The 72,089-nt window shown below is 36.8% G+C and overlaps 4 protein-coding genes and 1 pseudogene across 5 annotated transcripts; 3 read left to right on the forward strand and 2 right to left on the reverse strand.

The window, feature by feature from the left end:
• Positions 1 to 15,134: 15,134 nt before the first annotated feature.
• Positions 15,135 to 20,510, forward strand: LOC113275578 (phosphoglucomutase, cytoplasmic). The gene is made up of 19 exons (XM_026525112.1): positions 15,135 to 15,276; positions 15,361 to 15,454; positions 15,959 to 16,040; positions 16,227 to 16,282; positions 16,956 to 17,069; positions 17,218 to 17,280; positions 17,414 to 17,533; positions 17,627 to 17,727; positions 17,864 to 17,923; positions 18,032 to 18,131; positions 18,230 to 18,387; positions 18,487 to 18,582; positions 18,721 to 18,784; positions 18,893 to 18,974; positions 19,109 to 19,284; positions 19,390 to 19,466; positions 19,580 to 19,712; positions 19,866 to 19,982; positions 20,073 to 20,510. The coding sequence occupies exons 2-19, from the start codon at positions 15,374 to 15,376 to the stop codon at positions 20,142 to 20,144; spliced, it is 1,752 nt and encodes a 583-aa protein (XP_026380897.1). The 5' UTR covers positions 15,135 to 15,276; positions 15,361 to 15,373; the 3' UTR covers positions 20,145 to 20,510.
• A 581-nt stretch (positions 20,511 to 21,091) lies between these two features.
• LOC113275579 (DNA repair protein RAD4-like) lies at positions 21,092 to 26,034 on the reverse strand. 2 transcript variants are annotated; one of them, XM_026525114.1, is made up of 13 exons: positions 25,908 to 26,034; positions 25,707 to 25,810; positions 25,328 to 25,627; positions 25,144 to 25,236; positions 24,939 to 25,031; positions 24,733 to 24,834; positions 24,414 to 24,463; positions 23,478 to 24,251; positions 22,949 to 23,342; positions 22,661 to 22,855; positions 22,393 to 22,545; positions 21,974 to 22,183; positions 21,092 to 21,853 (listed from the first exon to the last, which is right to left on the reverse strand). In XM_026525114.1, exons 1-13 carry the CDS (start codon positions 25,969 to 25,971, stop codon positions 21,467 to 21,469), a joined length of 2,919 nt encoding a protein of 972 aa, XP_026380899.1. In that variant the 5' UTR covers positions 25,972 to 26,034; the 3' UTR covers positions 21,092 to 21,466. The 2 variants fall into 2 exon arrangements, with proteins under 2 accessions (XP_026380899.1, XP_026380900.1); XM_026525115.1 differs by lacking the exons at positions 25,707 to 25,810; positions 25,908 to 26,034 and having other exon boundaries at positions 25,321 to 25,400.
• Positions 26,035 to 26,199: 165 nt separating this feature from the next.
• Positions 26,200 to 29,589, forward strand: LOC113275581 (THO complex subunit 4C-like). The gene is made up of 7 exons (XM_026525117.1): positions 26,200 to 26,365; positions 26,874 to 27,132; positions 27,807 to 27,947; positions 28,056 to 28,124; positions 28,304 to 28,491; positions 28,911 to 28,967; positions 29,247 to 29,589. The coding sequence occupies exons 2-7, from the start codon at positions 26,917 to 26,919 to the stop codon at positions 29,419 to 29,421; spliced, it is 846 nt and encodes a 281-aa protein (XP_026380902.1). The 5' UTR covers positions 26,200 to 26,365; positions 26,874 to 26,916; the 3' UTR covers positions 29,422 to 29,589.
• Positions 29,590 to 29,632: 43 nt separating this feature from the next.
• LOC113275580 lies at positions 29,633 to 33,304 on the reverse strand. Its single transcript, XM_026525116.1, has 6 exons — positions 32,585 to 33,304; positions 32,297 to 32,495; positions 31,663 to 31,721; positions 31,327 to 31,455; positions 30,505 to 30,640; positions 29,633 to 30,204 (listed from the first exon to the last, which is right to left on the reverse strand). The coding sequence occupies exons 1-6, from the start codon at positions 33,082 to 33,084 to the stop codon at positions 29,854 to 29,856; spliced, it is 1,374 nt and encodes a 457-aa protein (XP_026380901.1). The 5' UTR covers positions 33,085 to 33,304; the 3' UTR covers positions 29,633 to 29,853.
• A 19,453-nt stretch (positions 33,305 to 52,757) lies between these two features.
• On the forward strand, positions 52,758 to 54,310 carry LOC113272554 (annotated as a pseudogene).
• Positions 54,311 to 72,089: the final 17,779 nt, after the last annotated feature.

Below are 72,089 nucleotides of genomic sequence, written 5' to 3' on the forward strand. Positions count from 1 at the left end.
CGATCACACTTGGTAAATGACTTATAGGTTGATAAATAAAAGATTGTGGTGTATTTGGGTACCCTCGTCTTTTCACATGCAAGCATCACTTTTCTCTCAAACATGTCCTAACTGACTAAGGTGACACTCAATCGCACGAGCCAAACCTCAGACGACTTCAATCACGTGAACCAAACCTCAGACGAACTCTATCGCGTGAGCCAAACCTCAGACGGCCTCACTTGCGTGATCCAAACCTCAGATAAATTCATGCTAACTTGAGTTGAACCACTCATTTGAATAGCCTCTCACCGATTTTAGGTAACTACATGAGTCTAATACATCCATAAAATTGAATATCGTGGAAACTTAAGGAATCCAAATAAATCTGATTTGAATACCATGGAATTTTGGGAATCTTAATTATCGATATAAAACTTGACTCAATACATGCTTTTAAATCATACTGAAATTAACAGCTTCACAGAAACGTCCAGCATTGATCACATATATTGTACGACTACCATTCCAGGTGGTATTTCACCCAAATGTCTCCACCAGTCGCAGTTCAATACCAAGCCACATTGTACGACTATTACTCCAGGTGGTATTTCACCCAAACCTCTCCACCGGTCACATTTCAATACCAAGCCACTCTCTTAAGAGGATTTACAAGAGCCTTTGCCATCCTTCCAATTATTGGATGCATTAGGAGGGTCAATTGATACTTTCTTCTATTTCTAGTAGCTCATTTACAATATCAACATCCAATTGCACCAATTTTCCTAAACTTCACACAGAACGACTACTTTGACCCACCATTGGGATGCTTTGGTGGACATTAAAAGGTGACCTTGTTAAGCCCAATACATTCTGATAACATATCCCCAATCGAATATTCCTTCTTCATCCGATTTTTACTGGCACATGTAAACAATTCACCAAAAGACACTGTATCCACTGCCGCTCGTCCATTTCCAATTCATACATTTCATGACCACCTAACAGATATTTCGAAAAGCTAAACACGACCCATTTTTGCATAACGCTAATGCAATTTCTTGTTCTTGTACATAAAGCCATACTTTATAAAAATTCTATAGTATGTCCAAATTCTGACACGCCATCTTAAGATAAATGATCCATCTAGATTTACGGTATGAGATCATTAACAACTATGGAAACAGTCTCAATTGAAGTCCGAAAAATCGGGTTCTTACTGCAAAAGAGAAAACCATGTTCTGAATATCCAGATTCCTCATTTCTCATCCTCTTACAATAAGTATCCAAAAACCGATCTTAGTTGATCTTTCGAAGATTGTTCTTTAGAGGTGATTAAGAATCTAGGTTGCCCTTCGGGAGTCGTAAGTTCCGTATTTGTGAATTTTGCTAGCTTTGTATATTGCAAACACTAAACGAAAATCAAATGGCCTTCTCTGTTAGAGGAAGATTGATATTAAAAGTCTTCACTCCAGCTTAAAAAACTCTTAGGCTGTAAAGGACGTAAACTAAGGGAATCGAGTGCTTAGTACCTTACAAGGTTCAAGATACATAATGAGCGCGACTGTAACCGAATCTCTTGGAGGATGGAGTCGGTCTCAACTACATTCCAGTCCAGAATATGATAGTAAGCTAGTGTCTATAGCGGCTTAATACAATGTGGTGTTAAATCTAGACAAAGGTCTCAAGGTTTTTCTGCTATTACGGTTTCCTCGTTAACAAAATATATGGTGTCTTGTGTTTTTCCCTTTCCACATTATATTGTTTATCTTTATAATTGGATTTACACAGGTTTGTACGTATTCAATCTAAGAAGATGTGTCCGCTTAATTGTAATCGATTAAGAGACTAGTTTCTTGTAGAATTCGTATCTTGAAAGATAGATAACATGTTTAATCACTTGGAAGAATTCCGATTAAATTATTTGGCTACGACTAGATTGATCTTGGATATTGATTTTTGAGATCGTCCAAGTAATCTGCTTAACAATTAGGTTCATGGACCTTGTGTCTATGTACATACTGATTGAGTGGAGGTTGAGATATTAACTCTATATTCGTATTGTCAAGGATCATTCAGTTGGTCTACTTGCTATTGTATTAAGTTTTTGTCTATACAGATTGTCGAACGAAAAATTTAGGTGTATTTGGTATCCCCTGAATTTTTAGAATTGAAAGAAGCTCTAACCATGTGTGTGTCCTTTATCAAAACCTCCCACATCTGTTGGAAAAAACGACGAGGGTACCCATCAGGTCCTACGGTAGTCCGTAGTTGCATCTACTACAAATATCATTGATTCTTTCATCAAATGGAGGATGAAACATAAGAACATTATATTCATGAGTAATACATGGATTTGGTATCTGCAGAAAATCAGCAGCATTTGGCGGACTAATTGTTGTACTTATTTTAGCAAAGTCATCCTTCGACTCAGCGGCTATTATATTTTTATTAGACGTCTAAACTATTTTGTACGCAGTCAATTTGAGTCAATCTCTTTATACAATTCACCTTATCATGAATATACTTATGGATTTAATCATCAAACTTAAATACATTCTCTTTAGCTCTCTACATATATTAATTTTATTAACATCATGCGCGTACTATTTCTGACTCTCCTATGAGATAGGTGTTCCAAATTAGTAATACTACTACCATTTTGATTAGTGTTTGCAAGTCGACCTTGTATCTTAATATTATCATGGATATTAACAAAAGAATTCAGGTCCCAGAGTATAACAGTTACGTTAACAGTATAAAGACACTTACTATGTTTAAAAGCACGAGAACCATTGACCTTAGAACTCCAATTATTAGCTATGACATTCTTATAGTATTATCCATTAACTAACATTTATCGAACCTAAGAGGTTTTCTAGTAGGATTCTCATTTCTAGAGCTAAGAAGCAGAATATGAACATGATCACTATGTATAGTCACAAGATGATACACTATAACATTAAGGAAATAAAAGAACCAAAAATCATTAGCTAATGCTTGATCCCGTCTTTATATGATATAAGAAAAATCATCGATTTTTCTATTTGACCAAGTATAAGGTAAACCTACATAGTTCACGTAAGTGAGCCCTAAGGAATCAGTGTGATAATTAGTACCGTCCAATTAACTTGAGACCGAGTTATTGAATTACCTCTTAATTTCTCCTCTTGCTTAGTGACAAAATTAGGATCCCTAACTATGAATCAAGGACACAAATACCTAGTAACTAAATTATCAAGGGAAGATTATTGATTAATTTAATCCTTTATCATAGAGAGCACCATACATATAATTTAACCAAGTTTGACTACTTCAAACATCCATATTGACAAGAAGATGAAATTCCTATCTATGTCAACCAAATATATTTAATCTTTCCAGAGCATGTATAACCACCTGATTAAGCCGATATGGTTAGGAAAACTAAGTTCGCCACAAAACCTAGCCATTATTTGATTCATAGTCTTAGTTTCAGACAGAAACATATATCCTGGTCATTTGACCTTCTTATTTATTTTAATTTTAAATGTTACGTACTATACTTATTCACAAACCCTTGAATATTCCATACTAGGACCTTTCATGCTGAAACTGTATAATAATTCTCAAAGTATGTAGAAAACAAAATAAACAACCACAATTGGAAAAATTCACATCACAAAAGTTAAATCCAGAATTAGAGAAGAAACAATTAAGACTTAAAGAAGACAATAATCTAAATTTAAAGGCAGAAAATTAATTACCATTTTAGCAGCACCCAAGAGAAGATTGTTCTGGTGTGGCCATCCTCTGTATATCAAATCCGCAATGGGTAATGACAAAAATATTTTGCTTACCTATAGGTTGATGGTTTGTAATTTTGTATTTCGCCTTTTCATTTTCTTCATCCTAGAAGTCAGGTTCTTGTCTTTTTTTTCATGTAAATTTTTGTTGCAAAAAAACCATGTTAGCACTTGTAAGATCAGCTTTTGTGGATTCGTTTGCCCGTCAATTCTTCCGTCATTCCATCCATTTCAAACATAATCCATGTTAGCATTTATTAATTGAAATCATCTTCTTCTTGTTGCCTATAATCTCATCCGTGGACAAACTAAGGTTTAGGGTATTGATCATATTGGAGGGTTTGATCTGATTTTTGATTCAAACAATTGACAAAGTTTGTATTCTTGTTTCCATTTAGGGTTCAATTTCTCACAATGACAGAACCAAAGGTGGGCTAGACCTGACTCCAGCCCCCTCCCACTTTCTCGCTAAAACTATAACAAGTTAGTTCATTTGACTTTGAACCCCCACCCCAAAAAAAAAAAGAAAATTAAAATAAATGATTTAATCCATCCGCTTGAGAAGTTTGAGTCCACCGTTCAAGAAATTTTAGTCCACCAAGGAATCAAGCCCATTTATCTATCTATCTCCATTCTTCCATATTCATCATATTGGTGCAGAGACAGGAACGAGAGAGGAGAACACATAGAACACAAAGTTGAGTTTAGCTGAACTTGAAGACAAATATCAACAATCTTTAGGTATTTGGTAAGAAATTTTTTTCCAAGCAATATCAATTCAGAATTTTGATTTCACTTCTCTACTAATCTGGATGTGACAAAAAACTCTTTTTAGCCCATATCATTTGGAAATCCTGGCTCTGCCACCGATTTCTCATTCTCTATTTTGACGAATCTCATCTTCTTCTGTAAACCATCACAAATTAACATTCAGCCCCGACCATTCCACTTTCACCACCATTATTTATTTATTTTTGATTGGTAAATAATTTGGTATTGGCGAGTTTCGAACTCAGGTCACTGATATCATCACCCGATGACTTTACCACTGTACTACAATGACACCAGCTACTTTCACCGCCGTCATCGTTAATACCAACAGTTGAATCCGTACCACCTCTAAAAAGGTTGCACAATTTCATTTTCTTCACACCAAGCGGTATACTCTTCAGCTAGCATATTCTCTTCAGCTGGAATATGTGAAAAAGTGAGGGTTCAACAACCACACCCAATATTTGGATTAGCAATTTGTATGGACTAACTCCAATATACTTTTAAGAGAATCAAGTAGACAGTCAGACTCAATCTTAATAAAAGTATATCAAAGAGTTATATCTCTCTTTCTCAATCCAATACGAGTCTAATTGAATACAAGAGAAATTACTTGAACGGTACCAAAGACCAATGTTCAAGTATCAATCAACAACCAAAGGTTGGATTTCCCAATTGGTCGATTTAACGCACAACCTGTGATATTTCAATTATATAACAAAATATAATGCAGAAAAGAAATAACACAGACACCAGAAGTTTTGTTAACGAGGAAACCGCAAATGCAGAAAAACCCCGGGACCTAGTCCAGATTGAACACACACTATATTAAGCCGCTATAGACACTAGCCTACTACAAACTAACTTCGGCCTGGACTGTAATTGAACCCCAATCAATCTCACACTGATCCAAGGTACGGTTGCGCTCCTTAGTCTCTGATACCAACAGGATACTACGCACTTGATTCCCTTAGGTGATCTCACCCACAACTAAGAGTTTCTACGACCCAAAGTCGAAGATTTTAATAAACAAATCTGTATCACACATAAAAGTCTACGGTAATAGATAAATCTGTCTCCCACAGAAATACCTACGAGTTTTTTTTCCTTCTTTTGATAAATCAAGGTGAACAGGAACCAATTGATAACCCGAACTTATATTCCCGAAGAACAGCCTAGTGTTATCAATCACCACACAATAATCTTAATCGACTAGCGAAAGAAGATATTGTAGAATCACAAACGATGAGACGAAGATGTTTGTGACTTATTTTATATCTTGCCTATCGGATAAATCAATCTCAAGCCAATCGTTACGATTGTACTTAGCACCATAGAAACAACAAGATCATATCACAAAACTACAAGAAAAGCAGTATCGATCTGGCTTCGCATTCCCAATGAAGTCTTCAAGTCGTTAACCTACAGGGTCTCGGTAGAAACCTAAGGTTAAAGGAGAATCGACTCTAGCTAATAAAACTAGTATCATACAGGAGGTGTGGGGATTAGGTTTCCCAGTTGCTAGAGTTCTCCCTTATATAGTCTTTCAAATCAGGGTTTGCAATCATTGTTCGCTTAGTAACAAAGCATTCAATATTCACTGTTAGATGAAAACCTGATTAGATTCAAGATAACATCATTCAACCGTTAGATTGAAACTTAGCTTGTTACACACAAATGAAATGCACGTTTATCTAGGTTTGTGTAACCGTGCCCAAACATGTACATCTAGTTGGTTCAACAGTAGTTAACATAATGGTTAGCCATATGAGCACTTTCATATCAACCATATTCTTCTTTACCACAACTAGTTCAAATGACTCAAATGAACTAGTTAGATAGTTGTTCAATTGCTTAGATCTTTATAATAGACACAATTGAAACAAAAACGATTTGATTCACTCGAATGGATTCATGAACTTTATAGCCACGGTTTGCAAACTTGCATTCCTTAGTTTATATAAATTTAAGTTCACGAATAACCGTTTAGAAAATAACCAACTTAAGTACGCGGACTGGTATGCGGACTTAAGTACTTGTAATAAGTTTGTTTTCAGTTCACAAACTCCAGCAGAAATTCTCGGGATGAGAACCTCCGACAGTACGCGGACTGGGTACGCGGACTCTAGTTCCGGTTTTCCTGAGCAGCAAAGTACGCATACTTTGGTTCAAGGAATAAGAACTTATACATGTATGGGTTACCACACAATGCTTATATCCAACCATGGTTATATAATCTAAACTCTCATTTTAATCATTGAAACATTTTTAGAGGACGTTATATAGTTGTTGTTCACAAACCATTTTTCGTCAAAGCTATTTTCAAGTGATTGAAACTTATCATGACTTTCGTCACTAGTAAAGATGAACTTGTCCAAGGAGAAAGCTTACCAACACATATTTCGAGAAATAGATAAGCGAGATAAACTCGGCTCGAAATAGCAAATGTGTATAATCATAGTCTATATAGCAAAACGACTTTTTTCTCAAGATAGGAGATAGAGTAGATAGACTTTTGAGTGATAGATAAGTTCAAGTCTCCACATACCTTTTAGTCGATGAACTTCCACCAGTTCCTTGAGTAGTTCTTCGTCTTTGTATGATGATCGCCATGGAGTCTTGAGCACAACTACACTTTATATCCTAGTCCGAGACTTAGCTAACGGTAGACTAGAAATCAAGACTTATAGTTTTGATCACTAACATTGACAAACATGCTTGAGATAGCAACGCATGCGAGTTCGACCGAGCAGTGCTCTAACAGTCTCCCCCTTTGTCAATTTTAGTAACAAAACTATCAATACATATGGAATACAAAAATAGATAAATAAACTTTTGTAGCTTCTCTTCCACATGCCTGATATTCTTGGTTCTTCAACATTACTCGAATTTTTTTTCACTTCTAAGTACTCCAATGATCCCAAAGGTTGTAAGTTTAGTATCACTATTGTTGAAAATTCGTAGTCATAACAATGAGAAAACAAGAATTCTCAATCATTGTTATACAATGTCATAGTATTATTATACAGCATCAAAGTTCAATTATATCACAATTTCGACAACAATACTATGGTGATATGCATCACTCCCCTTTAGTCTACACTCCATATAGAAACCACTCCCCCTTACATAATGATCCGAAAACCATATGTATTTGTAGTGTGAACTATACATTAATTCTCTCCTTTTTTGTAAATAAAATTGGCAAAGGTACGAAAACTAGTGGGATCCTAATGAAATTTCCATAGAGACATTTCATGACCAAAAGCAAGTACATATCAATTTTTTTAGATGCAATCATATAGCCGAAGCTAAATTCTTTCATCAAGGAGTTTATAAAGATACAAGATAACCACTATAATATTCCAAATCCTCACTCCCCACAAAGATTTGTCGATTAAGCACAAGTTCAATTAATAACTCTCCCCCATAAAATGTCATTCCCGAAAGAACAACAAGAGCGACCTTACTTTCACAAGAAAAGAAGGATTTATTTTGATATAACAAATCACATACGAATATGAATTTGAATCCTAAAATACTCAATTAAATTAACCACAAGAAAACCCATGACTAATTTAATCGGAAATGCTCAACATAAGAGAACTTATGGAGCCACACAATATATTCATAAAAAATATGGATCAGGGAAGATCAATATTGCAGAATAGACAAGGATTCATTCAATTTTCCATCACTATTTGCACAATGACATACAATAGACAAGATCCTCATAAACAAAAGTTTTATCCTTTTTTCCATCAAAATATGACATAAAAGGCTTTTAACTTTTGTAATGTCAAAAGTTCATTCATTCTTTTATCAATACATGCATATCGACATAAGAAAGACTTAACTTTTGACAAGGTATGGGACAATCATAGTTCAGGATGCAAACACACATATCCCATAATAAATTTGCAATATATAAAACCATAAAGGTTAATACCACAAAAATCATCTTCCAAACAACTTTTTAGAATTTAAACAAATAAACATAAAAACATGAAGATGAAAACGTTGGACATAGCTATGTGTAATCACAATAATGGATATTCCAAACTCCATTTATTCTTCTAAATAAAGCAATAAAAGAAGATTTACTAGACAAATAAAATCAACAAGCTAATAACCCAAAAAAATACAGACTCTTATGCCAAAGCCGAACATGAACTGAGGTCAAATAGACGGTTCACTATCCTCATGAGTCTTGAGACTGCATCTACTGCATCTTTAGAGAAGATATCCTCATTGAGAAGGTCTTTAACTTGTGCTTTTATGATACCAAGGTCATAGGTAACCTTTTTCAACTCAGTTTTTAACACATCAAGACTCTTCAAAGTATCAACGAGCTGTAGTTTTGCTTCCTCGAAATATTTAAGAAAATCATGAACCACTTCAGCATAAACCATATCCTCATTCTCAATATCCTGATGTGTATAGGCATAGTAACATGAGGCATTAGGATTATCATCTTCTAATAAGGTTCTTTTCTTCCTTCCCTTGGACTCGAAACCAATACCTTTTGTCAGGAAACCCTTTTGCAAAACCGCTAGAGTTAGAAGAAGACATTCTTGACTGATCACAAAAAAATCCAGAGTATGCGTATGCGACTCAAGGGTTTTGGTATTTAAATGGTTTCTTAGGGAAGGAAACTTTTAGGGTTTCTAAAAATTGATTCGTGATAGTAACACAGGTACTCGTACAAACACAATCTTGGCCCAACAACAAAGGTACGCAATCGGTCGTAATTTTACGACAAGACAGAATTTTTGCTATGTGAAAAATATCACAAATTTTTGGCTCAATAAATTTTATATCTCAGTAGAGAAACAATATTAGAGCACAAAAGTAGCAGACAACATAGTTTGCAAAACGAAAAAAAAAAAAAACTTCTTCGAAAAAGAGAAGGCACAACGAATAACCTCATTAGACAAAACCAATACTTTATGCAAAGTTTTCTGCAGACAATAGTTGAGTCATAAGCGATAAGAAGATAACTCAACTAAACAGAAAACAATTTTGACAGAAGTATAACCGATTATTAACACAACTTACCCAACATGATTTTTATGAGTAAGTTCTCAACCCTTGTGATTAATTAGCACAACAATGAGATTTCAGCTCATTACATGAACGAAGTTCATGGTTGAGTTTCTTTTTCCTTTCAAGTCTAGGAAAAAATCTCTTTTGACGTGAAAAATTATCATAAAACTTACTGTTATCAAAATATGAGACATAGTTCGAGTTCTTACCAGAAGAATTTTGACTTGAGGAGGTTGAAAACTTGTTGACAATTTCTTTATAGCCTTCAATTATCTCCTTCAGATTGTTTCTCATATAATCATTTTTTATCCTTTCTCCTGGTATTTCGTTCACATCAAAGGTAATGTTATCTCCAGAGGAAACAACTTGATCTTTCCTTAGACGATTTTTTCTAAGATGTCTGTTCTGCTTTTGAGCATTCGAGGAACTCATTGAACTGACTTTTCTGGTAGCATACACATAGTAAGTACGAAAACCAATTGGTTTAGACATACTAATGTCAGTTACACTTTTGAGAATTAAGTCTAAGGTGTGTTGAAGTTGAACAATGGAATTATTATTCAACCTAGAGTTTCTATTTACCTTAACATGCCCTTTTGAATCACAAAAGAGACATATTTTTTGATCATGAGGATGATTAGAAGGTTTCGTCTTAACATCATCGTTTGAAGATTTCTTCCTCCCATCTGATGTGCAGTATCCTTGATTAGTGAAGATTTCAGGCACATCCTTTTTATTAGGAAGGGATTCCGGTTTTACTTCTGAAACTAGAGCTCTTTTGTTTTCACGAGAAGTAGATGGTATAGAGGACTTTTTGACACATCCTTGAATGGAGAGTTTATTCAATAAATGTTCAATTTCCAAGACATCCTTTTCAAGGATTGCCTCAAGTAGGATACGTGAAGACTGATCTTCAGCGTTTTTGGAATTACAGTCTCTTACTACACCAAGAAGGACATTGACATGTTTTTTCAACCGATTAAATCTATCAGTTTGGATTATAACAATATTTAGAATCAGTTCACTCTCTTCAGCCGTTTCCCTTTCATTAATAGAGATAGACTCTTTTGAAGGGTAATCGGAACAACACATGTCAGTGTCTGTCTATCTCGCCAGAACACTAGGTTCGTCTATATTTGAGATTGAAAAATCTTTCTCTTTAATAGATACAGTCGAGACATAACTTTTATTTCTGGTGATGCGTTTATCAGAGATAACACTCTTGTCCATAGAGTCAGGTTGCTACAAACACAGACTTATAAGGTCTTTAAATGTGTTTGCCTGCTCTGATACCAATTGAAAAAGCGGAGGTCTAACAACCACACCCAATATTTCGATTAACAATCTGTATGGACTAACTCCAATATACTTTTAAGAGAATCAACTAGACAGTCAGACTCAATCTTAATAAAAGTATATCAAAGAGTTATATCTCTCTTTCTCGATTCAATACTTACTCAAGCAAATAGAAATCTGCGAGTCTAATTGAATACAAGCGAAATCACTTGAACGGTACCAAAGACCAATGTTCAAGTATCAATCAATTTCAATCAACAACCAAAGGTTGGATTTTCCAATTGATCGATTTAACGCACAATCTGTGATATTTCAATTATATAACAAAATATAATGCGGAAAAGAAATAACACAGACACCAGAAGTTTTGTTAACGAGGAAACCGCAAATGCAGAAAAACCCTGGGACCTAGTCCAGATTGAACACACAATGTATTAAGCCGCTACAGACACTAGCCTACTACAAACTAACTTCGGTCTGGACTGTAGTTGAATCCCAATCAATCTCACACTGATCCAAGGTATAGTTGCGCTCCTTACGTCTCTGATCCTAGCAGGATACTACGCACTTGATTCCCTTAGCTGATCTCACCCACAACTAAGAGTTGCTATGACCCAAAGTCGAAGACTTTAATAAACAAATCTGTATCACACGGAAAAGTCTACGGTAATAGATAAATCTGTCTCCCACAGAAATACCTACGATTTTTTATTCAGTCTTTTGATAAATCAAGGTGAACAGGGACCAATTGATAACCCAGACTTATATTCTCGAAAAACAACCTAGTATTATCAATCACCTCACAATAATCTTAATCGACTAGCGAAAGAAGATATTGTGGAATCACAAACGATGAGACGAATATGTTTGTGACTTCTTTTATATCTTGCCTATCGGAGAAATAAATTTCAAGTCAATCCTTACGATTGTACTTAGTACGATAGAAACAACAAGATCATATCACACAACTACAAGAAAAGTAGTATCGGTCTGGATTCACAATCCCAATGAAGTCTTCGAGTCGTTAACCCACAGGGTCTCGGTAGAAACCTAAGGTTAAAGGAGAATCAACTCTAGCTAATACAACTAGTATCATACAGGAGGTGTGGGGATTAGGTTTCCCAGTTGCTAGAGTTCTCCCTTATATAGTCTTTAGAATCATGGTTTGCAATCAATGTTATCTTAGTAACAAAGCATTCAATATTCACCGTTAGATGAAAACCTGATTAGAGTCAAGCTAATATCTTTCAACCGTTAGATCAAAACTTAGCTTGTGACACATAAATGAAATGCACGTTTATCTAGGTTTGTGTAACCGTACCCACACATGTACATCTAGTTGGTTCAACAGTAGTTAACCAAATGGTAAGCCATATGAGCACTTTCATATAAACCATATTCTTCTTTACCACAACTAGTTCAAATGACTCAAATGAACTAGTTAGAGAGTTGTTCAATTGCTTAGATCTTTATAATAGACACAATTAAAACAAAAACGATTTGATTCACTCGAATGGATTCATGAACTTTATAGCCACGGTTTGCAAACTTGCATTCCTTAGTTTATATAAGTTTAAGTTCACGAATAATCGTTTTTAGAAAATAACCAACTTAAGTACGCGGACTTAAGTACCCGTAATAAGTTTGTTTTCAATTCACAAACTCCAGCAGAAATTCTCGGGATGAGAACCTCCGACAGTACGCAGACTGGGTACGCGGACTCTAGTTTCGATTTTCCCGAGCAGCAAAGTACGCATACTTTGGTTCAAGGAATAAGGACTTATACATGTATGGGTTACCACACAATGCTTATATCCAACCATGGTTATATAATCTAAACTCTCATTTTAATCATTGAAACATTCTTAGAGGACGTTATATAGTTGTTGTTCACAAACCATTTTTCGTCAAAGCTATTTTCAAGTGATTGAAACTTATCACGACTTTCGTCACTAGTAAAGATGAATTTGGCCAAAGCGAAAGCTTACCAACACATATTTCGAGAAATAGATAAGCGAGATAAACTCGGCTCGAAATAGAAAATGTGTATAATCATAGTCTATATAGCAAAACGACTTTTGTCTCAAGATAGGAGATAGAGTAGATAGACTTTTGAGTGATAGATAAGTTCAAGTCTCCACGTACCTTTTAGTCGATGAAGTTCCACCAGTTCCTTGAGTAGTTCTTCGTCTTTATATGATGATCGCCATGGAGTCTTTAGCACAACTATACTTTCTATCCTACTCCGAGACTTAGCTAATAATAGACTAGAAATCAAGACTTATAGTTTTGATCACTAACATTGACAAACATGCTTGAGATAGCAACGCATGCGAGTTCGACCGAGCAGTGCTCTAACAATATGCAATAACTTTACAGGTCTCTTCTGAATGATCAATGGTCCAGCATTGATCACATATATTGGACGAACAACTTTTTCCAAGAATATTTCGTTCAAACCTCTCCACCCATCGCAATCTTGCACCAAGCACCTCCCTTAAGAACATCTCCAACAGAAGGTCATAATTTTATTTTTATATGACACCTAGGATTTTAGATCCCCATTCAAACTAAAACCATCTCCAACAGTATGTCCTACAAACTAGAAGGGATGCCATACTATATAAGAAGGTCTTGAAGAAAGTGTTAACTACACCTTTGGATGCACCTTTACGTCCTGTTTTCACTTTTAATAATTAATTCTAAGAAATAAAATCCTCTGTTGTTGGAAATAATTTTTTGTGAATGAGGTCTTGAATTTACTTTCATAGACCCCATAAATAAAAGGACTAAATAATAAATCCATGTAGGAGTTTTTGTACCATATGTTGGAAATGTTGTGAGGGTTTTTGTTGATTCATATCTTTACGAGCCTTTACCATCTTTCCAACTCTTGGATGAGCATTAGGGAGGTCAAATTGATCCATCGCCTATCTAGGATTAGCTCATTTCTAACATCATCCAGCTGCTCTAATCGTCCTAAGCTTCAACGGCTACTTTTTGACCCACCGCTGGAGATGCTTTGATGGAGCTTAAAAGTGACCTTGTTAAGACCAATACATCCGGGTTGGCACGCTTAAAATATGACATCTCTAGGGCTGCACATAACCGACTCGACCCGCCGACCCGACCCACACCCGTCGAAAAATACCCGTACCCGAACCGACCCACCTAGGTATGGGTTGACTATGGGTGAGGCACGTGAAAACCCACCGTATGTTGGGTCGGTTGCGGGTACGAACTTCCTTCACCCGACCCGACCCACCAACCCGCCCAATATTCCCTAGCATGCTACCCCTTAAATTTTTTATCCTAGAATGAATCTCAGCCATTGGATTGAAAAAATAAAATACCTAACCCTAACTAAGGGTCGCACTCGCAGCCCACACCTATCACTTCGGCCTCTTCTTCTCTCCTTCTCAGAGACAGAGTCACGGAGACTCTTCTTCCTTCGTCAATTCGTTGTTCTTGAATCTTGATTAGTGAACTGAAGGTATGAATCAACTTAAAACTTGTTCCCAACTAGTTGAACTTTATGTATTGTTGATTGTTCTTGACTTTCTAAATAAATCTAGGGATTTATTTGAAATTGATTTCAATTTCCCGCAAGATATAAAATATGACGGGTAACCCATCACCCGACCCGACCCAACCCGCCTTATTGTGGGTCGGGTGAAAAGCGACCCATTGTCATGGTGGATCGGTTGCGGGTGAAAAATTCAATTACCCACCAGCAGTGGGTCGGGTGCTGGTGGGTGAGGCCAAACCCGACCCAACCCGACCCATGTGCAGCCCTAGACATCTCCACCAGTTGCAGTGCACTTAACTATCAAATGTGTTGTAAATTTTCAATTTTATTCATATCTCTATGCTAACACCTCCCCAACAATCCGAATATGCCTTCTTCCCCTGATATTTGATTGCCACATGTAAACAACACACAGGAAGACACTGCATCCACTGCCACTCGTCCATTTCTAATTCATAGATTTCGTTGATCACCTAGATATTTGGAAAAGCGGATCATTTTTGCATAACCCAAAAGCAATTTCTTGTACGTAAAGCCAATACAATCCCACCACCTTCTTTCTTTTTCTCATTACAAACTTCATAAATATTCTGTCGTATGTCAAAAGCCTGACACGTCATCTTTCGACGGGTGATCCATCTAGATATACGGTGTGAGATCATTTGACACCTGTGGAAACGGTCTCTACGAGAGTCCGTAAAATCGGGTTCTTATTGCAAAAGAGAAAACCGTGTTCCGAATATCCCGATTCCTCATTTCTCATCCTCTAACTCACACGTTGCTTTCCGTATATTATTCTCTTTTTTTCTGTATTTTTTCCTTCAATTTGCCACCACCTTTCTTTCAGTACTACTCTCTCATCTTCAACAAGTGAGCCAAACTCTCTCTATCTCTCTATATCTATCTCTAATTCTTCTTCTGGAATTTGATTGAATTTTGATTGTGGATTTTCAGTTAAGAAGAAGAAATGGTGATGTTCAAGGTATCAAAAGTAGAAACTAATCCAATCGATGGACAGAAACCAGGAACATCTGGTTTGAGAAAGAAGGTGATTACACTATCAAATCTCTCTTAAATGTGTTAGATCTTTGTTTGTTTCGTTCTAATTTGGATCTGCTTCTGTTTTCTTGTAATTTGGATTCTTAACACTCATTTTCATTGTTATAATTCGTGAAGTTTATCGGATTTGGATTTTTTATTGGTTAATATTAGATCTTTTGTTTGGTTATCTCTTGCATGTTTTTTAAGATCTTCGATTGTTGATTTCGCATGTGTGTTTAATAACTGTATATGATCGATCTGAAAACCGAGTAGTTATTGAAATTCATGCATTTTTCTGCTGTTTCCTGAACCTGATAAATCTATTTTTGATTGATGTGAATCAATAACAGACAGGATAAGAAGGTTTTAGATTAATAAATTGTTGGTATCGGGAAAAAGGATTGCAACTAGTTGTTGTGGTTTCTTTCTCAAACAATTTGCATTTTAATATGGAGTTTTGAGTTATCTTCTATTGATCCGGAATTTAAATTTTGGATGTCACTTTTTTCAGGTAAAAGTATTCAAGCAACCACATTACTTGCAGAACTTTGTTCAAGCAACATTCAATGCACTCCCAGCTAATCAAGTGAAAGGTACCCTTCTGGCATTCTTCCGCATATGTTTACGTTTAAAACCGCTGAAATGATAGTTCAAAACGTATTGAAATGTCATCTTGTGGGATCTGGTTTTTCTGTAATTTATTTTTCAAGTCTTTGCACTTACCAATTTCTTTGTTGTGAATGCTCAATAAGTATCCCTTGTTTCACTGGTTTCTGCAGGTGCTATAATCGTTGTTTCTGGTGATGGTCGTTATTGGTCGAAGGATGCCATTCAGGTTTTTGTTCTTCTATTCGCAGAAACATCTTATTCATACACTTTATTATTTCAGTACATTGCCTGTTCAATGTTTTGTTTAAATTACTTGTATGGACATGATTAGAGTAAAGCAATTTTACGGCATCATAACTTAGTGCATCAGTTAGCTTTAGCTGCTACGCCGAGCTGTAACTATGAGCATCTCCTTTTTCAAATATGCCTAAAGGAAGCATTTTTTCACTTAGTAATATGATGATGCCTATAGTGTCATGTGTAGATATCTGTAGTTCTTTGTTTCCGTGATAGAGAAACAAGCTTGTGCTTATTCATTGTTATGTTTATGTCAATTTTGTGGTGCTTATCCTCGTTATTAGCTTATTTTTGAACATTGGTGTCCTTTTGACCATTCAACTTCGTGAATTTAGTATCAAATTGTCAATCGTTCAACTTTGGTTCCACTGCTACTTGATATTTTACTCGATGTTTATAACTTCTTAAATGGTTTGTTGTTTCAATCGCCGGTAAGTTTTTTAGCTTCACATTTTATTCACTTATTAGAAGTCTGTAAGCCCAGATTGTATGATCTGGAGATCTCATTTATGCCTTGCATCATCTTCTTGTGTTCATTGAGCATTCACTTCAGCACCATAATTATAGTTTAAAGAGCTAACATTTGTTTTTGGAATTCTCAGATTATAATTAAGATGGCAGCTGCAAATGGAGTAAGAGGTGTATGGGTTGGACTAAATGGGTTGATGTCAACTCCTGCTGTATCTGCTGTTATACGTGAACGAACTGGTGCAGATGTATGGTCACATTTGTACTTTGACCGGTTTTAATTAATCAAACTTTTTTGATTTTCGGGGGCTTTTGCCTACATTAGTATTTTGTCGAATTTTGCCTACATTAATTTTTTGTCAAATCAGCCTGATGAAACATTTCTTATAATATCAGGGATCTAAGGCATCAGGAGCTTTCATATTGACCGCAAGTCACAACCCTGGTGGTCCACATGAGGTAACTGCAGCATATATCTGCTAATACTTTAGTCTATGGCAGTTTCTTGGCAAAACTCCTGGTCTTCTAGTTCGTCTCAAAATGGTTTTTGAGTATTCATCTTCTGTCATTTCTTATAATCTCTGCTCCACAGGATTTTGGAATCAAGTACAACATGGAAAATGGTGGGCCTGCTCCTGAGGGAGTGACAGATAAGATCTATCAGAACACAACAACAATAAAAGAATACTACATTGCTGAAGATTTCCCAGATGTAATAAACAATGCTCTATCATTAGCAACATTTCTCGTTAACTGGAGTTACTCTGAACCTGTTCTAATTTTTTATTAAAAATACATCTTTCAGGTGGATCTTTCTACTGAAGGAGTAACAAAGCTTGGAGGGCCCGAGGGAGAGTTTGATGTTGATGTTTTTGATTCAGCCAATGACTATGTGAAGTTGATGAAGTTAGTATTTGCATAAATTCTTACTTTTTAGTGCTTGACGAATACATTGAGTTTCCATGTTAATTTTCGTAAATTGATTTAACAAATATCCTGATCTTTATTACTTTATCATTCATATCTTCTTCCTAATCCTCAGGTCGATTTTTGATTTTGAGTCTATTCAGAAGTTGGTTGCATCTCCCAAATTCACTTTCTGGTATGTTGGTCTTATCATATTTGGATTTGAGATATACTTATTATTATTGTTTGTTGAAATGACATTCCTTCGGTGTACTTTATTGTTTTTTTTTAAATTGTTTCTCAGTTATGACGCACTTCATGGGGTAGCTGGAGCTTATGCAAACCGCATTTTTGTTCAAGAGCTTGGAGCACAAGAAAGTTTTTTAATAAACTGTGTACCCAAGGTATGACTAGATTATGCAGCATCTCTTCCTATTGGGGAAGTCTTATTACATCTGTTTGTGGATATTTAGATTCATCTTCTGCATGGCCTTGTTAACAGGAAGACTTTGGAGGAGGTCATCCAGATCCCAACCTGACTTACGCCAAGGAGTTGGTTGCACGCATGGGGTTGTCTAAAGCTAACCCTGAAGCCAATCCACCAGAATTTGGTGCAGCTGCTGATGGTGATGCTGACCGTAACATGATCCTTGGTAAAAGGTAAAGCCGTACTTGATAGCTGATAGTTATTATCACCAATAAAGAAATGGTTTAAATAAAACAAATGCCTGTCTTGAAACTATTCTCTTGCCATGTCAGGTTTTTCGTGACTCCATCAGATTCTGTCGCCATAATTGCTGCAAATGCTGTTAAAGCCATTCCATATTTCTCATCGGGCTTAAAAGGAGTAGCCAGGTAGTATCCTCTGCATTTTATGTTAGATTAAAGTCAAGTTCCTGGTGTTTCAGTTATATTACCGTATTTGTTAGGCAGAAAATAAGACTTCTGTTGATGAGAGGTTAAGTTAATTAAATTTGATGGTGTTCCCTGCAGGAGCATGCCTACTTCAGCTGCTCTTGATGTTGTAGCGAAACATCTAAATCTGAAATTCTTCGAGGTGATACTCCCTTGCATGCTTAACGTAACCATAAAAATTAAGCCTTTTCTTTTCTTGGAGTTTTCTTCCATTAGTTTGAGAAGCAGCATCGTTTTGGTTTGATATCAGGTACCCACCGGCTGGAAGTTCTTCGGAAACTTAATGGACGCTGGAATGTGTTCAGTTTGTGGTGAAGAGAGTTTTGGAACTGGTACTCTCTAGACATACTTGTGTCTTATCTTTTTGACATTTCATTTATGGAATACTTTAGAGTTCAGGGTACATTTTTTGAGGAATTCCATAATTTGCTGATGTTCTGTTGAATTTATTTATCTCGGTCTACAGGTTCAGACCATATTCGTGAGAAGGATGGAATATGGGCAGTTTTAGCCTGGCTATCGATTCTTGCCTACGTTAATAAAGATAATCTTGGAAAAGATCAACTTGTCTCCGTTGAAGATATAGTTCGTGGTCATTGGTCTACTTACGGTCGCCACTATTACACCCGATATGACTATGAAGTAAATTTTTCATGGCTATTCTTCGTTAAATTGATCCTAGTCTTAGTTTGCACCATGAATAATGAGAACTTGTTCTGTTTATAATGTTGATTTTTCTTCTTGTAGAATGTGGATTCAGGTGCAGCCAAGGAGTTGATGGCGAATTTAGTCAATTTGCAGGCTTCCCTCTCTGATGTTAACAAGTAAGTCTATAAAAAGAAAAACAACCCATCTTCTTTGCGGAAAGCAATTAAATTTAAATTGATTTGTGCACAAATTTTTAATTTAATCGACGTATTGATGTTGTTTTATACAGTATCATAAGGGGAATACGATCAGATGTTGCAGATGTCGTCCAAGCCGATGAATTTGAATACAAAGATCCTGTGGATGGATCTATCTCAAAGCACCAGGGTATTAGATACCTGTTTGCAGATGGATCACGATTGGTAACAAATAAAACCTCCTTTCCTAACCCTCAATTAGCTGTTTAATGTTTGTATGTCAAGAGGATCTATTACTACTTTTCTACCACCATGCCCACACGATTCTGTCTGACTCTGTATCTCTCTAAAGCATTATTTGTTTCCCTACAATTCCAGGTCTTCCGTCTTTCTGGAACTGGGTCAGAAGGTGCAACAATCCGGCTTTACATTGAGCAGTATGAGAAGGATCCTTCAAAGATTGGAAGGGAATCTCATGAGGCACTTGCTCCTTTGGTATGAGTCTCAACTCAGTCTCATTTCATACACTCTCTATGATTATAGCTTCCATTGTATTGACAACATTGAATGTTTTTGGCTAATTAGGTGGAAGTTGCACTAAAGCTTTCCCAGATGGAAAAAATGACTGGCCGATCAGCTCCTACAGTTATTACATAGATAAATTTCTGAGCTATTCTATCCGTATTCATGGAATTATCATCATGAACTTCAACTTTGTAATCAATTTTCCTTCTAGAGTTCCCTCATATTTCCTTCTTTTACCTTTTTCTATCATCATAAGAATGAGACATTGTTTATGAATTATGATGCCTCGATTTCACCCACCACACTTTGCTCTCAGCTGAGAGATTGCAGCATCAAGTTTTACTGTTTCAGTATCTGTATCAATTTCCATATCTAGGTAGGTACTAAACATGATTTACTGCCTTTTAATTGGCCATGTTTTCATTCATGTGTATGAGAAAGATGAATGATGTATTAAGATTTTCTTCCCAAATCAGAGATGTGCAGACTCTTTCTTTCTTTCGTGTCCTCATTTACATTATCATGGGCTAAAAGTTGGCTACCAACCGTAACTGGTTAAATTTGAAGAAAACACGGGTGGTAACTAAATGCTCGATACCAACCGTAACTGAGTTACGGTTCGTAACCAAATGCTAGATACCAACCGTAACTGAGTTACGGTTCGTAAACTAAAATGGTTACCAAATGCTCGATAACTACCGTAACTAAAATGGTTACCAACCGTAACTGAAGAAAATTTTCAGATATAAAAACATACGGTTGGTAATTGAACTATTCCAGTTACGGTTCGTAATTGAGTTAAAATCAACCGTAACTCACATAAACCCAAAAATCTCAATTTCAATTTTCATCTAAAACTCTAATTTTCGATAGAAATTAAACTTAAATCGAACAAAACAAACCAAATCGTAACTGGGTTTTCAAAACATACCTCATATAAGTCATTACACTACACTTGATTAATTTTCGAATCGTCGATTAATCGAAAATGATGAAATTTTGAGTTTTAATGGAAGCTACGGTTGATGGGAGGAGGAGAAGAGAAGAAGAAAGAAAACAAATTTTCAATTTAGCTTTGATTTAGGTTAAAAAACGGGGAGGGTAATCTAGTTAATTTACACCCCTTATAGGACATCCCCTAACCAACTAGAGGGACATTACTATCACACTGTCGCCCCTCTAATAAACCATGCCGCCCCAATAACAAGTTACTTGACAAAATGCTGAATGCTATCATTCTAATTATGCACTCTTCACTATACATTGGAATATTAAGCACCAAACTTGAAAGGCTTACACCGCGGGCAGATTAGCCTTCTCATAAACTTTGCTGAAGTTGGGCACATCTTAAAATACTTTACCAGACACCAGCACTGAATGAATATTGCATGAAGACACAATCTAATGCCTATCCCTGGATAAAATTCCTTATTCAGGTCACTTGGTTTTATATGCTATAACTCTTCAACCTGCACTGAGAATCCACATGGGCAGTGTTTAGTTCGTATTGAGCTCTCTTCATCAAAACTCTGATTGTCTATTGGGTATATATGTTCATGGCCCTGAGCGAAATCAGATCTGGAATTATGACCATAGTCTTGTCTATACTGAGCATTTGATTGCATTTCATCTTCAGATTTAGTAATTTCAGTGTGGCAGATATCATTGTCAATCTGCTTGGCTACATGGGAGGTTTGGGGACATGAATCATCACCGTAAGTTTGGTTCAATCTTTGCCGAGTTATGATTGACGAAAGAAGTTGATACCACCTAGAAATAGCTTGGGCTTCATTTCTTTTCTTCTCTGCGGCTTCTCTTCTCTCTTCTTCTTCTGCATATGCCTGGAACAAATAATTCGCTATCAAGATAGTGATTCATTAAACAAAAAAAAAAGCTGCCGAGAAAATCTTCCAAAATCACAATATAGTTCTTCCTGCACTGGCAAGGTTCAAGGAAGTTACCTGCAAGATAGCATCTTTGAACTCGGTGCAGACCACTATCCCTTCAAAGATGGGAACTGTTCGACCATTGCGGAAATCAAACCCAACCATGGCAGGGGCCGAATCAATTCCGAGCCTCTTCGCAACAGTGTAGACCCTAGGCAGCCTTAGGTGTACAGTTCCATGTGGGAGACACTTCTCGGACCATACATCTACTTGACCACGTTCATTCTGAAAGTCAAATTATGATAGTTATATACATAAATGCATGATCATAGTCACAGCAACCACTCCATGTATAATGACAATGAATATTTCGTATGATTCTTTGCTACCCAAGAAAGATCGAACTTAGATCAGAATGCTATCTAAGAGGTCACTTCACATGATCACATTTTAAAAAGTAAATAAAATACAGATACAGAAAACTAATCACCTACCCTAGGTACAATCCCGTTTACTGCACAAGGAAGGTTCAAAGGTTCCAATTGCCACCTCCCATAAAGTGCAATATTTTCTTCACCTTCATCTTCTTTATCAGCTTCTGGTTCAGATGCTTGTACCTTGCCAATTTTTGAAGATCGCTTCACCAACTTTGGAGAAGTACCAAGAAATATACGCGAAGCCATTAAGTATTATCAGCTTTCACGCAGACAAGGAGTAGAATAATATATTGAAATACCAAAAAAATGTGCAACTCCACCATACCTTGGCAGGTTTTTCACTTGCTTTAACTTGCAATGCCTCTCGTAGCCATCTATGTTGTGAATGTAGCGTTTGTACACAGTTTCGAGGATAGACAGGATGACCAGAACAATAGCCAAGTATAGGATCCTTAGGATGAAGTATCTGGTTCTTGGTAAGCCACCTTTCAAGAGCATAAAGGTGGTGATTTCTGTAGGCCTGAAATTAGAAGTATGTAATCAGGAGGCGAAACCGACGGCTCATAAAAAACTTAATGTAATCAAGTATTTAAATTCAACAATTAAGGCATACTTGTTGATTAGTTGGAAGTGGTTCGGTTAATGCCCTAGTTTGAAGCTCCATATCCTCAAGAGAGTTCCTAGTCGCCATCCCGCACTGAGATGAAGATTGCACACCCATGTTCATAAGATTCTGTTTAGTCTCTTTCATCCCATGCATCTCATTGGCACTACAGTAAACAGGATGTTCTTGAACTGAAGAACTTTTCACACCCCCCTCAGTGGAACTACATTTTTCTAGTGTCTTAACCTTATACAGGTTGCTTGATGTGGTGTTTGAACTGGCTTCCAAATGAACCAATCCTGCAGTGGCAACAGACTCCAGATCTTTTAAAGGTGCCAAAACTGCATCCCACCAACATGAATTAATCCGCTTTGATGCAATCTGGTACCACTTCATACAGTACCTGAAATCAAGGGGTTAATAGTCACTTTCAGTAAAACTATAAATAATGACTGAACAACATCAGAAATTTCCAATTACATTACAATATTTAGTGATCTCGAATAATAAGAGTGACAGATATGAAAATATAAGAGACCTGCGAGTCACATCTTTAGCCCCATTCCCTGCAAAAGCAACTACGTATCTCAAAGATCTCCTGCAGGCAGCAGCTGCAGCTTCAACTTTTTGCTCACCATCAACAATAGCATTGACAGCATCAACATGCACCCACCTACCAGTCATGTTTTCTCCACTGCAAAATACTTCAGCCCAATGTAAAGGAGCTCCAACTTTTCTTGAACCAATTGCAACGGAGACCCCCTGACGAGAATTTGGGAACTCTTCATTTTGGACTATTTTTAGTTTTTTATATGGAGATGAATTATGTGATGAACTACAAGGCAAGTCATTCATTTCAGAACTTAACTTGGCATCATGGGCACCAGCTGCAGTGGCAGCGAGAGCCATTTCTAACTGCAATTCAAATTCCATATCACCTTTCCTCTTTGATCCTTCAACTTTCTTGGTTGAACATGCTATAGAGTTATTACTCTTGTCCGAAGCTGACATATCCTGTTTTCCGTCACTAATCGCACCAGAAACCTGAGCAGATTTTGACTGGTCGACTCTTCTTGCTGAGCTTCGTTCCTTGATTTTGCATGCACCCCCACTAGAAGTTCCAACATCTTCACTGAAGCCAGTTTTGGGGTGGGACAACTTGGTCGGAGAAATGGAAACTGGATCTAACTTGGGCACCATCAAAGTAGACGACTTAATTATGTCATTCTCAGTGCAAACTGCATCTTGGCTCAAACAGCCAGACATGCCCATATGTGGTTTGAGAGATACAGCATCAAGAATGGACACAAATCTGCAAACAAATCATTCATCATAAACTGTTGAAGTCAGCTATTAGTTCAGTTCCAAAATAAGTAGATCCGCAAAATTGTGACTCAAGAAATTTTCCTGAAAGAAGTTACTAAGATACTTTCTGACAGAACGAACACAGAAAAAAATTGATGTGATACTATACCTAGTTGAAAGATTGAGAGCTCTGAATAACGCCACAGATAATGCAGAAATCTGGAAAGAGTGAAGGATAGTAGTAGTTAGTAGTTCACTTATTTGCTTAGATAGTAGTAGTTAGTAGTTCAACCCCAAAATTATGAAGTAGAATGAACCAGCACTTCTTAGATTTGGAGTCTGGACTTCTGCCACCTAACACTCTCAATGTTCTTTGAGATTTGCTCAGATAAATTAAGTCATGTTCTTTTTTATTTTATTTTTTTTTTTTCTTTCGACATTTTCATTTTTTATTTTTTTTCATGACTAAATAGCTAGGATGAAGATACCTCTTCTGCAGTTCCTTTACCATTTTCAACAGCCGCAGCCAGACTTGACTGAAATAGTCTCTCTGAACTAGTTGGGTTTGTAACATGAAAGTTATCATGGAACTGCAGCCAAAATCAATTTTACATTGAAGAATCAAATACGATTGCAAAAAGCTATATATCAGTAAGAAAAGATGGGACGTGTATCATGAGGCAACAGAGCATACCCATCTGACAATGGAACCTAAATCCTTAGCAGTCAACTTTGGAACTTCTGTTATCTTCAGCAAGTATGTCGGTAAAAGCGAAAGCAAGGCCGCCTGCCGTCAAGATCACTATCTTAAATTTTAATTTGATGGAACAAACATATATATACCCAAAAATGTGACCGTTCATGAGACTGTGAAACATCAATGGAAAGCAAGGAAACACCTGAATAAGAGGATCGCTGCAAGCTCTATCAACGATCCTTCCACGTGCTAGTAAGCACAGCAAGTGAGTCTTATGTGCTAGTTCAGCCAATTCCTAAGACATAACATAACTTTTTTAGTTTTGGCCAACTAAAATAAACCGTAATCACAATTACACAAACAATTAATGTACAACAACCATTCACCTTGTCTTCCGCCGAAGCTCTTCGAATAGGTTTGCGCTTAGAAGAAGATGGAGAATCATTAAATTCAATAACCATTTCCCTCGCCACATTATTCTCCGAATTGCCGTCAACATCCTCTCCCCCAGATACATAACCATCTTCCCAATCAAATTCATCCGCATCTTCTTTCTTGTCAGGACTAAAACTCCTTACCGCTTCCACATTCTTTTCTGGTAAAACACTTTCACTTCCAACAACAACACTATTTGTAACCTCTATGCTTGCTTTCTCTTCATCATTATCATTTCCATTTACCTCAGCCTGAAGAAAATATAATGAAAATTCTTTTGCTGCCGCCATTAAGACAGAAAAATAAAATGCTTTAGAAATTGAGTCGAACCTTGAAGGCATCAGGTTGGGTAAGATTGAGGGATTTCTTCGCCTTGGACGAGCCACCGCCACGAGAGTTTACACGTTTCTTGCCAACACCTCCCTTTGATTTACCTGACAAGATCACAAGTATATTGAATCACATATCATACTAGAGCAAATACAAACCCTAACTGTAAATTGGTCTAAAAAGAACGAGTAAAGTACGTACTCGCCGATGAATCTTCTTCTTGTTTTTGAGGTTGCTGTTTAGATTGACTTCTTGTTGTTCGCATTTTATTTGATTGGATTTAAAAGTGTTGATGATTGAGAGAATGAAGTTTTTTTTTTCTCCCGGGAAATTTCAAAATGAATCGAGGAGATGTCTCTTCAGTTATAAACAAAGTGAGTCAGGACCGAGTTGGGATGTAGGACTAATACGTAAATATGTAAACTTTTATGGACTTTTTTATAAACCTAAAATAGACTAAAGTCTTGCCTATTTTAGGTTTTATTAGTTTCCTTCTCTGCTCGGTCTCTCAACCGTATCTTTCTTCTTATATATTCTCAATCTCATCTTCTCTCTCCGGTAACTGAATCGAAACCCTAATAATTTCTGAAGCTAATAATCGATCTCTCATCTCTTGCTCTTACGCTCGCGGAATAAACTTTTGATAAAAAAAAATTCAGGTAATCTTTTTCTTTGTTCGTTTGTTTGATCTGTATTTTTCCTGATCTATTTAGGGTTTTGTATGGATCCATCTAATTTATTAGGTTTTATGATTGTGTTATTTGGTGTAAAATTCAATCTTTAATCGAATATTATTATAGAAGCTCCAAGATTTAGATGTTGAAACATGGTGATTAATTAATCAAATCTTACAACGCAATAACGAGTGTATTGTGCTTGTTTGGGATTAAACATGGTTATATTTTCCTTGTAGCAGAAAAAAGAAGTCTCTTCTTCGCACCTTTAAATTAACCCGGATAGATAACCGACTGAGCCGTTTACCTAGCTACCACTCCCTAATTACTATTGATTTTAGGATGCTTTAGTACGTGTTGCTACTAAATTAACTAAATTTAATTGAGTTGTTATTCGTCAATTAAACTTAGCGTTCAGATCTATAATATGATTGACAAATTTGTTAGATTGGTCTTGAATCAATTTTGAGTAAATTTTAATTGATGTGTGCAGTTTGTGCAATTCCGTTCACATAACTAGTTAATCAACGAATTCAATGGCGACAACTTTGGACATGGCACTTGATGATATTATAAAGATCAACAAAAAGCAGAGTAATAATGGCGGTAGAGGGAGAGGACGAGGGAAGGGTCGCCAAGGCCAAGGCAAATCACAAGGAGTCGCATTAAACCGTGGAAAGGGAATGCGAGTAGCTTCTAAAGGGTCACTCAAGGTGAAAGCTCGGCCATCGGGTTTCAAATCAACTGCAAAGGCAAGCTCGAAATACCATTGATGTTTTTTGCTGTATGTTCAAGAACCAATTAAAAGAAATCATCATCTTTAGAACTCAATAATTACTAGGAGAGGGGATAGTTCTATAGCAAGGACAAGCTCAGTCGAAGTTCTCATCAAGAAAGAAATTTTGGTTTGCATGTCTTGCTTATATCGTAATCATCATTGGTTGTTCATAGTTTAGTGGGTGTTATTATAAGGAACTATTTGGAGCTTCTTGATATGTGTGAAAATCATCAGTGCTGCCTACAATTATTATGATAGAGTTCACTGTCTGAGGAGCTTTCTTCTGTTGAGCTTTTTCAATGCAAGTGCTCACCAGGACCATGCATATCATCAGCTTATCTGTAGTGGGGTGGAATCATCTATTCCCATTATCATCGACGCACTATTTTTATTTTGCGACCATTCTAGTTTTTTTTATTGCTTCTTACTGAGAGAAATGCAATTTTAGTTGCTTCTAGTCGGCTATAATTGTTTTAGAATTTACTGTTTTCATCTCCTGGAATTTCTCACTATGGATGGCTTGAAGAGAATTGAATTATGATCTCCGTGGCATCGTGGTGATATGATCTTCTAGTTTGGATATTCATACATGGTCAATTTGCTCACTCGTTCTCCTAACTTGGATTTTTGTAAACGTCCTTCAATCAGCCCTCCAGAACCAAAGGTATTTCGTTGAAGCCTGATTTGTTTGAAGATAGCCTAGTGGCTGCTGGGTATCCTGGGATTGAAACTGGCACAAAGCTATATGTTTCTAATCTGGATATAGGAGTAACCAACGAAGATATCAAGGCATGTCGTGATTTAGCTATATGTTTCTCTTTCTTGTTCATATTCATAATCCTCTGGGAAGGGCCTAACACCTGTTATTTCGTATATGATGGTTGGATTCGCATTCAGGAGCTCTTTTCTGAGATAGGAAGTCTGAAGAGATACTCAGTTCATTATGACATGAATGGTCGACCAAATGTAAGCATTGTTTTATCTTTCTACTTTTCGACTGCAGCAGTAACTGTTGCAGGATTAATGCACTATTTAAAAGGGTTAGGGCGTCTTCTTTTGCTTTTGCATCTGGTACTGGAAATTGTAACTATTACGTGGTTATTATGCTGCTCACTTGTCTGAAAAGGAGCTTGTAATTGGTGTAGGGATCAGCCGAGGTGGTGTTTAATCGAAAGGCTGATGGATTAACAGCCATGAAGCGTTATAATAATGTTCAACTTGATGGCAAGGCGATGAAGATAGAGATCATAGGTACCAGCTTGGCAGCACCAGTTTCAACTCGTATTAATGTGATTGGAGCTAATGGAAGAGGGAAAAGGACAGTCATTATGACGTATGTACCTCTCTCTCTTTTTTTACTTGTTGCTATGAGCGGGAAGTTACATTTCAATAGTAATTTTAAATATATTTATACCATGTCTTATCTAATTGAAAGGTGTAGATATTTTTTCCTTGAGATAAGGCTAATTATTGTTTGTCTCGTAAGATACCGAGTGTTGAGGCCCTTAACCAGTTGGATAAGTTATACTGAGTCCTCCAAGAATTGGATATTAGTTATGTCGAGTCCTCCAAGACATACCATTAACTTTATAATTTGTGGTTCACACCTGATAATTTTACTTGGTCGTCAAGTTTACTTCCTTTTGGTTAAGATGTTTTTCTGGAGTTATTTTGCGTCTTGATCATGTCTGAGGAAACTTTGATGTTGTAACGATGTTTCAGCATTTTATCTAATTTTTGAAAATTTTGCAGGCCGGGCATGGGTCGAGGAGGAGGCTCTGGTTTGTCAAATCGTGGAGGTAGTACAAGGTATGGTGTTAATACAGGCTCCTTTAAGTTTTGCTAACTAGTCCTGAACGTATTGTTTTTAGTTCTAAGGTTTTTGGGCGCAGTCACTGAGTCTTTCCCATAATCTCATCACAATTATTATTGTGAAGATTAGAACCCTTCCAAGATTAGGACCCTTCCAAATGCCAATAAATGTTTTTTTTTTCTTCTGATTTGTAAATTTTGACTGTATTAATTTTATTTCAAGTAATGCAGCATTTGTGACAATTGCCTGTTTTTTTTTGCATTTTCTGCTTGTAGGAACAACCGTGGTGGTGCTCAACGTGGTCGTGGTGGAGCTAAAAGCGGAGGTGGCGGTGGCGGCACCGGCCGTGGCCGAGGTGGCGGTCGTGGAAAGACTAAACCAACTGTTAAGTCTAGCAGTGAGCTTGATGCTGAACTAGAGAGTTATCATGCTGAAGCTATGCAATCTTAGTAAATATTTGCCCCCAACTAGTTGAGTACAAGGAGTGACTCTATTGTATAAAAACCATCCTCCTGTGGTAGCTTCTTTTGAATCTTTTGCTTTGGGATACTTGCTTTTCTTTTGTCCTCGGCATCTTTGCAGTTTGTCAATCGAGTATTCTTTTTCTCTTAGCAGGAATATCATGTGCATGGTCTCAAAATGATTTTTGTCCCAACTTTGAGGAAAATCAAGAACACAAAAAACTACATACCCTTTAATATTGCAATCCAAAACTGACTCTCTTGCCCAGCCCTAGAGGTAAAAGATCTGGCAGCTACAACTTACAATAAGATAATATTGAGAAAGAGCTATTAGAAGAACTAGCACACAATCGTGGTTTATAACCCACACACAATCGTGGTTTATAAAACGCACACAATCGTGGTTTATGAAATACAGAATTTACTGTTCTATCTTGATATCTTCCTTATCTTCCTTCAGAGCTAGTTCTCCTGAATCGCGTTTACTGAACAGTTTCTCAACTATGTCACTCCAGTTGGTTCTTTTCCTTTCGGACTTCGATTTCTTGTCTTCTGTTTGTGTGTCCTGATATGCTGAAGCACCTGATGCTTCTTCCTCACCTGTTATGGTGAGTGGAGGTGGTTGCTCTTCCTCTGTTGTGGCATGAGGCACATTCAAGCTAACAGCTCTCTCCAATGCATCCTTGTGCTCTTTCTGAAGCGTCTGTAACCTTTCAAGCTTCTGAACCATAGGGGCAGTTGTTACCACTTCCTCACTGCTTTCTTTCATCCGCTGCAGAAAGTATGCAACATTAGCTTCCAGTTTCAAGAGAAGGAACTACTCTGTAATTACCAGTACCAAAAGTGGCACTTCTGCTGTGAGAAACTTCAACAAATTATTCCAGGTTAAATTTCTCCAATCCACAATAAAACAAAAACTGGTCAATTCCAACCACTTGGCACATTGCACTTGGCGCATTGAGGTGTTGTTTTTTACCAAAATAAGTTCCCACCAATCACTAATTATATCTCAAAGAAAGAGTGTAAGTTATAGCTAAAAACAAGCGAAAGATGAAGAACACTTCGTACTCACTTCCAAAGCTTTTCGTGCTTCTCTTTCAATCCAAATGATAGCATGATCTGATGTTGCATTGCTTGACAGCACAATATGTTCAAATCTTTCTTCAACTGGAATGGCAGTTCTGACCTCAGGAGGATATCTCCCACATCTGCGTTTATTCAGATTCAGCAGCAACAAGCGACTCAGATTCATCACAACAACCAGAAATAGTTTCTGCGGAATTAAACTAGTGTAATTACCCTTCATTCATTTTTCCGATAGAAAGTTCTCAAGACTGCTGGGAATGAAGTTGCACAAAGATTATGTAACAGCGACTCATTGGTTTTTACGAGATTTTAATTTCCTCGTAAGGACACGTATTGCCCCTAGTACTCGTACTGGACGGACGTGGAAGCAGCAACAGCTTTGGTGGACTTAAATTCTAACATTTCTGCGTCCTAGTTCTATAAAGCACGAAATAATACAAAGAATGAAAGATATGAGACATTCTAAGAATATAGATGGTCACATGTTATTTGATCAAAATATAACTCATGTATAGTTAAGACTATACATAATTGATATGCTGGATGGCATGCCCCCGTTTTCCTTGTTTTTTTTTCCTTCGGTCGTGTGAAGAGGCCGTACCAATAGTCGTACCAGTACCATTGTTACCCAGCTAAGATTCTAAATGGGATATTATCATTAGCAGATATTCTATGTGTTTATGTCTTTAATTTGACAAATCATCAAGAATGTAAAAAAATGACCACAAAACCAAAACAAATGAAACTTCCGTAATCATTCCCAAGAAGCTGAAACAAAAGAAAATCCAAAACACAACTAAGAGGGTACCTGCAAAACTTCCTTTCTACAATATGATACATTCTTCCAGGAGCATAAAGCCTTCTTGGATCTCTAAGCTTTCTACCTTCCGGTATGAAGGTGTCTCTCATGCAAACCAAAAATAATAGGCAAGGCAAGCTGTCCAAAGCATTAAGACCTGGTTTAAGAAATACTCACTTAAATGCTGAAAAAGAAATTGGTGGTTTTCTAACCTAAATTTATAAAGTGGACTAAGAACACAAACAAAGAAAAAATAGACATGATTACAGAACCAACAACAAAAAAGTAGGAGGATGTAAACAAGATCTAAAAAGAAAGGGAAAACACAATTGTAGTAAAACGAACCAGAAAATTGATTTGAAAACATCTTCCAGAGGTGTCGGTGTTCTTGGTAAGAAGTCATCCTGAAAGAGAAGATAACAAGTACCACCCATCAGTGTCTAGTGAAAAAGAAGACAAGGCATATCAAACTAATCTAGATAGAAAGAAAAAATATTTAACTAGAAAGAGAAACCGCATCAAGGAAATTCACAGTGATCAGTTGCAACTATGCACCATGAGTATGGTATTACGGGTTACATTGTAACATTAATACCCTATACCCACATTGAAATGTTTATGGAACAGAAGGTGAGAAGACTAAAACTTTCGCATATCAATTTCCGCAAAACCTATATAAGGATCATTAGATAAATGTGGTGATGAAACTAAACTATGAAATTGCCAAGTGATCCAAGTGACTCACGAAGGCATTGCAGTAGCCATTGATTCTCCTTTTTCTAGCTAAGTTCTATCAACCCACTATCTTGAGTTCCTCCTAGTCCTAAGGAGCTAAAACAACATACATCAGCGACAGTTCAAATCACCACAAATAAGACATAATCAAGAACCTCCTCTTATGGATTCGGACGTGCATCGATTATAAAAGATTCAATGAGCTTGATTTCATCAAAAAGTAAAACTTAAGCATCAGACTTACTTGCAATATAACAGAGTTGATAACATCTGCATATTTGACAGCTAAATTCAAAGACATACATCTAGCTGGAGCAATAGCATAACACTTCACATTACTCCTCGGAATCCCCCCTAATTGATTCCGATGATTCACCACCACAATTGTCAACAATGCCGCCACCCCCGACCCCAACGAATGCCCAGCAAATATCATCTTATACCTAAATCATCACAAAAACATCATTAAAAGACCCAAAAACAAAAGATTACCAAAAATGGAAAAAAAATATGATCACCAATTGAGTTATACCTAGATCCATTATCAAGCCATAAACTCTTCAAAGTATCAGACTCTTGATTCAATAACCAAATAGCAGATTTTAACAAACCATGATGAACATAACCACCATCAAACATTTGCATACCCAATCGATTATCTAATAATAGTTTATAATCACTTTGACTAACTAAATTCAAACCCCGTATAGCTAAAACAATTTCTTGATTTGTATGATCAATATAAATCAAATAAGGTGGTGCACGACCATTATTCTGTTCATATGTCACTCTTTTAATTACCCAATCTGGGTTCATACCATAACCACAATCAGGCCCAAATCTTGGGTTTCTTAAATCATCTTCATAAACAGCTAAAATTGCTCTACAAATTCTTGGTATTGGTTCGAAATCTTCTGGGGTTGATAATGGCCATGTTGCACTATCATCTGAACCAACATATGTACATCTTTTCCATATCCATCTTGTTACTCCTAGACATAGTACACATTCAACTCCGCATGTAAGGGACATTTTTCTTTTTTGGGGGTGTTTGTTTGAGCTGGATTTTCTTGAATCAGGACTGGTTTTGGGTTTGTATTTTTTTCTTCAGAGAGAGAAGGAAGAAAGAGTGTCTGAATAGTAGAGAAAGGAATAAGTAAAAAGACAATCTAGATTGATTTCGAGTGACGACAACTAAAAACACCTGTATTACTTCATTATTACTACAGTACTACCAAACCAATATAGATTAGTGGAAAAATACATAGATATACTTCTTCCCACTGGGGGAGCCAACTTGGTTTTGTATTTTAAAATGGCATTTGAGTACAACTGCAGAGACTCTGTTGGTTTTTGACCTATTCTAGCAATTGTAGTGACGGTGGATTGTACCAGTTCAATTGTATAAGTTGTTCTCTGGTAGGTTCTTTTTTTTTCAGAAAGTTACGTGGATTGAAAAGAAAACAGAGATTACATAGGAACATCTTGTATGTTGGTTGGGGTATTGGCTTCTACCACCATACTGTTGACCTCATTTATTGTACTACAGTTCATAACAGAATGTGAAGAAAGAAAATCCGAAAGCAAAGAATTAGAAATGAAACGAGACATCTATAACCAGATTTGCTTATATATCCCCTTCGTACACGCTTTTTTTGCTAAAGTATTAGTCACTTCATTGCATCTCATGTTTTTAAAAACAAAATCCAAAAAATTATTGCAGGACTGAAGAATCCTTACTGCTTCTGAAACTATCGCCTGTTTCCTCTAAAAAATGTTGTTGGACTTGTTCTGAGCATAGAGAATCAGCCTTTGACAGTCACCTTCCACCCAGAAATTTCTTAACTCCATACTCTTTTCCCAACAAGCTGCTTCCAGCAAACTCAAAGCCTCTGCTTCTTCTGCAGTAAAGGCTCTGATGGACCCAGCTTTAGCTTGCACAACTTCTCCTGTTTCATTTCGCAAAATCATACCATAGCCAGCAGGTGAGATGTTATCAATCCACGATACATCAAAGTTAATCTTTAATTGATTAGTTAAGGGTTTTGTCTGAAAAAGCTGGGGTCTAAAAACCACACCCAGTATTTCGTTCGGCAATCTGAATAGATAAATTCCAATGTAATTTCAAGAGAATCAACTAGACAGTCAGACTCAATCTAGAGAAAAGTATATCAAAGAGTTTTATATCTCTATCTCTCGATTCAATCTGCAATCAGCAAATAGGAATTTGCGAGCCCGATTGAATATAAGAGAAATAACTTGAACGGTACCAGAGACCAATGTTCAAGGATCAATCAATTTCAATCAACAACCAAAAGTTGGATTTACCAATTGATCAATTCAACGCACAGCCTGTGATATTTCTATTATATAACAAAATATAATTCGGAAAAGAAATAACACAGACACCAGAATTGTGTTAACGAGGAAAACCGCAAATGCAGAAAACCCCCGGGACCTAGTCCAACTTTGAACACCACACTGTATTAAGCCGCTACAGACACTAGCCTACTACCAATGAACTTCAGACTGGGATGTAGTTGAACCCTAATCAATCTCACACTGATCAAGGTACAGTTGAGCTCCTTACATCTCTGAACCCCAGCAGGATTCTACGCACTTGATTCCCTTAGCTGATCTCACCCACAACCAAGAGTTGTTACGACCCAAAGTCGAAGACTTGATAAACAAATCTGTTTCACACATAAAAATCTATTGAAATAGATAAATATGTCTCAACACAGAAATACCTACGAGTTTTGTTCCGTATTTTGATAAATCAAGGTGCACAGGAACCAATTAATAAACCAGACTTATATTCTCGAAGAACAACCTAGTATTATCAATCACCTCACAATAATCTTAATCGTATGATAGCGAAACAAGATATTGTGGAATCACAAACGATGAGACGAAGATGTTTGTGACTACTTTTAATCTTACCTATCGGAGATAAATCTCAAGCAAATCCTAGTAAAGATAATACTCAATCACGATAGAAGAAGTAAGATCAGAACACGCAACTACAGAGAAAATAGTTGGGTCTGGATTCACAATCCCAGTGAAGTCTTTAAGTCGTTAACCTACATGGTTTCGTGAAAAATCTAAGTTAAAGGAGAATCGAATCTAGTCGCAACTAGTATCACACAGGAGGTGTGGGGATTAAGTTTCCCAGTTGCTAGAGTTCTCCCTTATATAGTTTTCAAATTAGGGTTTACAATCTAAGTTACCTTGGTAACAAAGCATTCAATATTCACCGTTAGATGAAAACCTGATTAGACTCGAGCTAATATATTTCAATCGTTAGATCAAACTTAGCTTGTTATACACAAATGAAATGTACCCTCATTTAGGTTTGAGTAACCATACCTAAACGTGTACACCATGTTGGCTCAACAGTAGTTAACCGAGGTTAGATATATGAACACTCTCATATCAACCTTAATCATCTTAATCACAACTTGTTCAAATGACTCAAATGAAACTAGTTATAGAGTTGTTCAATTGTTATATTCTCATAGAAGTATACAATAACACAATTGAAGCAAAATCGGTTTGATTCACTCAAACCAATTCATGAACATTATAGCCACGGTTTGCAAAGAATGCATCCTTAATATATAAATGTATTAGTTCATGAACAAACTGATTTTAGAACTTTAACCACTCAAGTATGCATACGATACGCATACCTAAGTAGCCGATCTGAGTTTGGGTTCGCCAGTATGCGAACGGGTACGCATACCTTAGTACACTTCCAAAACCCAGCAGAAATTCCTGGACCTATACCTTACGCAAGTATGCGTACCGGTATATGTACTTGGTACCCGGAATTTCACAACTATAAGTACGCATACGGGTATGCATACTATAGTTCCGGTCATGGATCACATACATGCAAGAATGCATACTATGTTCATAATCCAATAGTTCTAAACTCTATTTCAATCATTGAAACTTTCTTAGAGGATGACAATAGCCATTTTCACACACTATTAACATCAAAGCAATTTTCAAGTTATTGAAATAATCATAACAAAACATTCCAAGTCTACATCAAATGATTGTATCACAAAAACCATGTAAGATGTTACTCGGAAATTTTCATATGATCATCTTTTGACTTTCGTCAAGAATATAAGATGAACTTGGTTGAATCGAAAGATTACCAACACATATTTCGAGAAATATGTAAGCGAGTTAAACTCAGCTTGAAATCTCAAATGTGTATAATCGAATACTATATAGTAATACGATTTTTGTCTTTATATAGGAGATAGAGTAGAAATAGACTTTCCAAGTGATAGATGAGTTTTAGTATCCACATACATTTTGTTGATGAAGTTCCACAAGCTTCTTACTAGTTCTTCGTCTTCAATTGATGAACGCCGTGAAGTCTAATGCTCAACTACACAATCTATCCTAGTCCGAGACATCACTATAAGTAGACTAGAAATCAAGACTCATAGTTTTGATCATTAATATTGACAAACAAGCTTGAGATAGCAACGCTTGCGAGTTCAACCGAGCAGTGGTCTAACATTGTCCATCCTTATCTTTAATCTCAGTTAAACTTTGTGCATCACAATTAAAATTTGTACCATTACAGTCGCAGAGATTTTCACTTTACATGATAAATTTTATTTTATTTGTAAAATGAAAGCCGAAAAAATGTATAGTAAGAATAAAAAAGTAGTATCAGAATGGTTGGATTATGATATTAATCTTCTGATTGTATAGTAAGAAAACAATCTTCGGAATGTTTGGTATTTTTGTTGATAGTTCGTTACTTCTCTTCACGAATTACTCTTTGTTAATACTCTTTAATTGTATTTCGATTTTTTATCTTGATGTTCTTGAAGTCCATGTAATCTCTATTTTATTATGAATATGAATGAAATTTTATGAGATTTATAAAAAAAGAAAAGAAAAAAAGTATCTCTTATCTGGATACAAATGCTCGTACCTCGAATTAATTACATCAAAACCCACCAACAACAACTAACTTTTCATGAATATTTTCGTCTCCACCAAAAATGCAGTTTTTCTTATGGAAAGCAATTAACGAAGGTCTACCAAATCATATTCACTTCATCAATTTCAACATCTGCCCACATTGCAATTCCGAGTGCGGTTCACATTCTGCTCCACTGCCATGTTGTTGTAGATTTGTGGCATATCGATCCATTTATAATTAATGAATCTTTAGGTATCACATACTCTTGTGTAGTAACTTTTTAGTAATTTGATAAATATCATGCTTAAGAAAAAAAAAGTAGTATCACTTAACTTCTAATTTTATTTTATTTTTTGACAAAAATTGTTTTAACTTGGTTACGGTAACTTGGTACATGCCATTTTAAAATGTTTATGAGCTTAAAGGGATACACAAACCACCATATTCTAGTTATTTTGTTTATTCGTACATGCTTAGTCATTTGATTTGCCATACCATTACCAACTTGATTTACATCCATTGAGGGTTTTGACCCAACAAACTTAAACACCTACTGATGTAACCATTATGTCATTTAGAAGCTAGCTATTGTTGATGTAGGAGATTCACAGTATGTAAGTGAAGATGGTGATCTTTGTGATAAGGATAAAATGGTCATCTTAGTATTCAGATCAATTTTTTCGCAAAATATTGACTCATAGGCCCAACCTAAACTCTCCGCCTCATGAAAAAGATTTAGCTTTCGGCCTCATGAGAGAGGAATAATTCTCGGTCCCTCGATCCACACAAATAAGACTCAACTCTTGGTCTCTTGAGACTCCGTTCTCAAGCCTCAGGGGATATAAACACGACTCCTGGTACATCCCTTCGAGATACACTGGTTATGTTTGCTTCATAGTCTCATATAAACAAGAAACATTCTTGACACATATATAGGCCTCACGCTTAGTCTCATGATCATGTCATAGCGGAGTCCATGGGGCCTGAGCCTCATGAGTATATCCTAGTTAACTCCGTAGGCCAAGAACCTCACGAGCTCATCTTTACCTCGTAAAAATACGAGATTCAGGTGTACCAAGACTATCCCCATCCACAAGTATATGTCTCACGTAGGAGTGTACATCGTGCCGGGCAGGCCATCCCAAGCCCGATTATAGCACAGGCCGGGACGGACGTGCTTGTATTCCTTACTACCCATTAAGTTTAACAGGCCGGACCGAGCCGGGAAATATCAAAAAATTAATACCCACGACCCGTCCATACCCGTGAAACAATACAGACCAGGCCAGGTCGGGCCGGACAGGCCATGGGACCAAGAGATAATTCAAAATTTTAAAAAGTATATAGTTTTTTTTTTGTTTGATGAATGGTGATATATCTGTAACTCGTTCAAATGGTAGTTCAAGCAATTCATATTCATTATTGTGAAATGTAATTCAAAATTTTCTCTAACCCCAATAAATTGTCCAGATTTGAAATTTAAGTTCTTGAGAAATCCATCATACTAGTAGAAAACTTTATTCCAGACTATAGGAAGGCCGGGTAACTAAACATGCTATCGGGCAGGCTAACAGTCCGGACTCCAATATTTGAATAAAAACCCGGGTCTGCCCACTTATAATTATCGGGCAGGCTGGGCAAGCCCATGACAGGCTGTCGGGCGCCCATGGGCTCATTCGGACCCAGGCGGTACATGGCAGGCCGTAGGCTTCTAGGCATTTTGTACACCCCTAGTCTCACGTCTCTTACATTCATCATAAAAGTCACCGGAAAAGTTTATCCCCAATTGGACATGCATTACAGGCCATGCAAAGTCGAGGATCAGCTTCATCTTCTCTCTTTCTCACACACGATCATCGTGTTATCTTGTGCTATCCACACGACTCAGCCTAGTTATAATGCACAAATCGGATAATATTCCTATACCTCAACCAACATTGGCTACAAAGAATATTTTTACCCTACCAACACATCATCACAAAGAATGACTCAGTTACACAAATGGGATGATATCTTTAGGGTTTGGGTTTGACGGTCTACAATACATGTGGGAAATACCCTATTGTATTTTCTCATCGTTAAAGAGCACAATAAATTGGGGAGGTTAAGGGAATCAAGAAAAGCTCAGCTCATCTTTAATTATTCCTTTAACTATGGAAGGAGTGTTCCTCATGTAACTCCATCCTTATCTCATCGACTTGAGATCAGGGTTTCATAGGTATCTGTAGGCCAACAATCAGTCATTATAAAAACAACAACTTAGACACAAAGCAATCTCTCACAGAGTATTCTTTTGCTATCAAAATTACTTTGATCTCTCTTATATGGTTCTTTCGGTAAGACCAGCCCTTGATCTCTCTCAAGTGACTTAAGATCTCTTCGATTGACCATTCCTCTTGTCCTGTGCAAATATTTTTCGTGCTCAATATCCTGCAACTCATACTCAAAACATTAAATCTCAGTTTCAACCCTTCATCCACATTCAGGTATATACAATAAATTATAATTGTACTTCTGGTGCCGAAGTTGACTTGCCCATTACATAGCATGTAAGAAACCCCAACATGTATTATGTTTTCGGCATCTTGAAGAGTTCATGACTTCTGTGAATCTTCCCGCATGAGGTCGAATTACTACAATTCCAGCTAGCGTATGATTATGCAACATGCATAGACGTATTAATACTAATTTTAAAGTAACCCCTTGGCGGTGGACACCAATGAAGTATAACGTTAGATCGTGTCTGCAAAATAATATTGTTCCTGGAAGAAATCTCTAACTTAATATGTTATCAGTGACAATACTGCTTAATAAGCCTAATGACTTATTTTTGGTTTGGGATGTTATTCAGAAAGACTTTTTCACATCTATGTTTCCAAAGATCCCACACATGATGTACACAATGTGATGTATGATTTTACGATGTTGAATTAAATATGACTTGTTTTATCTGCTCAGGTGATAATAAAATCTTGAATGTAAATGTATCCAGTAGAAGTGTTGACTAGGCGAGGAGCACATGCAGACTAAATCAAACTAGCAATCGAGCATTGAAGTGAGTTGCTATCTTTGCATCTTGATGTCACATTGGAAAAACAATATCTCGTCGGGAATGAAAATCGTGATTCATCCTACTTTAGACCGGAAGAATGTTATCGAAAAGCTTCAATAGAAAATTTTATATGTGACTTTTATATTTAATGTTTAGTTTCCATCATTTTAGATAAAATGTGAATGAAACTATCATCTTTTGTGGTTGATTAGGCTAGTGATTCATAACCAAAGAGGTATAGTTTGTTCTTTTTTGTGGTTAATATAGAGATTTTGTTGTACCTGATCTTGAGTAAACAATTGTTAAAAAAACACCCAACTTATAAGATCGATTTTCCTCGTATGTAATTTAGATTGAGATCATCTGGATGTAATATTAGGCTATTGGAGTTGGTGATCCCCCTGTGTCTCCACATACTTATGTGTGGTCTATTTAACGGATGGTATCCGGTGAATGATCAACACCCAACTTTTGTACCCAATTAATAGATCAATCTAGCATGCACTCCAACAATCACTCATAAACAGTAGATATGGTAAATACAAACGATGATGATAAAAACTTTGAACAAACTTGTATAATAATAAAGATCACACTTTGAACATTGAATTCATCATTAACCAACATAGGTTTAGATACTCATAGTTACAAAGAGAGATGAGTTCATATAAAGGGGTAAACCCTAGGTTTTGACGTAGAAGATGTAATATGAGAGGTAAAGATGAATTTCCTCGGTGTTATGATATCATCTGTTTAGGCCTTGGATGTCTTCTTTTATAGTCTTCAGTGCTTGGCCTTCAAGTATCCTCTCTTATAAGGTTAGGAAAACCATTGGGATTAAGTTTTCTCATTTTAGAAGTCCATAACGCGTCAGTCTCTCTTGGCTTGCCATAATCCGTATTCTCTTCTTTCATCTTTCTACCGGTTGTATGTCCCAAAAACTCAAGTTTTCTTTGCCCAAAAATGTGCATAATTGGTAAGATCAATACCCAACTTATCTACCGATTGTAAGACCTCCAAAAAGGACTTTTACTTATGCCAAAATCACCTATAATTGGAAGTCACGGGATCCCCTTTATCTCCCGATTGCTATGTATTTCTCTTTCTTCATCTGGGCTGTTTTGCTCGTAACTTCTTCGTCCCAACTCGGGATGACCTCATACTTTTTGCGTACACTTTGTATTTTCGTTCTCTTCAAGATGGTATTAAGAACTCTTAGATTTGGATAAGTTTAATTTGTTACTCGGTCATTCTTCATCAATAAAACTTCACTTCCTTGCGCATTTTAAGCACTTTGTAGCTCCTTTTTGGATGATTCACCTAATTTGACACATAAACTAGAAAACAATCATAATAACAAGTAGTATGAAAGAATTATAGATAAAACAATAATGGATTTCACGCTCGAAACAAGAATTATGCTATTTCATTATGCTTCTACAATGGTTTATCGTAGCCCTTGAGGCTTTCCAATGTAATTTGATATTGGATTTTCCAAAAACAAAAAAACAAAAAACAAAAAGGATGGAATTTGATGATATAATCAATATATGAATTTGTTGTAGTAGATTTTTTCTACAAATATTGTCTCAACAATCTCATTGATCCAGATTAGTGGAAAGAAGAACAGAGAAGATATGTTATGTTGGACTAAAACTTATTTTGTTATTCGCGTGAAAGGTTATTCAACATCATTTAGTAAGATTTTCAGATATCGTGATGATTCTGATACAACTTCTTCTCTGATTGATGAGACAAAAGTATGTGATTTGGAAATTAAATTGAAGAAAAATTAATCTTCAACAAACCAGTTTGGTATTGATCAAGATATTCCTTGGAGCATCATATTTTTCACTTGTAAGATCAAAAACTCTGTTAGTATCTTCCATGTTATTTGGTTTTACGTAATTTCGAATGATGCAAATTACATTGCACATTTGTTGTGTCAATATGAAATGTATAATGATGAAACAAAAGAGTGGATCTATTTACCACCTCTTTTATGTAATTATCCAAAACTCAATTTGAGATAGTCTAATGAATTTACTTAGGGTGAAATGACGAGGGTACCCAAGTACACCACAATATTTTCGTTTCAACCTATAAGATCGATATCTTAAGTGACCGTCTATGGAAAAAGTCGAGACAATACAACTTCAAGATATTAACTTGACAATAGTTACGGTACAAGACTAATTGACTATAAGATCAATGTCAAGTGATTATGATTTAACGTACAAGTTTTATTTACTTTATTATAATAAAATAATTATAATGCGGAAGTAAAGTAAATGACACAGTAAGATTTTGTTAAGAGGAAACCGCAAATGCAGAAAAAACCCGAGACCTGGTCTAGTTTTGAATACTCTCATAATTAAGCCGCTATACAAAGTAAAAAAGCCAACTTCGTATAGTTGAGACCAAGTAATCTACCTCTAGTTACTTAGTTCCCTCAGTATACCTGTGTCCACGACCATCTGGTCACATACGTGAATCCAAAGACAGAAATCACTATCTTGAGTTGCTTTACCGTTGTAAAGTCTCAAGCACTCAACTCCTTTTGATCGTCTTCCAAACAGTAAAAGAACAAATCTGTTTGGTAACTACTCCAATAATCTTTAAGAAAGTTTTGACAAAGGCTCTTCCGTTTAAACTAGTAAACTCCTTTGTCGGGTAAGATCAATCCAAATCAGTAACTTAGATTCAGATTCACAACTATCAGATCCGGATACTGAAGAATACCACCAGGAAAACTTCATTTGTGTTGTTTCCCACCAACGGTACTCACAGAGCTTCTTGATCCCATAAAAGTATTTAAACGAGTGGTCATAAGAGATTTCGCCTAATTATGGTACTTTCCTCTTAGGATAGTTTGCAAGAAATGCGTACTCAAATATTTATAGACCAGGGTTGTTTGGACAACAAGGAAATTCCAAAACCGAAAATATTCTCAAGATATTCAATAAGTACCTAATTTCGATTTTCATATTTCCAACTAATATCCAACATGTAATTCCGAAATCTCTCATTAGAAAATATCTAATATTAGTTTGGCACTTAAAGAATATAACTTTCTAAGAGATATGTTTTTGAAAATACGAGGGTACCCAAATACACCACAATCTTTTTGTTTCAACCTATAAGTCCTCTACACAATGTGATCGTCTATGGACAAAGTCGAGACAATACGAAAATTCGTTTCACACTTCGTGTGATTTTCTATGGATACGAGATCGAGATAATACAACAACAAGATAACTTGTGTGATTGACTATGGATACAAGATCGAGAGAATACTACAACAAAGTGTGTTACTTGATAATAGGTTCGATAATAACCAAACTCTATAGGATCACTATCAAGTAATGCAGAGTTAACGTATATGTGTATTTAACTTTATTATAATGAACAATTATAATGCAGAAATCAAAGTAAAAGGCACGACAAGATTTTGTTAACGAGGAAATGCAGAAAAACCCCGGGACTTAGTCCAATTTTGAATACTCTCAGAATTAAGCCGCTATACAAAATCTAATACCAACTTCGTATGGTTGAGACTAAGCAGACTACCCCTATCTACTTAGTTTCGTAAGTATCTCTGCGCCTTCGACTTCTAGAGTCAGGCACGTGAATAGCAAGTCCTTTGGATCGTATTCTAAACAGCAAAGGAAGAATCTGTTTGGTATCCAATCTAATCAATCTTTCTAAAATATTTAGACGAGTTGTTAACAAAGGCTTTTCCATTTAATCTAATAAAATCCCATGTCTGGTTAGTTCAATCAAGCTTTAACTATTGAAATAGTCAAGTATAGATTCACACTCAAATAATATAGATCTCAAAGAGATATATAGAGAATGCCGATCTCACGCAACTAATCAATCAAATAAATCCGACTCTAGTTGGATCCCAGCCAATCAAGGTTTGTGCACACAATTCACAAGATACTAAAACCAATAAGAAATCTTCTTCATCTTCAAATCTTCTTTAACCTTCAATAACCTGCACAACACCACTTGAATCTCTTGTGATCAATCACATACAGTTAAGTCTGTTAACAATGGATTATCACAAGATGTCTTTAGATCTAACAACAGTTCTAAAGATCTTGTCGATACTTCGATCTAGTTTGAGTGAATCTTATATCAGAAGAGAAGATTCTCAAGCATAAACAAAACAAGTGCATTCAAAGTTTCAACAACCGTTAGTCAATCAAATCAATCGAAAACTAATAGCACTGAATTATCTATTTTCCCAACAACGGTACTCGTAAAGCTTCTTGATCCCATAAAAGTCTTTAAACGAGCGGTCGTAAGAGATTTCACTTAAATAGGATACTTTCCTCTCCGAATATACGGCTTCATCAGAAACAACAAGAAATGAAGTTTTCCTGGATCTTAGGATAGTTTGCTAGAAATGCAAACTTAGGTATTTATAGACCAAGGATGTTTGGACACCAAGGGATTTCCAAACCGAAGATATTCTCAAGATACGCAATGAAAGTCTAAAGTCGGTTTTCCTAATTCCAATAAATGCTTGTCCAGTATTTCTGAAATCTCTCAATAGAAAATTCCCAATTAGTAAATGCACATTAATAATTTTTATTCTCTAGAGATATGCATTAATTGATGGTAATTAAAATATATAAAACCAAAAACCTTAATTAAGAGATTCTTAATTTATTTCGGCACAGGATCACCTTGAGTACGAAGTAATATCTTTGAAAAATAAATGATAAGAGTTACTGCTCATGTTCAAAGTATGTTGTCATCTTTTCACTGCAAATCCTTATTTCATATTTACATGGATTTTCATTCTTGGAATCGGTTATACCACACTTCCAAACAAGTTTAGAATTGGTTCGCCTGTTTTCCAAGACTACCAAGTGATTGGTCAAATACCTAATCACATATATGGGTTCAATCGGTTCTACCAATCACTAGGATCGGTTATACCTAATTATAGAAACACTTGTGGTCGGTTACACCAGTCACTAGGATCGGTTACACCAGCTACAAGGATCGGTTTCATCTACACATGGTATTACTTGTGATTGGTCACACCAGTTACCAGGACCGGTTACACCAATTACAAGGATCGGTTACACACACTCGTGATCGGTCACACCAATTACTAGGACCGATCACACCAATTACAAGGATTGATCCTACCATCACATGGTGATTACTTATGATCGGTTACACCAATTAACAAAAACCAGTCATACCAAATCATAAGTCAGGAATTGTGATTAGTTATACCAAGATACATAACCTAAGTTAAGATCGGTTCTACCATCTCATACATATTGGTCATCCAAATATTGCAATGAATAGACGGACCAATAAGCCTAATGATTTCCCTTTCGATTCACGAAACAAGTTCATGAATGTACTTCCTGTGTAAAACATTGTTTTCTAGGATGAAATCTGCACCATAAACCGTTCACATAATCATAACAATATATACAAGATTATGTCGATGTCATATCTACGAAGTTCAAAAGATAAGCGTTATACTTCATAGTCTAATTCCCTAATACTATTATCATACTATTATGATCATGTCACATCACTAGAATATTATACAATATGTACAGTATATACAACTTTGCAGTTATGTTTTCAATGTAGCATGACTTGAAAGATATATTAGGAATGAAACAGTTCAAGTCAATATTACTAACCTCAAGTGGAAGGATGGTATTGTCGTTGGACTTCGTTACTTCTTTACATTCTTCAGCAATCCCATTTAGCCTCTTGTCCTTTAAATCACCTCCAACTCCAACTCCAACTCCAACAAACTTCTTACAGACCTGCAATTGCTCACTGCACACAACACAATCTCAATTCAACTGGAACCCTCAATGCTTCACTATAATTTATGGATCAAATCTCTCCAACTCATCCTGATCCAGCCTTAACCATCTTGTTCAACTCATTGTTTCATCAATACCACCACTTCATTTCTCGCATCGAACTCAGTCCTAATACCAGACCCATTTGAACAACAAACACTTCATTCATATCCTTCATTCTTCCTTCTCGATACCACCAATCCCCAAATTACTAACAGATTCAATTTCTTCTACATTTTTTTGTTCTCTGTCAATCCCTCAATTCTTCAAGAACAAAACCAGAAGTCATCAATTCAACAATCCCAAATCCCCTTTCTAAGTTCTTCTTGACCTAAATTCCATCCAAATCTCTTCCAACTCTGGTTATAGCTCATACCCAATATACTTCGTCTACTCATAACATCTATCAAACCCTGTCTGCTTAGCACAAAATTTCCGAAACCCTTGAAAATCAATGGCAACAGCAGCTTCAAAAGAAGAAGGAAATGAAATAAAGAGAGAAAATATGAATTCTTCTCAATTCGACCTAATGAGGTCTAACAGTATGAAATGGATATTGGCACCCGCTCAGGTAGATCAGGGCAGTAACAGTGAGGTGCCCTCCCAGCATTGAGACTTGCTAGCTCCACAAATCACCTGCCTGTGAAATTACCTTTTTTTGTCATTTCCGCTCCAAATGAATGATTTCTTCTTCTTTTGCTCGAATGACTCCAGAACACTAGTAAACTCAAAACAATCATAAGATACATAGTTTTACAGGAAAAATATCAAAGAAAGCATAACCAATAGATGATAAATCAAGGTGTCTATCACAATTGAGAAACTTTAAAAGAGTTCAATGAATTATGGGAATAGACTAATCGAACTGTTAATTTATTTCGATATTTTGCATAAGGTCTATTTGAATAAACTATCAATTATTATGAATGAATATATTTTATTTTATAATCTTTGTTTCATTATTTGATAGTTCCGATTGCATAGCCTGTGTGAATGGTTATTTTTTTATGCTATTGCTTTCGGTTTATGAGATGTTAGTTTCGGTTTTTATTAACTTAATTTTCGACTCATATTGTGATATCCCTTATGGTTTGTGTGGCTTTTTGATTTAGCAGGATTAAGTTCTAGCCTTTTTAGGTAGGCTTTATCAAAGGATCATAAGGTGATACGATTAAAATTCATGTGTGAAAAGTCACAATGTGTTGATATCAATTTATGTTTACATAAGTTGTGTTTAGCATAACATATGATTTTTGGGTATAAACTTTTGCTATTGGAACGCATTAATTAAAACCTATCCAACCTTTCTCTTGTAAAGGTTGCTATTGTTATAGTTCTTTTGTTCTTGCGAGAGGATGACAACAAACATGGGAAGAGTTTTTATTGGCCTTGCACTTAAATGATATATCTTTCTGGGGAGAAGTGGCTGCGGAAATCGAGGTAACAATTTTTATTGTTAGTTAATCGTTTTTCCTGTTTAATAAAAGCTTGATTTTATTGCATATATTTTGCTTTTGCTTTGCAAAATTCGGTATAATTGGTATTTTCCATTATGTTGTATGAATTGATTGTTGTGATTATTGTGATTCAATTGTTTCCGGTTGGACTGTAGTATAAATAACTATATGGGTTTTGGACCAAATAAAAAATTTCATTTTAGTCTAATCTAAGCACCGCCTGATCGGCCATAGGAGCCATATAAATAGGTTTCCACATATCGCCTTGACACAGATTACTTCCAACATCAGCTAGTGTTAAGCGACAAAGAAAAAAAAGAAGCTCCAAACTCAACATTTTTTTGTTCTTCTTCTTCTTCTTCTCATTCTTTTTTTTTCTTCTTCTTTGTTTAACAACCATGAAATTTATAGTGACCGTGTTCGTGTTCGTCATCTTTTTCGTTATGTTAGGAAATGCAGCTTCTGTAAGTAATAATTCATCAGACTTTCGTAGGTCTATTCATCTCATGCTCCTGGTTCGTTAGCAAATTGTACTTCTAATTCATCTGATGACGCTGTTCATGCTCCTAGTTCGTTAGGAAATTCTTCTTCTACAAGTACAAATAACTCATCCGAATTTCTTTCATCTAACGTTGCTCCTAGATTTTCAGACGCTGATGTTGCAATGATTCTGAAGCCCTTGGTTTCAGTAACAGTTAATGGGACCATTACTTTTTCCTTTTATGTCTATTATATCAGATTATTATTATTTATGCTCATTGTGTAGCTAATTCAACGAGATTTCCAAACATATAAAATTCACAAATATCCAACATATGTAGTTTAAAAGATATGAAGTTTTAAAATATTTATCTTCATTTTTATAAATTTGTTATAATACACATAGGATATCGTGTCCATCTACTTAGCACCATTAAGTTCTACAAACAAACTGTATAAGTTATTTAGTATTAGTAAGCTACTTGTTGGGTAAGATTAACAACTAAAGATAGTGGGTGTTGAATTGCGTAATTAACATGAAAGTTGGTGGTGTTGTTAATATATAACTTTCTCCATGTGGTGTGGCATCTAACACATGATGGTGTCTACAAGCTAGTACCTTTAAACTTGTATAAATAACTCCTTGGGTTATTGATTTATGGTATCCCAATTTCTTAAGTGAATAAGAAATTTTCTCTTCTCCCTTATTATTTCTCTAGCTACCCATTTTATAGTTTAGTAGAAAATTAGTAATTTCTCTATATTGTTCATTTTATTTTGGAAACATAATAAGTTATCAGCATGACTTGCTCATTCTAAATTTTGTTGCTTAACGAAGCGCAACTTGCTTGTTCAAAGGTTACTGCTTTAAAGTACTATTTAACAGAAGAAATAAAAAAGAGATGGAGAAGAAAAGACTTTGCTTAGCTATTTCAAGTTGTTTAATCTAATGACGTCGTATTTGATTAAACTTAATTTTTCTTTTCTTTTTCCTAATGGAGAGAATTTTATTTCTTGGTGCTTGATGCTGAGTTGTATATTGAAGTTAAAAATGTTGTTCACCAATCAATTACAGAGATACAAATGAACGTTTTTGTAGTGCAGCGAATATGCGTGGACACCTCTCCTTTTGGACATAAAGCTCTTTGTTAAATGCAATACAATATTTGTTTCTGCAATATTACCTTCGGTTACAAGCTAAGAATTATAAAAAATATTTATAAACCTAAAATACTAGTTTACACAAGATTCATCAAATTTTCTTGGGTTACCTCGTTATTTTCCTTAAATTATAGATATCATTTTATTACAAAATCACGAAGGGACCATTTGCAACAAATTTTATCATATTTAACCTCTGATTATGCTATAAAACTTGATGCACAACTTGAGAAACCTCTTGTTGTTAGATAAATATAAACAGGTTGATCAAGATTTAGTACATTATCATCTCTAACCCCATGTACTTCTCTTTTTACAGTGACATGGGTCTTCGGAGTAATACTTGTATGTCTCAACATTCCTAGACTTTCTACTCTAACCTAAACGAAGTTGACTCTAGTATTTAATCAAGCGACTCTAGATGAGTTTTCATACTAAAATATGTTAATCGAAAATCTTTTTTAAAATATTTTCAATATTTAGGATTGGGATCACCTTGAGTATCAAGGAACATCTTTGAACAATTAAAGATAAGAGTTATATTAATGTTCAATTTATATCAACATCTAGAACTTTTCTATTTGGCAAACCCTAATTCCAAACTCACACAAAACCATAAAGTAATATGTGAATGTAGGGGACCGGTTTTTCTCTTGGGACTTTTTCTACCATGACTCCTAACATAGGTTAAGATCGGTTCTACCAAGTCTCTAAATATAAGTAGGGATCGGTCCTATCATGACTCCCAACAACAGCTAGGATCGGTTCTATCATGTATCCCTATATAGGTAAAGATCGGTTCTACCAAGACTCCCAACAAAAGCTAGGTTCGGTTTTACCATGTATCCCAATGTAGGTAAGGGTCGGTTCTACGAAGGATCTCAACATAAGTTAAAATCGGTTCTACCGTATATCCAAAACTAGGTAAAAATCAGTTATACCATAACTCTCAATATAAGTCAAGATCGGTTCTACCAAAGTCCTTATCTAGGTTCGAATTGGTCATCCAATAGATCTTCAATGAAACCCCGACCAAACGCCTATCGATTTCTTTTCGATTACGAAACAAGTTTCGTATATGTACTTCCTTTAAACATATGTAAACATACATAGTTTCCTAAAATGAAATCACACATATATCCAATACATAATCAAATAAAAAGTTACATAGATTATGTCGATGCCACATTTACGAAGTTCAAAAGATAAACGTTATTCTTTGTAATCAAATATTCTTCCTTGACACTTTGATCATGATAAAATGACCAAATGTAATACCAGAATATTAAATATAACCTCGCATGTTCTGTTTTCAATCTTAAACGACTTGAAAGTAACGATAGGAAAGGAAACAAGTCAAGTCAGTATCACTAACTTCAAGTGGAAGGATGATATCTTCATTGTACGTCTTCACGATCTTCAGAGTAATACTTGTATGTCTCAACATTCATAGACTTTGTAGTCTAACCTAAACAAAGTTGACTCTAGTACATTTAATCAAGCAACTCTAAATGAGTTTTGATACTAAAATATGACATCCAAACTAGGCATACCAGCGCTTGGTGGGTTCATCCGATCAATGTTCTAACAAAGGGTTTTTCGAAGCATTCCTTCCTTTCTTCAAATAAATAAATAAAAATTGATTATAATTATATACGTATATATATCTCATTGCGATATCCCGAAAGTTTGGAGGATAACACCAGTTGCTATATACAGAAATTTCGCTTAATTGGTTTCAATTCTCTAACATTGATGGCTCCCCGTATAATATAAGACTGTGCCAGTACCATGATGAGACAATTTGGGGAGCCTGTCTTGGTTCGGTGGCTAGTAAAATTCTTTCTTTTTTTTTCTTGAGTTTCATAACAATGTAACTTGCACGTTTTATTTTGTTATTTCTTGCAAGAACGATGGGAACAATGATGTTTTTGAACGTGATTGCCAAAGTTTCTCGTACTTACGTCCGTATGACATTTGCACTCAAACTTTCAAAAAGGGGAAGGATCACAATGAACCACTCTCTAGTTTTAATGCATCAAAACTCATTGTCCCAACTCCCACATAAACGAAAAGCATAGAATCTATCGGCCCCGAATTGCCCTAATTTGGGGGTCATCTTAAAAAATAGTCTGACGTTTTGGAAAAAGTTGAAATGATCCATTCATCAACTTTTCCATCCAAAGCAGTAAAATAGTAAATTTGGCACACATGTTAATTCTCACATGTGAAAAAAAGACATTCCTGACCCAAGATTGGTGAAAAAAATTAATGTGTCCTATGCTTCAATACTGCGACACGTGTTGTATTTTTTTTTTAAATGGATAGGCTGTGGAATCCCCAAATGAGTTTTACTCGTCACCACCTCCCCACTACCATCGCCACTACCACCACTTTCACCACCTCCGCCTCCACCTCTGCCACCACCATCGTCGCCACCTAAACCACCACCGCCGCCACCGGAACCACCACCATCGTTGTTGACGCCACTGCTGCCACCACCACCCGAATCACCGTCGCCAACGCGGCCGCCACCACCACCACTTGAACCGCCATCGGCTGAACCACCGCCACTTGAACCACAACCACCACCGCCACCTAAACCCTTAACTTCGAAGGATAGTTATTGTCGTTTTTTTCACACTTGAGAAATCCAATGTGCCCCAAATTCACTACTTAACTGCTTTGGATGCAAACGCCATCGTATAACACGACATTTCAACTTTTTCTGAAACTTGATGCATTTCTCCAACCATAATCCGAAATTGGCCGCAATTTGTCCATTTTTCCTAAAAATTACTCCCATGGGACAACTAAACTATGGGAATGGGACTGTTGATCCCACAAGCCATCTTAAATGTACTTTTCATCATTTTCCCTTGTTATTTAATGATCTTTAGACAATGTACAACTGTCTGAGCCTCTGAGGCATATTCATATTTTGCTCTGTTGTGACTCAGTTATGAATCAGATTGTTAGCCGAAGAAAACGTGATATGTGTGTTTTTGATTGACCCGTGACTTCGTGTTTCCTTCCTGTGTTCTTTTCCACACAATCAAACCGAAGCTCCGCGTCAACTTTGGTTACACCAGTTATAAACATTTTATACATAGTAGGATCCTTCCATTCTTATATTATATCACCACCACGGCACCACCCATACTGTACTTTGAATGCGCGTTTTGAATTTATAGCACGAGCATTTCCCAAAGTGAGCAGGTGTTGGAATGAGATAGTACCAAATTCCCGACCAAAATTTCTTTCTTTATTTGGCTTTCTTTGTGTACTACTAACTCTCGACAACCCAGTCACGAAATCAACTCCGCAACTTGGGTGTATGGGATTTTTTTTTCCTTCTTCTCAGAGTTCTCTAGGATTAGTTCGTCTATTACTCGATATGTCTACTGCTGCTTGTCTTGATGGATGGAAGTGGAATCGGAGTGACGAAATCCATGACCTCATATGGAGCTATCTGGAAACTTCCCTCGCGCAGTCTGATGGACATCTTGGCCGGAAATTGAAAGTACATACTGTTGAATTTAGTCACCTAGTTTTCTTTTTTCTGGAACTAAAAGTGTAGAAAACATTTTGTGAGCTTGACTACAAGTTATATCTTTTCTTGATCGGCTTTTTTCTAGAAAAAATTGATCGGCCGTGCTAAACATAATAAAAAGGAAGTAAAACCCCCAAGTTCATTCATTATACAGCTGATTGATAACTTCATACTGTCAAAACAATTCAATATGGCTTTCTTCTGTAAACCATCAACAACTCCCCAGCTTCATTCATCGATCTTCTTTTTCTTAATCAACACGCTATCGTTGATTCTTCTTCTTCCTAATACAACAAATTCAGTCTCCTTTAACATCCCGGATTTCCAACAAAATAATGGTGGAAGACAAACTAATGCCAGGGTAAGATGCAACGCGACTACAAGAAAACTGACTGTTTATTTAACTCCCATCGAAAATCCTGATTTCAGTGACAAGTCCACTTTATATCTTGATTTAAGCAAGGTCCTACCAGAGCAGATTACTGTTGGATTTGGCTGTGGGATTGAAAGTCTTAAAGTTATATCCTGGCAATTCCATTCCAGTCTGCAAGTTGGCAAGTCTGCTTCGATTAGATTGGTAGTGGGTCTTGTTATTGGAATTGGCGGAACTTGTGCCCTCATTTTTATTTCTTTCTTCATCTGGTTGACGATGAGGCGGGGCAACAAACAGAATAATGATGAGAGGACGAATTCCGAGGTGTCCATGGACAGCGAATTTGAAAATGGAACAGGTCCGAAGAGATTCTCGTACACCCAACTGGTTCATGCAACAAATAACTTCGATGAGGGAGGAAAACTTGGACAGGGGGGATTTGGTGGTGTTTACAAAGGTTTTTTGAGTGATCTAAGCTTGAATGTGGCCGTAAGAGGGTCTCCAGAGGATCCAAACAAGGGAAGAAAGAATACAAGTCGGAAGTAAAGATTATCAGTAAGTTGTGGCACAGAAATCTTGTTCAACTTGTCGGTTGGTGCCACGAACGAAATGAACTGCTTCTCGTGTATGAATTCATGCCAAACCGGAGCCTCGATAACCATCTATTTCGAGCGGAAACTCTTCTCACTTGGCAAGTCAGGTACAAAATAGCTCTTGGTTTAGCTTCTGCCTTGCTATATCTACATGAAGAATGGGAACAATGTGTACTTCATAGAGATATTAAATCAAGTAATGTAATGTTGGATTCAAATTTTAATGCTAAACTTGGTGATTTCGGTTTAGCAAGGCTAGTTGACCATGGTTTAGGTTGTCAAACCACGAAGCTAGCCGGAACCATTGGTTACTTGGCACCTGAATGTTTTTTGACACGTAAATCAAGCAAGGAATCTGATGTTTTTAGTTTTGGAATCGTCGCACTTGAGATTGCTTGTGGTAGGAAGCCAGATGATGCAACTCCAGGGCTTTCTCACTCGTAGAGTGGGTTTGGAGTCTCTATGGAAGAGGTAGGATCGCTGAAGCAGCAGATGGAAGGTTAAACATGGAATTCAATGAGATAGAAATGGAGAAGTTATTGGTTGTAGGATTATGGTGTGCTCATCCAGACTGTAAATCAAGGCCTTCGGCCACTCAAGTGATTAATGTTCTTAAATTTGAATCTCCATTGCCTATTCTTCCACTCGAGTTTCCAACTCCAGTATATATATCTTCCACCATCACCAGGTGTACTTGATTTACCGTCATTTGCCAGTTTTTCCGATACAATCACCGGAAGATAGTTAGTCATTTGCCAGTCATTTGTCATTTACTTGCGCAAGTGTTGCCCATAGAACTCTCTTTCTAATCTTTTGACTAAGGAGCAAGACCCAAGGCATGGGAAATATCAGTGTTTTTTTTCAACCTGACCAGCGATCAGCGAATAACACCTTCAAAAATTACATGCGCAAGATTTTCTGCTTGGACTATTGCTAGCCATGATGTTTATGTTAGAGTTGGAGATCTTTTTTTTTTCCATAGGTTAGGTGTAGTCATTCGAAAAGCAGTTGGAGCTCAGGTTGTTGTTAGGCTTTCGAACAATTTCTTACCGGAAGATAGTCCTTCTGAGTTGTAATTTTCTATAATATGGACATTAAAATAAAATAATTCAGAATAGGAAAGGAATTTCACTAATATATTGAAATTTACAGATTGTCTTTCTTCGTTGATTATGTCACTTAACCAATCTGAAATATTATCTTGAAATTCAAATGAACTAACTTTAGACATTGCATATTTTGCAATCTTGTCTGCTACATTATTAGCATCTCTTTTTAAATGAGAGCACCTCTAAAAGTTAAAATCTCTAAGTATCATTAAAGCATCAAAAACAAGGTTAGCATTAGTCCATTTAACTGCCGACGGCATCCCATTTAATGCATTAATCACATTGTTACAGTCTCCTTTTAGATGAATCAATAATTTTCCTTTATCTCTATCCCATATCACAGCTTCCGGTGGAGCTTTTGCCTTAGCCTGCTCCGGATCTACAGCCTTGCCCGGTCCACCTCGTACTCCATGGTAATTTCTTGTAAAATTTCTACAAATTAGTCCATAATCGTAACTTCTTGAATTTTCAATATAAGCTGCATCAAAGTTCAAAATTTTCACGGAGTGTTCAGAAACAGTCCATCTTGTAGTACTTGGTGCCATATTATTTGTACTACTATGAACAACTAAGTTACTTGCTGTCCATACACCCATTTCAGATAAGACAGTCGCAATCAAACCATATTCGTTCGCCTGTACATTATCAAATTGTTTAGCACATCTCGATTTCCAAATATATCAAGTAGTGAAACTTACTACTGCAAAAGCATTCCTGCCAATTTGTACATTTGTGATACTAAAATTAAACAAATTGCATAACCAAAAATGAAAATCAAAGTTTTTTTTAACGTGCAATGGAAGCTAGGATTCATCCCAGCATGAATCCTCTTAGTAACTTCACACTTCACAAAAAGATGATGCATAAATTACGGATGCTTACCGCATAAACCACACATAACCTCCTGATGTTGTGTATATCTAGGCAACCAAGATTTGGTGAAAATATAGTTGTGCATGCATTTTCACATAAAGTGCTGGATTCTTGGTGGTAATTTACATTTCCGGAAGAGATGCCAAGCTACGTTGAGATTGTTTTAAGTTGGGTTTTTAACAAGATACTCATCTAGAGTTATTTTATAGGACGACTTAACAGAAAAACAACCATTTGGTGAAGATTTCCATCTTAGTTTATTTTCTCCATACATGGGTATCCTAACTTCAGTGATAGCACTTACAGTATTCGAATAAAGAAGGGCATTCAAAATATCTACATTCAAAGTTTTGCCATTGTCATCTTGGCTGATACTTGACATGTTGGTAATATGAACTGAGAAGATGGTGTACCTTGGCATTTAGGAATCCAACTGTCCTTTGAGATATTAATATGGTTACCAGTACCTATTTCTCATATATAATTCCTTTTAACAATTATTAGGCCTTTACAAATTTCATTCCAAACCAAGACCTCTGTTTTGGCACAACATCAGTAAGAGGGTTAATGTTTTCAAAATATTTACACTCTAAGATTTTTGCCTATGGAGCATCCGGTTGTTCTAACATTCTCCAAGCTAATTTATCTAAAAGAGATTGATTGATCAAATCAGTCCTTCTCATATTTAAGCCGCATAAAATCTTAAGAGGAGCTATATCATTCCACCTTTTGGGATAAAGGCCTTTCAAATTTTCCTGCTTTCTCCACCAAAAATTTCTTTGGATTGAATCCATCTTATCTATTATAGTTTTTGGCATTGGGGAAACAACTAAATGGTGATTGGCGATGGTACCCAAAACATATTGATTTAGAATTGTCTTACCTGGAGGTGGCAGGAAAATAGATTTCCAAGGAGCCAATCTTCGTTTACAATTGTCCATAAGATGTTTAAATGATTCCACTTTGTGTTTTTGCAGAAGCAAAGGGACTCAAAGATATTTTTTCTGCAAAAACATTCTTTCAAATTACAAAGTGTTAAACAAACATTTTTCATATTAAGTGGTACTTTTGAACTGAAAGCGATTGCTGATTTATCAAAATTAATAGCTTGACCAGACAATTTGCTGAACCGCTCAATAATGGTGGCCAAATTTCTAACATCCTTATTCATAGACTTAATAAAAATCAAACAATCATCAACGAAGAATAAATGAGTTATAGGGGTACAATACTTAGTAATCTTAAACCCATTAATGAGACAATCCTTTTCTGCCTTATTCAAATTCCTAGACAAAGATTTCATGCAAAGAATAAACAAATACGGGGATAAGGGTTCACCCTGTCTTAAACCTGTCTTAGGAAAATACATATTACCAGGAGCACCATTAAGAAAAATAGAAGTAGAAACAGTTGAAATGCATTCTTCAATCATTTTACACCAACCAACATAAAAACCTAATTTTCTCTTATTTCCAATAAGAATTTCCACTCTATCCTATCAAAGGCCTTAGACATATCTAGTTTAATGGCAATGCCACCATCCTTAGCAGTAGTTTTTTTCATAAAATGAATGACTTCATGTGCTATGACTATATTATCCTGAATCTGTCTACCTGCAACGAATGCAGTTTGAGAGGGGAGATAATCATATGAAGGACCCATTTCAACCTATTGGCAAGGATTTTAGAAATAATTTTATTACCTATATTTCAAAGACTAATAGGTCGAAATTGAAAAAGTGGGGGTACAACAACCTCACCCAATATTTCGCTTAGCAATCTGTATGGACTAACTCCAATATACTTTTAAGAGAATCAACTAGACAGTTAGACTCAATCTTAATAAAAAGTATATCAAAGAGTTATATCTCAATTTCTCGATTCAATCCTCACTCAAACAAATAGAAATCTGCGAGCCTGATTGAATACAAGTGTAGATGGGGAAAAACGATTTGCTGGTTTTTACGAAATTGAGGAGATGACCGTGCGGAGGAGACTCCTTGGATCGAGAAAATTCTCAACCTCACACAGATGCACTGCAAGAATTGAGTGCTTTAAGTTCGAGAGATCAATCTGTAGGACTCCGGCCAAAACCAAGACAATGGTCGTTCCAGAGTCAATTCGGTCACAAGAGAGGATGGGTTGATCTGTAGGTGGGAAGCTGAGAAATGTGTGAGATCAATGGTGATCGAGATTGTAGGTGTGTTGTGTATTCTGCGTAAGAAAGTTCAGAATGATTGAATTTTTCTCAGTTGAGAGTGATTGCTCAGACGATGAGTTCGTGTAGACGAAGGATTGTCTGCGTGAACTTGTCAAGAAATTCTTGTCTTTTCAATCAGGATTCAAAGACTTATATATTTCTGAATTGAAAACACCATGATCCCATGAAGTGTGACAGTTGCTGATGAGTGCCAAATAATGTATATATTTATCCCTTTTTGTTGGCATTTTAACTCATCTTTTGTGCATTAATTCTACATTTTATCCCATATTCTGTATTTTCATTGTTTTCAAGAATAAATATTTTTCTTACTTAATTTTGCATTTTTAGGTAATAAACGAAGTTCGGATGAGTCGCGGAGCGAAAAGAGCAGAAAAGTAGTGAAAAGCCGGGAAGAATTACGCAAGGAAGCCGCAAAGAATGGAGCGCACGTCCAAAAAGCTAGGAATGGGCTCAAGAAGGAAGAATTGTTCTTGAAGAAGATATGGGCTTGGCATACCCAAGGCCCAAAACCCTTACCCAAACCCATTTTCTATATCCATACCCGCCTCCATTCCCGACCGTCAGATTGGATCGCATCTGCATCCTACGGTTGCTTCTTTGCCTGCGCATCAAACCTCGATACTTCCGCTTAACACTACAACACCTAACTCCATCTGGTGTCGTTAATTTTGTTGTATTGTATAATCCAACGGTCGCTGCAGGATCCACTTCATCTCACCGTCAGATTGATCTTTCATCTCCATATCCCACGGTCGAGATTCGCCAAACATCGAACTCGATGATCCCGCTACACACCATAGCGACCGAACCCTATACCCCAAACCAAACAGCACCTAATCTCTTCTCCATCGACTCCATCTTCCCTCACCTCCGTCTGCAACAGCCTCACCTTCACCACCTACTCCCTGCCACCACCTTATCCGCCCCTACCTGCCACAAACACCAACCCTAAAACCCATCATCACTACCACTTTCACCAACTCTATAGACTTCTATTCCACCAATTTCACGCCTCACCAATCTCATGAACCCTAGATGTGAAATTGGTAGAATAGGTTGAAATAGAGTTGTAATTAGAGCATGGGTAGACGCAGGAGAAGGAATAAAGGCATGGGTCGAAGAAGATTGAGTGATTTCAGAGAGTTAGGTATGTCAATTTTGCTTTTTGTAAGATTTCGAAACCCTAACTGCCCTGATTTGGGGATTTTTGTGTAGGAACCCTAATTGATTAATTTGGGTATAAATAGAAGGTGTTTTGTGCTGTTGTGGGCATGCCTGGATTAGCCAGAGCACCACCTTAGAGGCCTGGACTAGCCAGTGCTCTCTACTGTTACCTCTTGTTTAATTTCAAATTCAGTAATTTCAATGGTATTTGTTCACCATGTCTAGTGTGTTTGAATTATCTTGTATGATGAATGTTAATGTTGTTTATATGTTGAGCATGAGCTAAATTGTTGCAGCTGAGGTTTAGATGAAACCTCAGTGCACTGTCTGATAGTGGAATGCTAGGTTAGAGCCTTAGTGCATTGTTTTGATTGAGCAATGGGAGAAATTAGTGCTCATAGCAAGCTAATTCTCTTTCCATTCCATTTGTATGCTTAGGATCATAAGTTGACCTTAGCTGTCACTTAGTTCCATTAGGAATTCAACCTAGAATTACATTATCTGGATAGGTCACAAAGGTGGACTCTAAGCCTTAGTTTAGACCACAATACCTTATTTCAGTCACTTACAATTTCAGTCTTATTTTGCCCCCTGCTCAGCTAAATTTCTTAGCTATCTTGCTGTTTATTCCTTGTATTTTGAAGCCTGTTGTGCATTGAAATCAGTGCACAAACTCACCCCTGCCCTTGGCTCACAGCCTTGGTTCCATGCTGTTTTGTCATCTTTGCTTTGTTAACTGTTTTGGTTCTTTGCAATTGCCATATTACTTTGCCTTGCTCACTGCCATAGTGCCTTGTCTCCATTGCTAGCTTAGGAAAATTTCTTGTATGCTCCCACTCCCTGTGGACTGATCCCTTTCTTATATCTTATACTAAAACTTGGCCTTGTATACTTGCAAGAGTTTTTGTGTGTCTTTTCTAACCACACCAAGTTTTTGGTGCCGCTGCCAGGGAGTGGTGCTGCCATCTGCTGATTTCCTTTGCTGATTTCCTTTGCTGATTTTCTTTTGTGGTGTTGCTGATAAACAAGCCTGCAAACTGCCTGTTGCTGTTGTTGAGCTGTGCTGCTAGCCTGAACTGCTGCTGTGGAGCTGGTGCTGCACTATTGTTGCTAGAACTTGTGCTCCTGCTGGTGCTCCTGCTGGTGCCAGGCCAAGTCTGCTGCAACCCCTGCTGCCTGGTGCTAAATTGAGCCATCAAGCCCAACTGGGCCTGCTGAAGTTGCTGCCGAGCTTAACAAGTTGAGCCAAGCCCAACTGGGCCTGAACAAAGACAAAAGCTTAGGATGATCCAAAGCCCAACTGGGCTTTTGCAACCAAACTGAACAGCTGGGCTGTGCTTCAAAGGTAAGCCTAAACCCATTAAGAGAACCCAACCTGTGGGCTTCCATTTTTAATCTGTGGGCATGTAATAATTATTTTAATTTTAATTTTATTTCTTTCTTTATTTGGGATTGTAATAATTTTAGTTTTATTTTATTTTTTTTATTTTTTTGTGGGTTTGTAATAATTAGTTTTATTTTTATTTCTTTCTTTATTTGGGCTTGTAATTTAGTTGTTTGTTAGGCTTGTAGTTTCTTTTAAACTAAAATTTGGGCTTCAAAACCCAACCAAAAAAAAAAATAAATAAAATAAAATAAAATAAATTTGCTCCTAATTTCGAAAACCAAATTTTTAATCCCATAAAAACCAAAGTTTTCAAAACCCATAAAAACCAAAATTTTCCCATAAAAAACCAAATTTTTGAAAACCCTTTAAAACCAAATAGTGGGCTTTGTGTATTTTCAATATGGGCCAACCTAGTGCTCTCCATGAATACATGTATCCCACAATAAAAATTCCATTATCATGTATTGTATTACCTCAAACCAATACCCCTTTTAAAATAAATGCAAGCATGATACAAATACTTCCTATATTTCGAGGGTTCGATTCTGAGAACCCCTATACTCATGTAAGAGAGTTTGAACAAATTTGTCGGACTATGCAACCTGATCATATGTCCGAAGACTCTCTGAAATTGCGTTTGTTTACATTTTCTCTAAAGGAAAGGGCCAAAACATGGTTTTACGGTTTGAGACCACAATCAATCACCACTTGGGAACAACTCACTAATCAATTTTTCCAAAGATTTTTTCCACATCATAGGACCATCGCTATTCGTCAAAATATCAATTGTTTTGTCCAGTTAGATGAGGAAACTGTTTTTGACTATTTTGAACGTTTTAATGATTTGTTGAGCGAATGTCCACACCATGGATTTGAGAAGTGGAGACTTGTCGCTATCCTCTATGAGGGACTAGACTTTAAATCTCGAGCCATGGTTGAGTGTATGTGTAATGGTGAATTTCTTGATAAAACTGTGGATGATGCATGGAAATTTTTAGCTGAGATTGCAGAGAAAACCCGTCAATGGGAATCCATTAGGGAAACTGAGACACTGTCACATGATATAGGTGGTAATGAATTGAACTTTGGAAATAGCATGTCTAGTCCTTCTCATGTGTATGATATTGAATATGAACCTAATTTAGAGGAACATGAGTTGACTAATGACACCACAACTGCTAATAGGGACAAGTATGCATATTACTATGATGATGATGATGATGATGTTATGTTAGAAGAACATGTCTATGCTGAAAATGTTGTGGAACCTTTGGTTTCAAATGCATTAGGCTTTTCTGCCCCGACCTTCATGAATGATATTTCTTCAAGTATTTCATATGCATGTGATGTTGATACTGATTTAGATATTGTGCAATTATCCTGTGAAGAGCATGACTTAGGTAAATCTTCTGTTGACACTAATGATCCTATGCATGAAAACATAGTTGATGTGTCTGATTCCATACTTAAGCCACCATATATTGCTTCTGTTGATGATAATTTGAATATATTGGATAACCATGATTCTGAATTAGGACTTGTGCAAATTTTTTGTGATGATGAGCATGCTACACATCTTGAGTGTGACTTAGATAATGCTGATGTGACTGATAATATTGATACTCTTGATCTCATGCATGTGAGACGCTTAGATGTCACTTTCTTGCCTAAGTCACAATCTGATAGCCTTGTCCTACCTAGATTTAGTTTGTACCATATTGTCAAACCAATTTTCTGAGAGTCCTAATCTAGGTTTGGAACTGTGTGCTTCCCAAGTCCTTTGGACTATTTTGCATCTAAGTATAATATCTTTGAGGAACCACAGTTGGAATTAGCATGTGTACCCGTCCCTAGCAAAGTTCATTTCGAATTAGACCTTGTGCATGATGAACCCCAAAACTGCGAGATTTTGTATCCAAAATTTTATCTGTTGAAAAATCCAGGTTTGGGGGTAGCTCATTTTGTTTCACAGCTTCACTTGCATGCCTATCATATTATTATTGTGTGAAGCTGTTGAAACCTCTACACTTTGTCTTTTGGGTTGATCCTCAACTCTTTAGATTGTTAGTGTATGGTGAATTTTTGTATATAATCCAGTAGATAAAATTTCTTAAAAACCTTTTGTTCCTTTTGATATATTTTGCTAATCCAATATGATCTCGGCTGACATATGTTGGATTTTGCCTTGAATAACGGAGTTCTAATTGCTTTCGCCGAAATCGGGTATTCTCTTTCCTTTTTTCTACACAGCATGTCCTCATATGTTGTTATAATTGTTTATTTTTGAAACATTGAGGACAATGTTTAGTTTAGGTTTGGGGGTGAAAATAGATACTTTGATAACATGCTAATTGAAAAAAGAACTCTTCCTTTTTGAAAAAATTGAAAATTCCAAAAAATTAAAAAAAAAAAAAAAAAAAAATGGAGCTCATTTACCTTGAAATGTTGACTCTTGTGCAAATATGTAATTTTAGGAGTCTTAGTCTAGATATTTAGGCACCCTGATTCTAGCACAATTCACATAGTGATAAGAAATTGCACGCGCACGATCTACCAATACATGTATAGCCTCGATCTTCAAGGTGTTTGATAGGAAGTTAGATTGCCAATCACTTTAGAATACTGAACGAACTTGACTAGCTTGTTCTTTGGTTGGTGGGATAGAAGTGGAGGTACATTAAGAAAGCAACCATCGAATTTAACTGGGTGCATCAAAGGGCTACCTCTTGCAAAGTCATGTAATTTTTTGTTTCTTTTTCATGTATCAAAAGTGTCCTTGTTTAAAAAAAAAAAAAAAAAAAAAAAAAAAAAAAAAAAAATGTATATATTCAAAAAAATATCAAAAAAAATAAAAAAAAAATATATCAGTTTTTCAATTCCATCTCTCTTGTTCCAAAAATAAAAGAGAGTATCAATGTAAATAAGAGTCATGTAAAGAGTCATCTTTTGTTGTTTTATTGTAATAAGCAAGGAGGGTGTAGCCATTGATGTACAACGCGAGTAATGTGAAATACCTCCAACTCATTCACAATTCTCGTAAAGTCCGGACAGCTAGCTAGATTTCGACCTTGGTTCTTAGCCTGAGAAACTATCTCTTGGTGATTAGTAGTCATAACTTCAGATCTTTCTTTACACATGTGTAGATACACTTTACACTCTTATCACATGTCTTTTTTTGTTATCAGTGCTAGGATTGTGCCTTTGATAGCTAGATTGACATCTCCATTTTGCTGTGAGCTTAAACTGACTTGCACATGTCACATTTGATGGAATCTGAGCTTATATTTTGACCTAGAACTTTGTAGGTACGTTCTAAGCAAACCTTCACGAGACTTCACTCGTCCACTAGGGACACTTAGTGGTTTAAAAGGCTTAGTGCATATGCTAAATGCATTCGAGAGACCAGCGACAGTGGTATAGTTAGGATTTCCTTAGTTTTGTTTTACTTGAGGACAAGTAAAATTCAGGTTTGGGGGTATTTGATGAGTGTCAAATATTGCATATATTTATCCCTTTTTGTTGGCATTTAACTCATCTTTTGTGCATTAATTCTACATTTTATCCCATATTCTGTATTTTCATTGTTTTCAAGAATAAATATTTTTCTTACTTAATTTTGCATTTTTAGGTAATAAACGAAGTTCGGATGAGTCGCGGAGCGAAAAGAGCAGAAAAGTAGTGAAAAGCCGGGAAGAATTACGCAAGGAAGCCGCAAAGAATGGAGCGCACATCCAAAAAGCTAGGAATGGGCTCAAGAAGGAAGAATGGTTCTTAAAGAAGATATGGGCTTGGCATACCCAAGGCCCAAAACCCTTATCCAAACCCATTTTCTATATCCATACCCGCCTCCATTCCCGACCGTCAGATTGGATCGCATATGCATCCTACGGTCGCTTCTTTGCCTGCGCATCAAACCTCGATACTTCCGCTTAACACTACAACACCTAACTCCATCTGGTGTCGTTAATTTTGTTGTATTGTATAATCCAACGGCCGCTGCAGGATCCACTTCATCTCGTCGTTAGATCGATCCACCATCCCCACATCCCACGTCTCATCCTCGCTGTGCATCAACATTTTCTGTCCCCGACACACACCATAGTACCAAACACCTACATCCCAAGTCGAGCAGCAAACCAAACACTCCCTTCTTCCCAAAACCATCGATCTCATCTTCTCCCTCACCTCTGCAGAACCACCACACCTCCACCTTTCTCAACTGCCATAAACACCAACCCTAAAACCCATCATCACTACCACTTTCACCAACTCTATAGACTTCTATTCCACCAATTTCACGCCTCACCAATCTCATGAACCCTAGATGTGAAATTGGTAGAATAGGTTGAAATAGAGTTGTAATTAGAGCATGGGTAGACGCAGGAGAAGGAATAAAGGCATGGGTCGAAGAAGATTGAGTGATTTCAGAGAGTTAGGTATGTCAATTTTGCTTTTTGTAAGATTTCGAAACCCTAACTGCCCTGATTTGGGGATTTTTGTGTAGGAACCCTAATTGATTAATTTGGGTATAAATAGAAGGTGTTTTGTGCTGTTGTGGGCATGCCTGGATTAGCCAGAGCACCACCTTAGAGGCCTGGACTAGCCAGTGCTCTCTACTGTTACCTCTTGTTTAATTTCAAATTCAGTAATTTCAATGGTATTTGTTCACCATGTCTAGTGTGTTTGAATTATCTTGTATGATGAATGTTAATGTTGTTTATATGTTGAGCATGAGCTAAATTGTTGCAGCTGAGGTTTAGATGAAACCTCAGTGCACTGTCTGATAGTGGAATGCTAGGTTAGAGCCTTAGTGCATTGTTTTGATTGAGCAATGGGAGAAATTAGTGCTCATAGCAAGCTAATTCTCTTTCCATTCCATTTGTATGCTTAGGATCATAAGTTGACCTTAGTTGTCACTTAGTTCCATTAGGAATTCAACCTAGAATTACATTATCTGGATAGGTCACAAAGGTGGACTCTAAGCCTTATTTTAGACCACAATACCTTATTTCAGTCACTTACAATTTCAGTCTTATTTTGCCCCCTGCTCAGCTAAATTTCTTAGCTATATTGCTGTTTATTTCTTGTATTTTGAAGCCTGTTGTGCATTGAAATCAGTGCACAAACTCACCCCTGCCCTTGGCTCATAGCCTTGGTTCCATGCTGTTTTGTCATCTTTGCTTTGTTAACTGTTTTGGTTCTTTGCAATTGCCATATTACTTTGCCTTGCTCACTGCCATAGTGCCTTGTCTCCATTGCTAGCTTAGGAAAATTTCTTGTATGCTCCCACTCCCTGTGGACTGATCCCTTTCTTATATCTTATACTAAAACTTTGCCTTGTATACTTGCAAGAGTTTTTGTGTGTCTTTTCTAACCACACCAGTTGCGGGAGTCAAAGAGTGGGGAAGTAGAAAATCGTGTTGAAACCAGTTGCTCATCGTGCGGAGACTTGGTTAACTTTCCACCCACTACTTTGCTAACTCCTCCAACTGATTGCACGACTTGCTCACATTCTCACCGTGTGTATGAACACACGTGCCTTAGACCGCCAGACCAAAACCTTAGTTAATATCCCCCCATGTGACACGATTGATGTCTCGTGAATGTGGAGTCTGCAAGGCATACGTATATTTAGTTAGTCAGTTGCTGACTTTATGGGACGATGAGTCCTTTTATTGTTGAGTTGAACATAATTTGAAAATGTTCTGAGACTCGTGAATTGAACATGTCTGCTGAGACGAAGATATAATTACGTTGATTGTTAAGGTGAGCAAATATTGCTCGTGCGAGCAAATGTTGCTCGTTTGATAAACTATTGAACATTAATAGTCAGTATTCATGGACTGAGCAAGTATTGCTCATCTGAGCAAATCTTGATAGTTGAACCAATATTCATGGGCTGAGCAAATGTTGCTCATCTGAGCAAACATTGATAGTTGAACCAATATTCATGGTCTGAGCAAATATTGCTCGTATGAGCAAATGTTGCTTATATGAGCAAATGATGCTCGCATGAGTTATTGAATATTGACAGTTGAGCCAATATTCATGATTTGAACAAATATTGCTCGTATGAGCAAATGTTGCTCGTTTAATGAATTATTGACATCGTCGAATATTGATAGTTGAACCAATATTAGCAAATATTGCTCGTCTGAGAAAATATTGCTCGTTTGAGCAAACGTCAAGTTTAGATGCTGACATCTGGGCCGAGCATAATTATTAAAGTGTTGATCACGGGATCAACGTAAAATTATTAGTGTTTGAATCTGCTCAAAATTATGTTTTGCAGAGCTCTGGATTCGAAACCCTAATTTTGATCAATTGCACAAATTGATGATTTATTGAAAATCATTCATGAAAATGAAGTAGGACCGGCTACAGGGATGATGAACCGACCATATAGCACCCAGATGCTCAAGTGAGCAAAAATACCAAATTCTCTTGAAGATGAGTTGGTGAAAGGATGATTAAATGCTGGTTCAATCATTTTTCAAATAGTGCTCGTGTGAGCGTCAGGTAGTGGAACCTGATTATGGAAAGATGAGGGACCGACCAAGGGATCATGAGACCGACCCTTGGTGGTCATGGGACCAGCTGATGGTCGTTTGAACAAACTCTCAGTGGTCTGAGAAGAGTTTGGACCCAGCATGAGCAATTGAGCAAATTAGGTCAAAATTATTAAAACACGTGGGAGCAGATATTTGCAAGCCTCAGGGCCGGCCTTGGTCGGTCAAGGAGACATGCCCGCGTCACCATAATTTCCGTGTCTTAGTCCTGAGAGTTTCGATATTTTCCGGTGTGCGTTTGAGCAACATTTTGAGAAAATATGAAGAAATCGGAGATTTTGCTGAAACCGTGAAACTTCATGAGATGAAGGAATAAAATTATAAAATAATGAAGGAATCATGAGGTGTGGGACCGTCTAGGCCAAGGCATGTCCGTCCGGCCAAGGAGCCAGTCCCAAGGCACTTTTTTCTAATTTATAATATTTTCATGATTTTAGGGAAATATCATAAAATCAAGAAGTTTGTTGAAACCAAGGAATTTGTTGAAATCAAGGAGTTTCCATGAGATGAACATAAAAAATAATAATGATAAAATAAAGGGGCGTGTGGGATCGGCTAGGGCGTGACCGGCCGTCTATGACCCGGTCCCACGGGTTTCCCTAATTTTATATTATTTTTCATGAACTTGAGTGAAATTTCATGAATCCAAGGAGTTTGTTGAAACTAGAGAATTTCCTTGAAGTGAAGGAGTTTCCAAGGGATGAGGAAACAAATAATATTAAAATAATGAGACATGGGCGTGTGGGACCGTCTAGGGCATGGCCGGCCAAGAGACCGGGTCCCGTGCGTTTTCTCCCTAATTTTTAATATTTCATGAATTGGGGGAAATATCATGAAATCAGGGAATTTTCATGTGATGAGGGAAATAATAAAATAATAAGGAGTCATGAGGTGTGGGACCGGCCACGGCTAGGGCATGGCCGGCCGGCTAGTGGACCTGGTCCCGCGACACCTTTCCTAAATTTTATTATTTCTTTCATACGAGGAAACACCATGAGACTGGGGAGTTTCCTTGACGAAGGAGATTCGCTCAAATGAAGGGATTTTCATGAGATCAAGGAAAATAATAAAAATATGATAAAATATAAAATTGGACGTGGGACTGGCCACGGCACGACCGGCCAGCCGGTGGGCCCAGTCCCCAGCATCTTGATTAATATTTTATTATTTATTATTTTTTCCTACTTTGTATAGGTTTATCGTTCCTTCATGTTTTGGAATACTCGTTTGCGCATTCAGGTGCTCGTTCGTGCATTATTGCTGAGTACACTAACACCATTTTGGTCAAGGCTTACTCGATAGCTGCTCAGATGCCCGCACGTTGAATATTTATCACTAACCCGTGGAATTCTGCTGGGAAGAACCACAAATTGAAGTGACGAAATATTACTAAGAATCGTAGAATATTGTTGAATATTCAGTTAACGATTATAGATAATTAACTGACGGCTCTATACTAGCAGGCATGCTGTCTAGGAGCATTAATTATCTGAGAATTGAGAAACGTGACCTTGTTGAAACGTCATATTTCCTTTATATAGTCATGGAAAACCTTGTTGTATCCTGAAGACGTTGTCGCTCTATACTAGCAGGCACGCTGTTTAGGAGCCGTCCAATCTTTCAATTCTATATAGAAATAATTACTGATATTGCTCAGTATTCATGAGATGTGTCGTTGCCTCATCTGGGAGACTACACATCTACATACACTCTGAGAGACAGCCTTCTCAGTCAGAGTTTTTATGGCATGAGATTTCATGCTTCAACGAGAGACATGAGCCTCAATACTCATCTGATTTCTGGATCAGGAGCATGTATAATTACGGTTTTACGATTTTAACCCTTGTCGAAAATCCACCATCTACAACAAGAGAAATAACTTGAACGGCACCAAAGACAAATGTTCAAGGATCAATCAATTTCAATCAACAACCAAAGGTTGGATTTACCAATTGATCGATTCAACACACAACCTGTGATATTTCGATTATAAAACAAAATATAATGTGGAAAAGAAATAACACAGATACCAGAAGTTTTGTTAACGAGGAAACTGCAAATACACAAAAACCTCGGGACCTAGTTGTAGACGGTGGATTTTCGACAAGGGTTAAAATCGTAAATCCATAATTATACATGCTCCTGATCCAGCAATCAGATGAGTATTGAGACTCATGTCTCTCATTGAAGCATGAAATCTCTGACTGAGAATACTGTCTCTCAGAGTATATGTAGATGTGTAGTCTCTTAGCTGAGGCAACGACATATCTCATGAATAGTGAGCAATTTCAGTAACTACTTCTGTATAAAATCGAAAGATTGGACGGCTCCTAGACAGCTTGCCTGCTAGTATAGAGCAATAACGTCTTTAGGATGTAACAAGGTTTTCCCTGACTATATAAAGGAGGTATGACGTTTCAACAAGCTCATATTTCTCAATTCTCAGATAATTAATGCTCCTAGACAGCATGCCTGCTAGTATAGAGCCATCAATTAATTATCTCTAATCGTTAACTGAATATTCAGCAATATTCTACGATTCTTCGTTATATTTCGTCACTTCAATTCGTGGTTCTTCCCAGCAAAATTCCACGGGTTAGTCATAAATGTTCGACGAACGGGCATGTGAGCCGCTATCGAGTAAGCCTCGACCAAAATGGTGCGAGTGTACTCAGCAATAATGCACAAACGAGCACCTGAATGCGCAAACGAGCATTCCAAAACACGAAGGAACGATGAACCTATGCAAAATAGGAAGAAAAATAATAATAATAAAATATTAGCAAAGGCGCTAGGGGACTGGGCCCACCAATCGTCCAGTCACGCCATGGCCAGTCCCATGCCCAATTCTATATTTTATCATACTTTGTTATTTTTACCTGATCTCATGAAAATCTCTTCATTCAAGAAAATCTCCCTCGTTTCAAGGAAACTCCCCAGTCTCATGGTGTTTCCTCTCATCAAAGAAATAAAATAATTAAGAAAGGTGTCGTGGGACCGGGCTCACTAGCCGGCTGGCCATGCCCTAGCTGTGGCCGGTCCCACACCTCATGGTTCCTTATTATTTTGTTATTTCTCTCATCCCATGAAAATTCCCTGATTTCAAGATATTTCCCTAAACTCATGAAAATTATGTAAAATTAGGGAGAAAACGCACGGGACCGGGCTCATTGGCCGGCCGGCCATGCCCTAGCTGTGGCCGGTCCCACACGCTCTTGTCTCATTATTTTAATATTATTTGTTTCCCTCATCCCATGGAAACTCCTTCACTTCAAGGAAATTCCCTAGTTTCAGCAAACTCCTTGAATTCATGAAATTTCCCTCAAGTCAAGAAAATAATATAAAATTAAGGAAACTCGTGAGACCAGGCCCTAGCCGGCCGGTCATGCCCTAGCCGGTCTTACATGCCCTTTATTTTATTATTATTATTTTTTATGTTTCCCCCATCTCATGAAAACTCCTTGATTTCAACAAATTCCTTGGTTTTAACAAACTCCTTGATTTTATGATATTTCCCTAAAATCATGAAAAATATTATAAAATTAAGAAAAGTGCCTTGGGACCGGGCTCTTTGGCCGGCCGGTCATGCTTTGGCCATAGTCGGTCCCACACTTCATGATTCCTTCATTATTTTATTATTTATTCCTTCATCTCATGAAGTTTTCCTGGTTTCAGCAAAAATTTCTGATTTCTTCATATTTTCTCAAAATGTTGCTCAAACGCGCATCAGAAAATATCGAAACTCTTAGGACTGAGACATGGACATTATGGTGAGACGGGCATGTCTCCTTGATCGACCAAGGCCGGCCGTGAGGATTTCAAAAATCCGGTCCCACGTATTTTAATAATTTTGACCTAATTTGCTCAATCGCTCATATTGGGTTCAAACTCTTCTCAAACAACTTGGAGTTTGCTCAAACAACCATCAGTTGGTCCCTTGATCACCAAGGGCCGGTCTCATGCCCCCTTGGTCGGTCCCTCATCTCTCCATAATCAGGTTTTACTACCTAACGCTCACATGAGCATTATTTTAATAAATGATGAAACCAACATTTAATCATCCTTTCACCAGGTCTTCAAGAGACTTTGGTATTTTGCTCACTTGAGCATCTGGGCGCTCCATGGTCGATTCATCATCCCATGTAGCCAGTCCCTCCTTCATTTCATGAATGATTTTCAATAAATCATCAATTTATCATCAATTCAGCAGTTGATCAAAATTAGGGTTTCGAATCCAAGGTTCATAATTCCAGATTCAAACGCTAATAGTTTTATGTTGATCCCATGATCAACACCCTAATTAATTATACACGGTTCAGCTTCCGGTATTTTAAATTTATCTTGGTCCTATTAACAATGATTCCTAAAACGAGCAACATTTGTTTAAATGAGTAACATCTGCTCACACCAAAGAATATTGGTTCAACTATTAATATTCAACAATTCATCAAATGGGAAACATATGCTCAGATGAGCAATATTTGCTCAGATCAAGGGATATTGGTTCAACTATCAATACTCAACGACTCAGAACTATATTTGTTCATTTTAGCTATCAACATTTATTCGACAATGTATTTTTGTCTCTGCAGACATATTCAATTCATGAGTCTCAGAACATTTGCAAATCATGTTCGACTCAGCAATACAAGGACTAATCGTCCCATAAAAGTCAGCAACTGACTCCACGAGATGTCAATCATGTCACATGGGGGGATATTAACTAAGGTTTTGGTATGGAGGTCTACGGCACGTGTGTTCATGCACACGATGAAAATGTGAGCAAGTCGTGCAATCAGTTGAAGAAGTTAGCAAAGTAGTGGATGGAAAATCAACCAAGTCTCCGCACGATGAGCAATTGGTTTTGACACGATTTCCTACTTCCCCACTCTTTGACTTAAACAACTGTCACACTTCATGGGATCAAGGTGTTTACAATTCCAGAAATATAAATAAGTCTCTGAATCCTGATTGAAATGGACAAGAATTCCTCGACAAGTTCATACAGACAATCTTTCGTCTACACGAACTCATCGTCTAACCAATCACTCTCAACTGAGTAAATTCGATCATTCAGAACTTTCTTACGCAGAAAACACAACACACCTACAATTTCGATCACCATTGATCTCACACATTTCTCAGCTTCCCTCATACAGATCGACCCATACTCTCTTGTGACCAAATTGACTCTGGAACGTCCATTGTCTTGGTTTAGGCCGGAGTCCTAC

The sequence above is a fragment of the Papaver somniferum genome, chromosome 4 (assembly GCF_003573695.1).
Source record: "Papaver somniferum cultivar HN1 chromosome 4, ASM357369v1, whole genome shotgun sequence".
NCBI lineage: Eukaryota > Viridiplantae > Streptophyta > Magnoliopsida > Ranunculales > Papaveraceae > Papaver > Papaver somniferum.

Excerpts from the sequence above, each read along its gene's own strand:
- LOC113275578 (XM_026525112.1), top strand. The coding sequence starts at position 15,374 with ATGGTGATGTTCAAGGTATCAAAAGTAGAAACTAATCCAATCGATGGA. Across the intron at positions 16,041-16,226 it reads CCCAGCTAATCAAGTGAAAG|GTGCTATAATCGTTGTTTCT; the intron begins GTACCCTTCTGG and ends TGGTTTCTGCAG. Across the intron at positions 16,283-16,955 it reads GGTCGAAGGATGCCATTCAG|ATTATAATTAAGATGGCAGC; the intron begins GTTTTTGTTCTT and ends TGGAATTCTCAG.
- LOC113275579 (XM_026525114.1), bottom strand. The coding sequence starts at position 25,971 with ATGCGAACAACAAGAAGTCAATCTAAACAGCAACCTCAAAAACAAGAA. Across the intron at positions 25,032-25,143 it reads GCAGCGATCCTCTTATTCAG|GCGGCCTTGCTTTCGCTTTT; the intron begins GTGTTTCCTTGC and ends TCTTGACGGCAG. Across the intron at positions 24,835-24,938 it reads TAGGTTCCATTGTCAGATGG|TTCCATGATAACTTTCATGT; the intron begins GTATGCTCTGTT and ends TTTTGGCTGCAG.
- LOC113275581 (XM_026525117.1), top strand. The coding sequence starts at position 26,917 with ATGGCGACAACTTTGGACATGGCACTTGATGATATTATAAAGATCAAC. Across the intron at positions 27,948-28,055 it reads TAACCAACGAAGATATCAAG|GAGCTCTTTTCTGAGATAGG; the intron begins GCATGTCGTGAT and ends ATTCGCATTCAG. Across the intron at positions 28,492-28,910 it reads AAAAGGACAGTCATTATGAC|GCCGGGCATGGGTCGAGGAG; the intron begins GTATGTACCTCT and ends AAAATTTTGCAG.
- LOC113275580 (XM_026525116.1), bottom strand. The coding sequence starts at position 33,084 with ATGTCCCTTACATGCGGAGTTGAATGTGTACTATGTCTAGGAGTAACA. Across the intron at positions 32,496-32,584 it reads TGGCTTGATAATGGATCTAG|GTATAAGATGATATTTGCTG; the intron begins GTATAACTCAAT and ends GTGATGATTTAG. Across the intron at positions 30,641-31,326 it reads GTAGAAAGGAAGTTTTGCAG|ATGTGGGAGATATCCTCCTG; the intron begins GTACCCTCTTAG and ends GAATAAACGCAG.